At 37.7% G+C, this 72,089-nt stretch overlaps 2 protein-coding genes across 2 annotated transcripts; both read right to left on the bottom strand.

Annotated features, from left to right (window-relative positions):
• Positions 16,295–42,854, bottom strand: LOC102159443 (rho GTPase-activating protein 20). Its single transcript, XM_021100547.1, has 13 exons — positions 42,739–42,854; positions 41,619–41,786; positions 37,575–37,724; positions 35,054–35,095; positions 34,388–34,472; positions 31,265–31,342; positions 29,019–29,085; positions 26,344–26,520; positions 23,534–23,709; positions 21,989–22,150; positions 19,151–19,260; positions 18,435–18,618; positions 16,295–16,931 (listed from the first exon to the last, which is right to left on the bottom strand). The coding sequence occupies exons 1-13, from the start codon at positions 42,852–42,854 to the stop codon at positions 16,785–16,787; spliced, it is 1,662 nt and encodes a 553-aa protein (XP_020956206.1). The 3' UTR covers positions 16,295–16,784.
• MAD2L1 (mitotic arrest deficient 2 like 1) lies at positions 60,129–69,440 on the bottom strand. The gene is made up of 5 exons (XM_003129223.4): positions 69,156–69,440; positions 68,256–68,402; positions 63,455–63,575; positions 61,647–61,750; positions 60,129–60,960 (listed from the first exon to the last, which is right to left on the bottom strand). Exons 1-5 carry the CDS (start codon positions 69,226–69,228, stop codon positions 60,788–60,790), a joined length of 618 nt encoding a protein of 205 aa, XP_003129271.1. The 5' UTR covers positions 69,229–69,440; the 3' UTR covers positions 60,129–60,787.

Genomic DNA, 72,089 nt, shown 5'->3' with positions numbered 1-72,089 from the left:
GCTGTGGAGGACCACCTGAAAACCTTTGAGAGTCAAGATTTCCTTCTTCCTTAATTTATAGAACCTATGGATTATATAAATGTGTTATTCGTTTAAACATTTGGATGGGGTCAGAAAATCACTCAGGGAAGAAAAAAAGGTATACACAGACAAAACTCAATTTCAGAATTTTTTTGTTTTTTTGTCTTTTGCTATTTCTTTGGGCTGCTTCCGCGGCATATGGAGGTTCCCAGGCTAGGGGTCTAATCGGAGCTGTAGCCGCCAGCCTACGCCAGAGCCACAGCAACGCGAGATCCGAGCCGCGTCTGCAACCTACACCACAGCTCACAGCAACTCCGGATCGTTAACCCACTGAGCAAGGGCAGGGACCAAACCCGCAACCTCATGGTTCCTAGTCGGATTCGTTAACCACTGTGCCACGACGGGAACTCCCAGAACATTTTTAATTAAAAAAGAAAGTGTATGCCTTAAAGACTACATTTCACCAAAATTAAATGGAAATGATTACAAAGCTTTAGAAATTCAAAAGAGGAAATGACATTGTGACTGAACAAATCAAGATAGCCTTCCCTGGGAAGCTGACGCTTCATCTGGACAAGGGAAAAGGACAGGAAGAGAACCATCTTGGAGTGGTAATAGTGTGAGCACAAGTGCAAGAGCAGGAATGACTGAAATTGCTATTGGGAGACTGATCAGTGTGGAACGAAGAGCCTGGGTTATGAGTAGTTGAAATACTGATACTTTGGACAGATTGAGAAGCATTATTATGGGCAGTGCACCTGAAGTACTGAATTATTTTCATACGTCCAACATTTAGAACTTTCCCCAACACATATTGGGTATTTCAAATTAAGTGTAAAATGAGGAAGCTTTATTTGATACAAGAGGTAATGGGAGAACAATTTTTTCTTTTTTTATTATAGTTGATTTACATTGTTCTTTCAGCTTCTGCTGTACAGCACAGTGACCCAGTCATACATACTTTCTTTCTCATATTATCTTTCATCATGTTCCATCACAAGTGACTGGCAGTAGTTCCTGTCCTATACAGCAGGACCTCATTGTCTATCCATTGTAAATGTAGCAGTTTGTATCTGTTAACCTCAAACTCCCAGTTCATCACACTCTCTCCCCCCTTAATCCCCCACTCTGCAACCACAAGTCTGCTCTTCATGTCTGTGAGTCTATTTCTGTTCTGTAGATAGTTTTATCCGTGCCATGTTTTAGATTCCACATGTAAGTGATATCATATGGTATCTGTCATTCTCTTTCTGACTTCACTTAATATGAGAATCTCTAGTGCCATCCATGTTGCTGCAAATGGCATTATCTTGTTCTTTTTATGGATGAGTAGTATTCCATTCTATATTTCTATTGCTTTTGGCGACTGACCTAAGAAAACATGTGTATGGTTGGTGTCAGAGAGTGTTTTACCTGTGTTCTCTTCAAGGAGTTTGATGGTATCTTGTCTTATGTTTAAGTCGTAAAGCCATTTTGGGTTTATTTTTGTGCATGGTGTGAGGGTGTGTTCTAGTTTCATTGATTTACATGTGACTGACCAGTTTTCCCAGCACCGCTTGCTGAAGAGACTGTCTTTTTTACATTTTATATTCTTGCCTCCTTTTTTGAAGATTAATTGACCGTAAGTGTCAGGGTTTATTTCTGGGCTCTCTCTTCAGTTCCACTGGTTTTGTTCCGTCTGTTCTTGTACCAGCACCACACTATCTTGATGACTGTAGCTTTGTAATATTGTCTGAAGTATGGGAGAGTTATACCTCCTGCTTAGTTATTTTCCCTCAGGGTTGCTTTGGCAATTCTGGGTCTTTTGTGGTTCCATATGAATTTTTGGATTGTTTGTTCTAGTTATGTGAAAAATATCATGGGTAGTTTGATACAGGTCACATTAAATCTGTAGATTGCTTTGGGCAGTATGGCCATTTTAATGGTATTAATTCTTCTAATCCAGGAGCATAGGATATCTTTCCATTTCTTTGAATCCTCTTTAATTTCCTTGATTAGTCTTTTATATATTTTTCATCTTCTTGGTCAGGTTTATTCCTAGGTATTTAATTTTTGAGGTGCAACTTTAAAAGGTATGTTATTTTAAAACTACTTTTCAAATATTTCATCATTAGTGTACAGAAATGCAACCAATTTCTGAATGTTAATCTTGTATCCTGCTACTTTGCTGAATTTGTTGATCAGTTTGAATAGTTTTTGTCTGGAGTCCTTAGGGTTTTCTCTATATAGTATCATGTCATCTGCATAGAGTGACAACTTTCCTTTTCTCTTCCAATTTGGATACACTTTATCTCTTTTGTTTATCTGATTGCTGTGGCTAGGACTTCCAATACTGTGTTGAATAAAAGTGGTGAGAGGGGGCATCCTTGTCTTCTTCCAGATTTTAGTGGGAAGGCTTTCAGCTTTTCTCCACTGAGTATTATATTTGATGTGGGTTTGTTGTAAATGGCTTTTATTATGTTGATATGTTCCTTCTATACCCACTTTGTTAAGAGTTTTTATAATAAATGGATGTTGTATTTTGTCAAAGGCTTTTTTAGCATCTATTGAGATAGTCATGTGGTTTTTGACTTCTCTTTTGTTAATGTGGTGTATGACACTGATTTGTATATGTTGAACCATCCTTGTGAATTTGGGATGAAATACACTTTGTCATGTTGTATGATCTTTTTTATATGTTGTCGGATTCAGTTGGCTAAAATTTTGTTGATTTTATTTGCATCTATATTCAAAGATAGGGGCCTATAAGTTTCTTTTTTGCAGTATCTTTGGTTTTGGCATTAGAATGATGGTGGTTTCATAGAATGTCTTTGGGAGTGCTCCTTCTTCAGTCCTTAGGAAAAGTTTAAGAAGGATGGGTATAAGTTCTTCTTTGTATGTTAGAAAGAATTAGCTTGTGAAGCCATTTGGTCCAGGACTTTTGTTCACAGGGAGTGTTTTTATTGCATATTCAATTTCATTTCTAGTGATGGGTCTGTTTAAATGATCAATTTCTTCTTGAGTCAGTTTGGTGGACTCCATTTCTTTTATGTTGTCAAACTTGTTGACATACAATTGTTCATAGTGTTCTCTTATGGTTTTTTGTATTTCTGCAGTGTCATTGAGATTTCTCCTTTTTCATTTCTTTTTTTGCTTATTTGGGTTCTTTCTTTCTTTTTCTTGGTTGAGTCTGGCCAGAGGTTTGTCAATTTTGTTTACTCTTTATTTCATTTTATTTTATTTATGTATTTACTTATGTATTTATTTATTTATTTGGTCTTTTGTCTTTTTAAGGCCACAATGATGGCATATGAAAGTTCCCAGGCTAGGGGTCTAATCAGAGCTGTTGCTGTGGGCCTACGCCAGAGCCACAGCAACGCCACATCCAAGCCGCGTCTGCCACATACATCACAGCTCACAGCAACACCAGATCTTTAACCCACGGAGAGAAGCCAGGGATTGAACCAGCAGTGTCAGGGTTCTTAGTTGGATTCGTTTCTGCTGCTCCAGGATGGAAACTCCTCTATTTTATTGTATTTATTTTTTATTTATTTATTTTTTGCTTTTTAGGGCTGCACCCATGGCATATGTAAGTTCCCAGGCTAGGGGTCAAATCAGAGCTGCCAGTTACCAGCCACAGCCACAGCAATGTGGGATCTGAGCTGTGTCTATGACTTATGCCACATCTCATGGCAACGCCAGATCCCCGACCTACTCCTACTTTCCTGTCATTCTCATAAAATATAATTTTCCATCCCTTCTCTTTCAGTTTATATGTGTCCTTTGCCCTAAGGTGAGTCTCTTGTAGGCAGCATATTGTAGGCTCTTGTTTTTTTAATCCAGTCTGCCACTCTATGTCTTTTGATTGGAGCCTGCCACTCTATGTCTTTAGATTGGAGGATTCAGTCCATTGACATTTAAGGTAATTATTGATAAATAGGTATTTATTGCCATTTTAAACCTTGTTTTCTAGTTGATTCTTTGTTTCTCCTTTGTTACTTTCTTTAGGGGGGGGCATTGAATGATGTCCTTTTATGCTTGTTTCCTTTTCTTTTTAGTTCTTGTGAATGTATTTTTGGTTTTGATTTGTTGTTGCCCTACTTTTCAAGTATATTAACCTCTTCCTATATCTGCTTGCTTTAGCCTGATAGTCATATAGGCTCAAACACATTCTAAAAAAAAAAAGAATCTAGATTTTCTTACTTTCCTTCCCCACATTTTATGATTTTGATGTCCTTTTTTACATCTTCATGTTTATCCTTTTGCTGTTCCTTGTGTTTATCATCGCTTTTACAAATACTTTTTTTTACTTTTAGATCTGTATACTGGCTTATTTAAGTGATTGCTCCATCCTATATCTTCTTACTTCTTTCCTATTTAGGAAACCTTTCAGTATTTCTTTTAGAATGGGTTTAGTATGGCTGTAATCTTTTAGTTTTTTTTTTTTTTTTTTGGAGAACTTCTTTATTTCTCCTTCTATCTTAAATGATAATCTTGTTGGATAGAGTATTCTAGGTTGTAAATTTTTCCCTTTTAGAACTTTGAATATATCTTGCCACTCTCTTGTGGCTTGTAGCATTTCTGTAGAGACATCAGCTTATAGCCTTATAGAGGTTCCCTTACAATTAACTCTTTTTTTTTTTTCCCTCTTGCTGCTTTTAGAATCCTCTACTTATCTTTAACTTTTGCCATTTTTATTATAATATGTCTTGGTGTGGGCTTGTTTGGGTTCAACTTGTTTGGGGCCTTCTGTACTTCCTGTATCTTGATATCTCTTTCCTTCAGATTTGGACAGTTTTCAGCCATAATTTCTTCATATATATTTTCAACCACCTTTATCTTCTCCTTCTGGAATTTCTATTATGTGTAGATTGACCCACTTTATATCATCCCATAGATCTCTTCTATTGCTTTCATATTCTTTCGTTTGGTTTTCTGTCATTGTCCTGATAGGGCGATTTCCCTTATTCTATCTTCCAAGTCACTTATTTGTTCTTCTGCATTGTTTATTCTGCCCTTCAATGCCTTTAACTCAGCTTGTGACTCTGCAAATCAGTTTTCTAATTTTTTCTTGGCTCCTCCTTATATTTTCTAATTCCTTTCTAAAGTAATCTGCATTACTGTTCATATCTGCTCTTAATTCCTTCATATCTTCTCTTATTTCCTTCATAATTTTCACTGTCTCCTTTTTGAACTCAGTATCTGTAAGGCTGCAGAGGTCTCTTCCATTGTTTGCTCCATCAGAGGAATTCTCCTGTTCTTTTAACTGGGAATGGTTCCTGAGCATCTTCATTTTGCTTACATATTTTTTTATTCTGTAAGCTTAAGGTAAACAACTACTATAGTCTTGAAGGGCTATGTTTATGTGAGAGTGCTCCTGCATAGTTTGTGAGGGCTCACTATTTTTTTTTATGTGTGGGGCTGCTTTTGGTTTGGATGTTTGCTGTTTCTTTCCTCAGTGTGTGCAGGCTGTTATCCCCTTGATAGGGGATGTTGCAGTGTAAGGCCTGCTCTTGCTCCAGGAAGATGGAGGCAGTGGGCAGGGGTAGTAGTCAGTGCCTGGTTGCTAGGCTCTTGACAGTGATAAGGACCTATGGGGAAGTGGCACAGGCTACTCCTAGTTGCAGGGTTCTGGAAAGTGTCAGTGACCCTCAAAGAGGTGTGGGTAGCACCCAGAACCTTTGGCAGTGGCAATGGCAGGGTGTGTGCATTCCCAGGGGAATGAGGGCAACAGGTGGCTCTTGGTTGCAGTGGCCTTCTCTGTGGTGACCCCAGAGGTGACTGTGGCTGTAGATGGTGCCTCTTCAATGACCCTAGTGGTGGCAGGGACACACACCTCTAGAGTCTTTGATCCCTGCAGTGGTTTGTCCCCATCACCCATAGCCCATGCAAGAGGTACTCCACTACCTAAGAGCCTGTGCATGTCCAGAGAAAGGTATTCTTACGCTGGCCCCTCCTCCTCTTGCCCTCCCAAATAATGGCACCTTGCTCCTTGTGTGCTCCCAAGCCCTCTCCCGTTCACCCTAGACTGTGGTATTATGCTCCCAAGCCTTTGGTGCACCACTCCCTAGCCCCTTGGACTCTTTCCACACAGCCAACTTAGTCCTTTTCCCAGAACTGACCCCGGAAGCCTGTGCCTCATTGCCCAGCCCTTGCCTGAGTGTCTCAGACTGTGTTGTCTGAAGGCAGTGGTACTGATGGTCTGGGCAGATCTCTTTCTGCTTTGCCCTCCTCAATCCAGCTGCTGCATTTTTCTCTGAGGCTTTGAGGTTCTGCCTCCAGGACCATAGCTTCCCAGGGTGTGGGTTCCTTTTCCTTTTTCACAGCACCCTCTCAGGAGTGCTGGTCCCATACTGTACAGCTCCCTTTTAAGAATGCTAGTTCCATCCTGAGTCCACTTTTTTTTCCCTCTTCTCTTTTTCCTCTTCTTCCCCCCCCCTTTTCTGCTCCCCAGTTATGTGGAGGGTTTCTTCCCCTTTTTTTAGGTTTAAGATCTTCTGCCAGCATTCAGTAGATGTTCTGTGCCAATCATTCTACAGGTGCATGATTTTTTTTTAATGTGTTTTTGGGAAAAGGTGAGCACCACGTCTTATTCCCCTGCTGTCTTGATCCCACACCTCCAGAACAATATTATTTTTCAATTAGAAAAGTACCCCGTGCTATTTTCACCCATAGGCTGCATATATAAACTGTGTATTATTAATTCAATTACATTTTAAAAGTAATAAGCCAATATTGATTCCAGTTATTGGGGTCACAGTCTTATAAAAGCACACATTACCAAAACCCCAAAACTTTGCAGTTATGGTGTTAAATCGACTAAAGTTAACCAAGTATAGAACCATGTTTTCCACTATCACAAGTTACTTTATTTTTCTATCATTTACATAGTACATTATAGTTTTAACGGTATTTGGAATTTATTTTAATCAGGTATGGAAGATACGCAGACTTGGAATTGAGTGTGAAGCAAGAACTCTCATGGGTACTAGAAATGCAAGGCTGCATGGAGAAGCATCAGAGTTGGTTGGGAGGCAGAGGGGTTGAGGGAAATCATGGGCAAGGGCCTTTGGTGTGGTTTCCATGGTCAGACACAGGTGAAGCAGTGTGATCAGGTTTAGGATTGGCCAATTTAAACATTCAATTTCAAAAGTCTCTGGGCTTGATTTTCTAGTACCCAGCCTTTGGAGTGATTGGGACAAGGAGACAAGGGCTTTTAGTGTAAAAGCCCAATAAAGAAGGTGATTAGGGATATGGGCTCTGGATTTGTGGTTTACATTTGAAAGGCACATGCAAGGGAGAGTTTTTATTATCTGTAAGAATTGTCTATCCCTGGGAGGGGCAGTTCTTTCGAAGTAGCAAAGTCTCAGATGTCAAAGTATCAATACAAAAAATAAAACAGGGTTAATACAATCATATAGTTATGCTAGTGTGCAATCTAGGAGCTAAGACTACCTAGGAAGTAGCTCAGATCTACTGACTAGAGACTAGAAAACCCCTGACATAAAAATCTTTCTTTAGGCTATTAGCTTCAGGGGGCTAACTAGAGGTAGCTGAAAAACATTAAATGAGAACAGCAAGGTCAGAAAAAGAGCTTTAAAAAAATCTATACAAGGTGAGCCATCAAACTAAAATAAAACATATGAGAGAGATGAATAGTTTAAAAAAATCGGCCAGGAGATGAATTCATTCCAGGTAAAAATTTTGAAAAATTGAGCTATCTTAAAATGACTTTAAGTCTGTTTAAAATCCTGTCTTAGTCTGCTCAGGCTGCCATAGTATAATACTGTAGACTAGATGGCTTAAACAATAGAAATTTATTTTCTCACAGTTCTAAAGGTTGGGAAGTCCCTCTTCCTAGCTTGCAGAGGGCTACCTTCTCACTTTGTTCTCACATGGGGGAGGGGGAAAGATCTAGAGAGATCTAATTATCTCTTCCTCTTTTATAGGAATACCAGTTCTAATATATCAGATTACCATCCTTCTGACTTCATTTAATCTTAATCATGTTCTTAAAGTCTCTGTCTCCAATACAATCACATGGAGGATTAGGGCTTCAACATATAAAATTGGGGAGGAGACAAAATTCATTTTTCAAAGCAATATGCCTCTAAATTCCCCAAACTCATATCTTTATCGTGTACAAAATATATTCATTCCATCCCAACAGATCCTAAAGTCAATTCATGAGCATCACCTCTAAGGCTAAAGTCCAAATGCTAATCTAAATATTATCTAAATCAGAAATGGATGAGACTTAAGGTACAATTCATCCTGAAACAGAATTCCTCTCCAGCTGTAAACCTGTGAAACCAGACAATTTATGTGCTTGTGAAATAGAATGGTGGGAGAGACATAGATGTTCTCATTCCAAAAGGAAGAAATAGGAATAAAAGGATGGAGCAACAAGTCTCAAGCAAGACCAAAACATATCAAGGCAAATTTCATTAGATCTTAAGGCTCGTGAAGAATCCGCTTTGGCTCCATGTCCTACCTTCTGGACCCACTAGGGTGGCAGTTCTTTGGCTCTGCCAGGTGGAGGGTCTCATCCCCAAAGCTTCAGTTAGAGGCTGTATGGCCTGTTGAAACCAAGGTGATAGTCCTACCCTTTAAAGCTAAAGAGGCAGCCCTGATGATCTCTCATTCTTCCCTTTTATTAAAGAATAGTGTGCATTTGCAGCCAAACAGCTCTATGGTCCTAGCCTGTAGAATCTAAGAAGTTTGACGGTCTTCTCCCATTTCATCCTATCTCAGTCTCCTTAACTGGCATTGTTTCTTATAATATAATCGCATCTCTGTTGCTAATTTTGTTGAGGTGGCTCAATAAATTTGCAGTTTGAATTCCTGCAAATCTTCTTTTTAAATGGTTGTTCAGCCATACCTTCTGTGTTTTCTTCAGAACAAGCTTTCTCATTTTTTGTAAAATGAGTAGACAGAATTTTCTAAGTCATCAATTTCTTTTTTCCTTTTTGCTTTACAATTCCTGCCTTGATTCATCTCTCTGTTCTTGCAGTTTACTAGAAGCAGTCAGGAAGTATTATGCTGATCCTTTAATACTTTGCTGAGCAATCTTCTCAGCTAAATACCCACTTTTTTTTAAAAAATTATTTTTTAATTGAAGTGGAGTTGATATACAATGTTATGTAAGCCACAGGTGTACAATATAGTGAATCACAATTTTTAAAGGTTGTATTTCATTTATAGTTATTATAAAATGTTGACTACATTCCCTGTGCTAGACAATATATCATTGTAGCATATTTTGTACCTAATAGTTTGTACCTCTTAATCCCCTACCCCTATTGTGCCACTCTCTGTTTCTTCTCCCCTCTTTTAACCATTAGTTTATTCTCTGTGAGTCTGCTTCTTTTTTGTTTGATTCCCTAGTTTGTTGTATTTTTTATATGTATCCACATATAAGTGATATACAGTATTTGTCTTTCTCTGTCTGACTTATTTCATTTACCAGAATGCCTTCCAAGTTCATCCATGTTGCTACAAATGGCCAAACTTCTTTCTTTTTATATGGTTGAATAGTATTCCATTGTGTGCATATATGTATACATGCATTTTCTTTATTCATTCATCTGTTGATGGACACTTAGATTGCTTCCATGTCTTGGCAATTGTAAATAACGCCGTTATGAATATTGGAGTGCATCTATCTTTACAAATTAGTGTTTTTTGGGTTTTTTTGGATATATACCCAGGAGTGGGATTGCTAGCTCATACATTCTATTTTTAATTTTTTGAGATACTTTCATACTCTTTTCCACAGTGGATGATTGGATGCATAGAGTGAGAAGTTAGAAGTTTTTAATAAAGAGAAAATATAAAGAACAACCAAACAGAAATGAAGAGTAACTGAAATGAAAAATACACTAGAAGGAATCGGCAGTAAACTGAATGATTCACAGGAATGGATCCGTGAGCTAGAAGATAGAGTAGCTGAAAATAACTGCCACTGAACTAAATACTCATTTTTATTGCTCGTAAGCTCTATCTTCCATAAAATACTAGAACATCAGCTCAGCCAAGTTCTTTGTTCTTCATAACATGGTTATTTTTTCTTCTAGTTTCCAATAACACGTTCTTCATTTCCATCTGAGACTTCACTGGGATGATCCTTAACATCCATATTTCACTAACATTCTGTTCATGATTATTCATGTATTCTGAAATAAGATACAGATGTCTCTCAAGCTCTCCTCTTTTCTTTCTGAACCCTTACTAGAATCACCTCTGATATCTATAATTTTACCAATATTGCCTTCATGGCAATCTAGGCTTTTCATAGGATGCATCTCAAAAACTCCTCCAGCCTGTACTCCCTACAAGTGCAAAGCCTCTTGCACATTTTTATGTATTTGTTAAACAGCATCCTACTTGGTCCCAAAATCAAAGAGGAAAAGGAAGGAATGATCTCTGTTGAAAAAAATATAAGATTGTATGAATAGGAAAAGTACCAAATTAGTAATCCTAGAAAATACAGCAGCATTTGGAGTTCCCATTGTGGCTCAGCAGAAATGAATCCGACTAGCATCCATGAGGACATAGCTTTGATCCCTTGCCTCACTCAGCGGGTGAAGGATCCGGCATTGCCATGAGCTGTGGTATAGGTCGCAGATGTGGCTCAGATTTCAAGTTGCTGTGGCTGTGGCATAGGTCAGCAGTTACAGTTCCAATTAGACCCCAAGCCTGGGAACCTCCATATGCCACAAGTGCAGTTCCAAAAAGGCAGAAAGACCAAAAAAAAAAAAAAGAAAAAGAAAAGAAAAGAAATTTGTGTTTGCTAATATAGACTTAAAATGTAAAACACCAAAAAAAAAGAGAAAACCCCTACAAAAACTCAGAACTAGAAAATAAAATTGACAAACTCATAACCGTAATGGCATCTCTTAGAAACTATTTATTTGGATAATATATGGAGAGGATTTCAGTAACACATAGAACATGATTGTAAATGGATAAATATCTCTGTACCCAAAAGAGAATCTGAGAATACACATCCTTCTAAAGCATGTGAGCAGCATTTTAAATGTTTATAAAATTTACTGTATACTTTCATTCATAAAGAGTTAAAGTCATTCAAAATATAGTATCCAATCATGATGCAGTTAAATTAGAAATTGACTATTACAAATAGTGATGAAAGTCCTACAGATTGGAAAACCTGAAAAAGAAAAAAGCCTAAACAATGTGGTTGCCAAGGGGAAGGGGGAGGGAGTGGGATGGACTGGGAATCTGGTAGATGCAAACTATTGTCTTTTTCCATTTTAGGAAACTATAACTCTCCGTTGACAATTTTGTTTTCTAGTAGTTTCTTTTACATGACAAAGGAATGATTTCATTCTTTGTCAAGATTAAGCCAACCAAATGAATACTGACTTTAGGCCCAATGCCAAAAAGAAATCAATTTCTTTGTAGCACCAACTGTGCTGTGGACATGTAAAGCGTAAAAATGTAAAATAAGAGTCATCAGTCACTATAGATCTTTAGAGCTCTTACTGGCTATTTGGTTAGTATGGTAGGAATTACAGAGAAATATGAAAGGCATTGCCCAATGCTTATATACACCTCCCAAATTCTTACAAGTTGCTTTTGTGGGATAAAAAATTGTGTGTGTGTGTGTGTGTGCGCGTATTCCATTCTATATATCATAGTAATTAATCACCATTAAGAGAATTAGTTTTCTCATAAAGTAGCCTTATGAATAGCTTTCTTTCTGGAATAAAATAAGATTTTCATCCTCAGTATCTTTGATTTACTTTTCTTAGTTACATTACTAAGTGCAAATTATTAGTTACACAAACCAACAGTGGTAAAGACCAATATCAGAAAGCCTAGTTGCCTTTTGTTTATTCTAGGTTAGACATATGGGTCCTTTCTTTTTTAAAACTTTTATTTATTTATTTATATATTTGCTTTAAGGACCATACCCACGGCATATGGAGGTTCCCAGGCTAGGGGTATAATCAGAGCTGCAACTGCTGGCCTACACCACAGCCATAGCAACGCAAGATCCAAGCCACATCTGTGACCTACACCCAGCTCATGGCAACACTGGATCCTTAACCCACTGAGCAAGGCCAGGGATCGAACCTGCAACCTCATGGTTTCTGGTCGTATTTGTTTCTGCTGCACCATAATGGGAACTCCATATGGGTCTTTTTATAGTTTATCAGTTCCTAGGATCTTTTCTAAAGATTAATAAATTGACTTTCTCAATGATATATTATACTTGAGTATCCTGAGGGAAAAACTAACATTTATTAAACATTTCCCCATGAAAAGAATTTCCTCTATGATTTACAGTTGACAAATTAGTTGTATTTCAAATTTTCTTTACCTCCTGTTATTTGTATTTCTCTTAGAAATTTGAGGAACTTTTGTGTATCTTTCTTGGCTCAAAAACTCACATGTGCGTTACCCAGTCATATTTTTCCCCTTTTATAATGGATTTTTTGCTATTTAAAAGAAATTTCATACAAGCATTTAACTATTCCCTAATATGTTATACCAATATCTCATTTTTTGCATGCTGAATAAAGGTACTTAATATATCCCAGAACTTGTGAAAAGTCTGTGAAGTCATATATCTAAAAACTTTAGTCAGGAGTTCCCGTCGTGGCGCAGTGGTTAACGAATCCGACTAGGAACCATGAGGTTGCGGGTTCGGTCCCTGCCCTTGCTCAGTGGGTTAACGATCCGGCGTTGCCGTGAGCTGTGGTGTAGGTTGCAGACGCGGCTCGGATCCCGTGTTGCTGTGGCTCTGGCGTAGGCCGGTGGCTACAGCTCCAATTCGACCCCTAGCCTGGGAACCTCCATATGCCGCGGGAGCGGCCCAAGAAATAGCAACAACAACATCAACAACAACAACAACAGACAAAAAAAGACAAAAAAAGACAAAAAAACAAAAAAAAAACAAAAAAAAACAAAAAAAAAACTTTAGTCAAATTGATGCCTTATTGTTACACGCTGAAATTCCATTTGTGCTGTGTTTGCCTCTTTACTTTAAAAATTTGTGGTCATAACCAATCTGTGGAAAATCTCTACACTCCTAGAAAAGTGCACATATTCATTCATTTTTTTAGCAAACATTTAGCTAGCCATTAAAAGTAATAGGAATCTAACACAAGATATAATCACTTACCATAAGAATTTGGATTTGTTGAATGATGTATAAACATACCAGCATAATTCCGGATGGTGTAGAGCAGCATGTGAACCAGTTCTCAGGGTCAAGTGCTCATGCATTATAAAAGAACAATTAGGTGGAGCCAGAATGGAGTGGTCAGGGATGATTTTGTGAAATTTCTGGGAGAGTAGAACCCAAACAGCTACCTAGTTTCTGGATATATAGAGAACAAAGGGAGTTGAAAATTATACCTAGGAACACCAGTGTATCTTGTTTAGAAAACAGTGAAGTGTCTGACCTAGCTAAAGAAAAGGATCAACACTGGGAAATAGTGAAGAGGAAACTGATTACTTGAGCAAGTTGCATTGTAAATGATCTTCAATAAAAGGACATTTCTCTGGGAAGAAAGAAAAACCCTGAAGATCCAATTGAAAATCATTTGAAGGTTTTTGAGCAAGTGAGTGAAATAGTAAAATCTATGACTTCAGAAGATTAATTTAGAGCAAGGTTTGTTAATACACGCTCCTAGGATCATTCATTAATAGGGTTCCTCCAAAATGATCTCCCAGGTCAAATAAATTTGGAAAGTACTGGGTTTCTTTAATGTGGGTCTTTGTCTAAGATATTGATATGCTAATGAGAATTTTGATTTCCAGAAGGAAACTATAGCATTTCCCAAATGTGTTTGACCATGGAACTCTTTCTAGGAAAAGAATGCCTTGGATCAAGTATTCCCTATGTGTTGATACCAATCTCAGTCTCCAGACTGATATTTGAAAGATATGTCTGTTCTATATATATATATTTTTTTGGTCTTTTTGCCTTTTCCAGGGCTGCTCCTGCAGCACATGGAGGTTCCCAGGCTAGGGGTCCAGTTGGAGCTGTAGCTGCCGGCCTACGGCAGAGCCACAGCAATGCGGGGTCCTAGCCGCGTCTGCTACCTACACCACAGCTCGCGGCAATACCAGATCCTTAACCCACTGAGAAAGTCCAGGGATCGAACCCGCAATCTCATGGTTCCTAGTTGGATTTGTTAACTACTGTGCCATGACGGGAACTCATGTTCTGTATTTTTTAATAACTCATTTGATTTCTGGTTTAATTCTCTGTTCCCAGGTTGGAAAAATATTCAAGATTTCTCCATTTTTTCCATGTGTGTGTCTTATGTCTTGGAGTCTTTTAGTGCCAAGGAGTTAGGAGATTGTGGAATAGTAGGATGACACTTAACTGATCCTCTGTGTCATCTGTGTATGCTGAGATGTCCTGATTGCTATCTGGTCTGTACAGCTGTTGCTAACTCCAGTGGCTCTCTTTATGCCTTCCACACCATTCTCATATTTATGGGAATTTACCTTATCTGTTCCATGTTGAGGTATAAGAAATTCTATATGAATGCACAATGCCCCATCTTTCTTAGACATGTTGTTTAGCGGCTCTGTAAGGGCTTCCTGATTCTTCTTGGTTTCTATTCAAGAAATGGGACACATGTCCCACATACCTAAGGGTTTAGGGCTTTTCCATGAGATTTCCACCTAAATCTTTACTCGGTGTCATGACATGTTTTTGTTTCTTAGGAAACTAAATTTTTAAAACTCATGAGCAACTAAGAGCTATCTTTTCCACATATTCTTCTATGACTTCTCTTCTCTGAGGAAATGCTCTGGCTCTCTCTTAAGACATCTTAACATGGGGAGAAGGATAGAGGCAAGAAATACCTGATGAAAAAAAAAAATCATTTCCAAGATGTTTCCTGCCACACTTCCTAACATCCTCTGTGCAATACCAGTCTAAAGAATAGAGGGTTAAAAGTGATGAATAAGAGGATGTGTGTAGTAGTATTGCTGTCTTGAGTTTTATCATGTGTGGTAGATTACAGTAATAGCTCTCAGTAAATAATTGATTATCTCATTGTCTTTGTAGTCCTTTGTGGAGTTGTCTCCTGCGTTGACTCTTGAAAGGCTTCTCTCATTGGGAACTCTTCCTTGACCATATGAAGAAGGCTGGGCTAGCTTGTTGAAGACATGGGGATCAACTCAGACTCAGCACCAATGGACAGACACGTAAGTTAGCTCCAGTTGAGCAGCTGACTGCAAGTGCATAAGTGCATCTTAGTTGAGACCCGTACTGCCCAGATGAGCCTCCACCAAAGTGTTAGTATGGACCATGAGAAAAATAAAATGGTTGTCTAACCCATTTTTATTGATTAATATTAAAAATACAATACAGAAAAATATGGTAGGAATGGAAGATTGAAGAGATTTCGTAGGAAGATTTTCTCAAATTTGGATACATGGGATCAAGGAAAGGAAAAACTCAAGTGGGTTGAGCTGGAAGGTCTTATTTTTCATCCAGTGATTGAAAGTGGAAGGTCTTATTTTTCATCCAGTGATTGAAAGTGGTTTTTTTAGTTTAAGGTGCCTCATATTCTTCTGCCAGGAAATTCACCTATTTCTGGATAGGATCTGAGGATTTAATCCAAACTCAACAAAATCATGTAAATGTTTTAGAAAAAGAGTTCTTGGTGAGATATTATGGGGAATAAAGAAAAAGGAAAGGTCAAGTGTGATTATGGAGATTCTAATCTTAAGACTTAGAAAATTATAGACATAGCTAAATCAATAAAAAGGAAGGATCAAAATGTGATTGTAGAAATCCTCATCCTCAGTGACTTAGCCAGTTATAGATATGTAGCTGGGTGGCCCCATGCTAGGTGGAGGCTTGGCATCATTCTGCAGTTGTGTCACTGGCTTGGGTTCAGGAGGTGGTTTTGCTGTCACTGATGAAGTGAAAAAATAAAGTTGTCTTAGTATAAGCATATTTTCAGATAGTAGGCACATCTGAAATGGGTTTTCCTAAAGATTTCCTTAAAGCAGTGAGGTAAATGCCATAAAATCTAGAAATATCAAAGATATGAAGGGACTCATTATATATGTCCTCAGGTTCTGAATCTAAACTCCGCATTATAAAATGGACTGCCACTAGTTAGCTGTGATTAGCTAGGCTCAAATAATACCAGCTGTGGTTTCAGGGGAACTTCTACTAGCCCTATTAATTGCTTTTTTTAACAAATTTATTTTGCATCTATTATCTTATTTAATCTTTACAACATTCCTAAGATTTAGAAATTATTTTTATTCACATTTTAGAATGAAGAAACTGAATCTGTGCTGGAATAATCGGCCAAAGTTAACGCAGCTGGTAAACAGCACAGGAGTTTTTGGTCTGGAAAGGTTGTTTGACATTAAATTGTGTCCTTTTTCTCTCAGCGATGCCTATTTCAAAGGCATTGGTAACCCATGGTGCCTCAGGGACTACTGAGCAGAAAAAGGAGGGAGAGAGGAATATCCAGGCAGTACTCTGAGTCCCTCACTCAAGTTTCAACCAGAGCACATCCAATATATATGAGTCCCATTTAAAGTTTTTAAAAAAAATTCCAAAATGCTGTATACCACGATGTCTCCTAATGCTGTACTAACAGCACTTGAAGTCATACCCAAGACTGTGTGTTTGATCTCACAGCAGTATGAAAGCTCCCCTGACCTGGAGCACATGGAACTTATTGCCCTTGGGATGTGCTTTAGACTCCAAAACAGCACTAAAGATGTCCCATGAACCTTGGCAGCCTTGCCCTCCTCAACAAAGCCAATTAAATTATCATAGTACCTGCAGGGTTCTCACTGCTGTCAGTGATATCACTGTTATCACAGCTCATTGAGCTCTCTCCCAAGAGGGAAGTGATATCTTCGCCAAATATCTTGAGGCAGTTTTCAATGAGAAATTGTACAAAAGAAATCTGTAAAACAAAAGGGCAAAAAACCAGGGTATTCTTTTACATATAGCATAGTTATAATCATATTTCATATATGAATCTTGGATCTTACAAAATATGCAAAGGAATTCTGAGAAAAATTGAGATGATTTCAAAAAATTATATATACACATATATAATATGCATATATATAACATACATGTATATATAAACAACAGTTTTCTCTAAGAAATAACTGATATTTCCAAGAGTACTTTGGGCATAGATTTTAAAATTCTTTTAATCAGTGGGCTAAAGTTATAATTTGTGGCCTAGTTTAATAGCTGACATTTTTGTAATGATGGTTACATCTTTAAGACAATTTTCAAGTAACCTCTATAGGATGTTTGGGGCGATGGTGTATATTCTCTTATTAAATTTTATTTTTATTATAATTTTCCAGTTTTATTGAGATATAATTCACATATATCATCTTATTAAAATTGATAAAGCATCTAATAGACAAAAACTTGTGAAATTTTCTTAAGAATTACCTGAAATTTGGGAAACAAAGAGTTTCTGTGGTTTTTTTGTGAAGAAAGCAAACAGCTAGAGAGAAAACATGTCTCTTGGTGTAACTGCATTGCCTTGTCTCATGCTTGCCATCTGAGTAAGCTTGGGGAAGGGCTATGATCTTATTAGGCATGTTGTGGCTCAATTATGATGTTCTGAAATCTTTGCCTAGTTTCCTCATCCTGTACTGGAGGTGAAATAGTAGCCAAGTATTTTTCTGAATGAGCCACAACTGGCAGCAGAAGGCCAGTGTGTATGGAGCCATGGGTGCTCAATATTGCCCAAGCCACCTAAGATGTTCCAGCAGTGAGGAGCTGGGTGTTGTCATCATCGTGTAATGATGAAATCATGGCTTGAAAACTTTGCCCAAGTTTACACATCCCTCCTTTAGTGATTAGGCTAAGAGTTGAACCTTGGCTATCAGACTCTAAAGCCCAGGTTCTTTTCAGTCATCTCATCTGACTCTATTGTTTAGACTCCTGGATGGGAAAGGAGAAGTGATTCAACTGCTCCCAATTAGCAGCTTGACAACCTACCTTCCCAGACCCCACCAGAGTAGGATGAATGACTGTCACTCCAGAGGAGTATAATTAAAATGTGTACTTTAAAAAGTTGGTCCAGAGTTCCTGTCGTGGCTCTGCGGTTAGTGAACTCAACTAGCATCCATGAGGATGTGGGTTCAATCCCTGGCCTTGCTCAGTGGGTTACGGATCTGGCATCGCTGTGAGCTGTGGTGTAGGTTGTAGACATGGCTTGGATCCCATGTTGCTGTGTCCCTGGCATAGGCTGGCAGCTACAACTCTGATTGGACCTCTAGCCTAGGAACTTCCATATGCCATTGGGTGCGGCCCTAAGAAGACCAAAAAATTAAAATTTAAAAAAATAAAAAGCTAGCCCATCAGAGTTAACACTGCAGACTTTATGTTCAAGTGGGGATTCTGCCCTGAAGGGCATAAAAGTGAAAGATCTCATTACCTTGTTTGTGAAATTGTTTTCTGAGATGCCGGAATTAGGTGGACAAAAAATACTTGGGGCTATACACACTGATAAATTATAAGCCGTCATCTGATTGGATGAGGAATGTTGCTCAATGTTGCTTAACACTCCAAAAAGGTATCGTAAGAGAACAACATTGGCTCTTGGCAGCTGGTCTAAAAGCCTAAAGACAGAAAAACACACTTCTAAATAAAGCAAGTCATTTTGCTTAGGAAGTGGAAATACAGAGAGAGAGAACAGAGTACTCATTTATATACTATGTACACAAACCATTCTTGAAGAGTTTCAGGCATGAATGCATATAAAACTGTTTCATTGAATTCAGTTCCTGAACCAGATAAGAACTTCTCTGGTTAGTTAGGTGTTTGACAAAGATCATACCACTGGCAGATTGGTCCTCTAGCATCTCTTAGACCATTGGATTTCAGCTTCAGTAGTTTCATGTATTTAGAAGGTGTAAAATGGTTGAGGATTCCACATTAATACGATCAGGAGAAAAACAAGAATTCAGTATCAGCAGTAAGGCATGCATCTGTTTTTAAAGTGGCCTCCATGGAGTATGATCAAAAGAAACCTTTGACATTGGTCATTATTTTAGTGGACAAAGCTATAAACTATAAACTCATATTTTCCTAAGAGTATATTGGTTGTATTTTTGAGATGTGACCAGAGTCAAGTAATTATTGCATCATTACCTCTTGGTCGCAGTTATTTTCTCCTCCTCATTTCCTTGATCAATAACACCAAGCCATTTATCGTAGAGACTGGCTGAGAATATACTTCCTTGGATATTTCGAAGAAAATCCTTATATAGATAAAAAAATATGAATGTATATTATTCTTATAATAAATATATTGGAGAAGTTTCAGAGAAAAAATTTGGTTGAAGAATTCAGTTCAGTCCCCACTTGCATCACAATTACCCAAACAGTGACCCATGTAGAACTTGGCTCTGACTCTGCACAGCCTTGCACATCTAGAAGTAGGTGCTTGGATTGTCTCCAACTATAATTTGAAGCATAAAAGTAGAATCTAGACTGTAGTAAGAATGAAGCTAAGGCCTCTTTATCATCTGGGACTTACTCTTTGTGTGCATTATAGCACACTAGTACAAACTGACATGGTCTCGTGATAACTCATCCTAAATCCTCTTAGCTTTTTGAAAAGAAATGTCCATACCCATTTTGCTAATTTATTTTAGATACAGTGTTTGCTCTTAATTCAAGCAAGAAAAGTTCTGAAACAAAACAAACATTCCCCAGCCCCCTCTTGCATACATATTAAGAGAGAACTGGGCTTTCTGACTTGGGGTTCATATGCTCCTTGGGAAAAAAACTACTCTCATGAGAGCTTCAGTCTTCCTTTGTTTAACTGAATAAAAGTTCAGTTCTACAGACTTTTGAGCAGCAGGCAGAAATATATCAAAATCTCCAATGAGTAACTACATGTTACCTGTTACAACTGCTTCAATGGAACATATCCTTCCAGGAAAGGAAATTTAAAATTTAGATGTATCACAGCTTCAGGCCTCTGAGTATCAGGGCTAAGTATAAGCATCCTAAGTGGAGGCCTGTAAGGTTCATCACTTTAGAGGGCTGATGAACAAGTCTTAATGTCATAGAATTAGGCCTATTAAAATTTATGAAGTGGTAATGTTTTGTGCAAGACTGAGGGAAAATTATTACATCACCTTGCTAGTTTCACAGGTACACCTTGCTTCCACTGGTCTTATTATATAGCCTGACATGTCTTAATAGTAGTTTGTTTAGGAAATGCCTCTAGGCAACTTTCATGATTTTAATCCAGTAAGTGTTCACTTGTTTCAGTACTCATTTGAGCTGCTATTTGTGCCAGGTGTTCTTTTGAGTATTGGAGATGGAACAGTGAAGACATGGACAAAGTCTCAGTCCTCTCATACCCTTACTATGTTGCTGCTATACATTACCCACTTATGGTCATTAGGATTTTTCACGGTGTTTCCTAGGGAGTGGCCCCAATATATTTGGAGGGAGGAAGCACTCTAGCTTTGGCTAGTCCTGAGAGTCTGGGAGGGTGCAGCAAGGCCTTTGATATGTGCACCAAACTGCATGCACTTGCACCAGCTGTCTCCTCTCTTTCCTGGACTCTGTGCAGTTGCATTGATGAGGTTGAATGTGGTTAAACCAGAACATGACCCCCACAGAATATACTAAGGGTATTTGCTGTTAGGCCTCTTTTTATAGATATCTTAATGGCAGACTCAGTGTGATACTGATGATATATTCATTTCTGGTGTGGACCAACTCTCTGGTTAGTTTGACACATGATATTATCAAGGCCTAGGTTGCAAAGTCTGATACCCCACCAAAACCAGTCAACTTTAGGAAGAGAAAACTTTAGGAACGTCTAAGAACTGTACCTATGAGTAGCCACTCTCTTTCTAGTCTGTGCTTATAACATAGATTTAGGCAAAAACTTACTAACTCTTGGTAGAAAATCAAATGTGTGCACCTTACAAAGGGCAGCACTCATCTCGCTATTTGCATACAGGGGTCAACTCTAAGTCATTTCTGAACTGTTGCTATTTATCATACAATCAAGTATGATTGAACGTTAATATGGGACAAGGAAAGATCAAATGTAACTGAGTTTTTAAGATAATTTTAATAACCCATTTGCAGTTATTACTACACTAACATATTTTTGTTCAGAGCTGCTAATAAGTACCAGGATGGATTAATTTATTTTCTGTTCTATTATTCCCCTTGTAGAAATGTAACTAGATACTTGTGATTTAGCTGTATCATTTCAAAATCAAACTATTTTTTGTATAAGTCTACTGAATTTCCAGAATTCAAACTAATTTAAACTGCTGCACCCACTTTAAAAGTCAAATTTATAAAAGAGGCAGGAGGTGGGAGCTGGTTATTACCATGTAACTATAACCATGGCAATGGGTCAAACATAACAAATATTAACAAAGGATGCCAAAGGTGATAAAAAGAGGTGAAAGGAGGCACAAATGGTGGAGTCACTCCTACACTAATTTTAAAGTAAAAGGAAGGAAGGATGATGAAGTGATCAGAGATTTTGGTGGTCTCACTGAGCATTTTTTGATTCATCATAAAGCAAATGTTTACTTACTATTGTGAAATACTATAACTATTTCCAAAAGCATAATATGAATTTTCTTTTGGAAACTTTGCCTTCATTAGGAAGGTGGTGAGGAAATCATTAAAAGCAGGAAGCTTGTTTTGGTGAAAACAAAACAAAAAACTCTGTATGTATGTGTTTTGAAATGTATAATTATTCTTTTGCAGTGAATGTTCAGAAGTGAAGATGGGGAGAGTGTTGTATGATGAAAAAGTAAAGTATATCTAACATATAGGGCTTTTAACACCCAAAGTGGCTCCTTTAAATTTTGACTTTTTTCAGTTTTTCAGATCCTTTAACTTTATGACTATTATGGTTCTTGAGTAATCATGATGAAGGACCAGAGGATCATATAGTTTCAGAGTTACTCCATGTGTGGATAATGCTAGAACTTTCTCTACCTTTAAGACAGATGCTACCACAAGAACAGATTCATCATCCAAGTTCACTTTATCTCCAGAGTTTAGTTTCTCCTTTAGGGCTCTGCATTCTTTTATACTGGCTGATTTTCTGAAGATGCCTTCTGTGAGTGGCCCTTTTTGATTGATAAAGGAAAGCATATCCTATAGGGAAGAAAAGAAAAGGACATGGCATTTCATATCTACAAGCCCAGAGCACATCTTGCCCCCTTTTTGATAGAGCTAGGGTGGGTGAGGATACAGGACTAGAATTAGAAAGGCTGAAGTCAATTTGTATTTTTTTTTCAGTGTCTCTAAATATATTTTCAACCCAACAATCCACTTTATATTCATACACTGAAACATTTTAAAAACTTACTTAATCACATTTTTCCTTTTAAGTGAATTTTCACTGTTATCTGTTTTGAGGACTTTGTAGAATCATCCTCTCCTCCTTCACTGTTCCTTTCTCATTATTCCCTAATATAGATGCTCTTGTCCAAATATGGAATTCTTTTTGCTATACTCATTTCCCATTTGTTTATTCCTCTTTCAGTGAGAGTATACCCCATTCCAACTTCTTGTATTTCCTCCTCTCTTAAACTCAGGCTCCAAACCCCTCTCCTTCTCTGATCACATTCCCTTCTCATCAGTTTTTCATTTCCTTTTGCTGTGTCTTCATGTCCTCTGTGTACAGGGTAGAGAGATAACAGGTATTGGAGTCAGGTAATCCAAGGTATCTGGTATCTCTTAGGCTACTTATCTGCTGTGTGACCTTGGGCACAGCCATACTTTACTGAGGCTTTTTTGTTTTTCAAGATTGAAGTGGGGATGATGATAATTATAGCTACTTGCTAAATTTGTTGTGAAAGATGCAAGGCTTGGGGTAGTAGCTAGTATGTAACTAGTATGATAATTCCTTCATATCTAACATAAAATTCCCTGTATCTATTATAGTGTTTGGAGAGACAGTGGACAGTGAATAAATGTTAATGCTGATAATTCAGTACCCTGATTTGAGATAACACAGGCCAAACTGTGAATTTCATTTGACACATTCCATCAGGATTAAACCTTTCATATTTGCCACAGGATGAGTCTTTACGCTTAAGCACTTGAATTACAAATTGAATCCATGTGGAGGTATTTAGAGTAGACTCAGCTGAAGGAGACCTGAGATTAGTATGGAGGTTTAAGGAAAGAGAGATAGGAGAGAATATGAAGAGGAAGTGGAGTCTCAGAGATTCATATGCACAGAGCCCATTTAATTGATCTGAGCAGGTTCATGTAGGTCTTTGCTAAAACCACTGCAATGGATAAGAGTATCTTTTTCTGTTGTATTTGCCTTATGACTCTACAGTATCTAAATCAGATTTTATTGTTTGAAGTAATATTAACAAGAATTTTCAGTGAAAGCCAGGGGCTATCTAATGACTTCTACATTTGGGATAGATTTTTAGATGAACACTTGCCCTCTCAGAGCTCCCCTCCTTAAAAAGACTACAGAAGACCAAAAAAAAAAAAAAAAAAAAAAAAAAAAAGAGCTACCAGAATTGGGGTGGGCAGGTTGTCATCATCGCAGATATCAGAGAGGGAAACTCCAAAGAGCTCTCTTGGCTTTGCAGGTGGTGGAGCTGGGCATTGCTTATCCTGGCGAGTGCTGGACCTCCGCCAAAAGGCCCAGTTTTTGACAAGATTCCTCTTAATTGTTTTCTGGTCTGAATCTAAGGAAGAAAGACACTATTACTAGTAGTAGTTTCATTTACCCGTATTTCCACCATTTCCACTTTACAGCATGTTCATTGCAATGGCTGGAAGAGAGAGAAACTGAGTCATTTGTTGGGTAGAATTTTCTTCACTCTGAAAGTGGTTAATTGCATCCTGGGATGTTAATGTATTCTTCTTCCCCACATCCTGCAAACTGGTAGTTAAACCTAGAGGCTTAATCAGACTTGAGGTTGGTTATTCCAGTGACATTACTTCCCAGACATTGCTGTCTGCTGCCTATGTACTGTGTTATGAGGCATTTAACCTATAGTTATACAAATTTCCTGATTATCAATTATTATCAGGGGATTCAGGTATCGGATCTCATTTTAAAAGCTAAAGCAATTTGTTATTTAAATCAAGCAGAGTTTGGTAATCATTCTCCCTTTATAATAAGTTTCCTCCCATTCTTAGATTTCCTGTTTGGCTTTCTGAGTACCCAACCATGGTCAACATTCTTCCATTAAAAACATCTGGCTTTCATGACACAACCTATCTGACCTCATTTCTCAGCCATCCTCTTGGCCCTCTCCTCTGGGAGGCCACAACCCTCAGGTGGCTCCATGGATGCTTTCTGCAGTCAGGGTCCTTGGGAAGTAGTCATTAAATGCTGGCTGTATGGTAAGAAGCCAGGTGGCCGTGTTCCTGTAACACCCTACCTAGCCACCCAAAGTTGACTTTTAATACCCCAGCAGCCCCCGTCAAAGGAATGCTAATGAAAGGCTTTTCAAGGAAAAGTGCTCAGCAGTGAAGAACTGAGTTAGAAGTTTCTACTGCTCATCTATAAGTATTTTCCTGATATCTGCTTAAATAACCTGCTTAACATTTCCTTAAATAACCTGCTAAAAAAGTCAGCAGAGCAGTTTGTAGAAACAAACAAACAAAAAACAGATGAGCAGCATTTTACCAAATATCCTTAAATACCCATCCACTTGACTTTTCTTAGATGTGGTGAGTGTATCATCATGTCCACTCACATAGATGAAACACTCATTGTGCTGGATGAGAGAATCAGAAGGCTCTTGCTTCTGCCACTTAGTTGGGTAAGTTACTCAAAACTCTTTGAGGTTTGGTTTGCTCAAATTTAACATAAATGATGCTGCCTACACCTCACTGGACTTAATAATACAGTGTACCACTCAGCACAAGACATGGCTCATAGCAGCCTTGATAGAAGTAACTTTCCTCATTCTGAGGGCTTATGGCAGCCGAGACACCAGTCTCCTCCCTTTAAAGCAGACCCCACCCTCATTCTCCATTTGATTTTACAGTCTCCAGAAGGTATGCAGTCAGAAAGGAATGCTACCACTCTACCTAGCTAAGGCTCTTCCTGCCCTGACATTCACACCTCCATCATTTTAAAAGGAGAGAAGGAAGAGAGCAAGTACCTTTTTAAGTCCAGGAGGAGATTCCTCTGTATTAACATGTACAAATATTTGTTTAAGATATATGTTTATCTTCCTGATTTTCCCACTCTTAACCTGGTTTTATTATTTCTAAAACTATCCAAATATATTCTATTATTCAGCTTTAATATGAAAAATGCTCTTAAGAAGAGTGCTCCACCCCTTGTTACAAAGCTGGATACACTATGAGCAGAGACAGAAAGCAAAGAAGACATTGAGTCCTGTACTTTCCAAAGATATTTTCAGGCTTAGCTGGACCTTCAAGTAATGTGCATTTTTTGGTACTAGAGCTCATGTTACCTCTGTGACCAATAAAAATATATGTTATAGCCATGAGAAATAGAGAGACTAGTAAACAAGCTAACTTTACAACCTCACCTTTTTAAAATAGTCCTGGCAAGATTTTAGGTTAGTGTTTCCTCATGTTCAAAATTTTTGAAATTTTGTACTTAGAGAATAAAAATCATAATAATAAAAAGATTAAGTAGAAGTTCTGTTCTGGCCCATATACTTCCCAAATTAATAACACATTTTTCCTCAGGGAAAGAAATAGCAATGGGACAATATTAGAATGGTAGAGGAAAAAATTGCAAGACGGAAGATTAAAACAAACAAACAAAACCCAACCCAACCCATAAACATTCAGTCTAGTTTCAGTCATGCCCTGAGTCTGAAGCAGGCATGGAAAGTGAGCTTGCTGTGGAGGTAGAATTGTGAAGTTAGTTCAGCCTAAGCCCAGAACAGATTCTAATTCAGTTCTAAAACTCTACTCCAGTGGAGTTTTCTTGCGTTTCAAGTGTTATCTAAGCCATACAATCATCTAACCACCTCCTGTGAGGGCCTGAGATGCTGGACAAAACCTTGGGATGGGGAAGATGTGTTCCCAGACTGTAAAAAGCCCGTGTTCTAATGAGACACACAGATGTGGACACACATAATTATATGTGGGAAGTGCTCGGGACTACACAGAAGGGAGCTGTCTGCTTAGAGGAATTAAAGAGAAAAAACTAAACCTTCCTAGAATTGAGTCGGGTCTTTCTTTGAGCTTGATTCTGAGTGGGTATTGGATACCTGCCTATACTGCCTCCCCACCAGACATGGAGAATTGGCTCTATGTATGAGTTTGCTTTCAGGAATAGAGACATGAGCCAAAAGAGGACACTTGGAGAAAGGGATAGGGCTCACCTCTCTCCTGCTGGTTCCTGGGCTTCAGAATAAACTGGCCTTGATTCTCTGGGGACCCCTGCTCCAGGAGAAAGCCCTCTTGGAAGGCTGAAGGAGAGGTGGAGTCCTCTGGTCCCTGTGGCATGAGCACGCTAGCTGGAAGATGGTTCATTTTAATTCCGTAGGGATGTTCATGTCCTGTATGGAGAAAAATTAAATATAGATTCAGGCTAATGGTGATGAGTGCAATCAAACCTACCTTACTGTGAGAAAGTACACCACAGTAGTGTGGCTGCCATTTTTCTGGGGCTTCTGGATAAGGAAGGCTGTGACTCCTGAGTGAGCATGATGTACATTCTCATGGGGGAAGCCCTGCAAAAAGCAGGTGCCCAAGCAAGAGTTTAAAAAGTAAAGGGAGGAATTCCCATTGTAGCTCAGTAGGTTAAGAACCTGACATAGTGTCTGTGAGGATGCGGGTTTGATCCCTGGCCTCACTCAGTGGGTTAAGGATCGATCTGGCTTTGCCACAAGCTGTGGCGTAGGTTGGTAGCTGCAGCTCCAATTTGACCCCTAGCCTGGAAACTTCCATATGCCACAGGTGCTGTCATAAAAAGAAAAAAAAAGTGAAGAGAAAATGTTTTTAGACATGTTATTAATTCAGGACATATAGATCTGTCGGTATATTTATTGCACAACATTCACTTCATTGTGATTCCATCTGAGAACATTGAAGGCCCTTCTAATGTTTGCCTTGCTACTCACTCGATCTCTATATTAGGCAAATTATGTGCCTTACATTCCTCCTTTTAAACACTTACCCCACACACAGACTCAGAAGGATCAAAGTAAATAATAAATATTTTTTAAATAATTGACTATATTTGTTAAGAACTGCTATGATCACTATTCTCTCACCCTTCAGTTTAATAAACAGATTGTTCTTTTCCTTTTGTCAGTTCAATAGCCAGGGCTATTCAAGAGTAGTGGGGATGATTTGCTTTTACGTTTCCCTTCCATTGCTGCCCTCCCTCCAAGGGGGTCCTGCCAGGCAGTGATCAGAGGCAAGGCTGCACAGTGGTGGAAACTCAGAAGCAAAGTGCAAACAGTGTTTACAGGGTGGAAAACTATACCAGAAATCATTGGGAGTTGCCTGCCAAGTGATTTGTTTTGCACTTTCATGCTTCAAATTGCTTCCTCTCCATAGAATTCTCAAAGACCCTGTGCAGTGACATGGATTTAACTTTTTAAAAATACAGAGTTCCTTTTCTGATATATTATTGAGTGTAACTTCAGGAGCTCTTGATTTTGCTTTTCATTTGGCATAAATGCAATGTCACTGTTCTGTTTAGAACAAGAATCACAGAGACTTCCAGAGTCTCTTCAGAGACTTTTGAGGCAAAAGAAGCTTCCATGACAACAATAAAATACAACCAAATCACCAGGATAACCAGGAGCTAATCCACAGTTGAGAATTGAGAGCACATTAAAAAATGCATTGAGAATTATTGCTAAGGTATCATCATAAATGATAGGCTCTTAGGAATCCTTAGAGCCATCCAGCCATGGAGGATGAAGCTGTTCTAAACATAAATGTTGTTATCTACATTGTTTTATCTAAATTAATGCATTTTATTAAAATTAATATACTTAAGTAACTGATTTTTTTTTCACTTTACTGCTGACTGATTTTTACCAATATGTGAGCATTAAAAAAAAACAAACATGAAATTTTGTCCTCAGCTGTGTACTTGGTGACTCCATGTACTCTAAGACTGGGAATATATATTTCATAGAAGAACTCGATTGTCTAGATTTTCCAGATTACTTGAGAATGTTCTTCAGATTGCTCACAGGATTTTTAAACAGATTTAAAAAAATATAATACATGTAAGAGGGGATACTCTTAAGATTTCTAGTAGAAATCATTGTCACCTTTACTATATTGCAAGTTCTGCTATAGGTCCTGTCCTTTCCCTTATTTTAATCCCTGTTTTTCACTGACCACACTGAACAGATTTCCTGATCCAAAAATACCTACTATTATTTTTAGCTAACTTGCTCTGGTAACTATTTTAGGTGAGGTGTATAATCTCTTTATCAAAAACTTCAAAAGCATTGCTGAAAAACTCAGCAAACGACAGGTGGTTTAGTCAGTGAAGACTTGAAGAGTCTCAATGTGATTATCTCATTTTCTTTATGATGCTAAGAAAAGTTTTGGGCACAGAACAAGTGCTAAATAAATATTTGTACTTGGATTCAGAGGCATGACTGGATTTTAGAAGATTCTCATAAAATAGAGGATACGTGGTAGTTAGGAAATGGAAAAGAGGACTTCAAGACTGGAATATGAAAAATAATGTATGAGGAAGAGAGATTCCAACTTAGTTTCTTTCATACTCAAGTAAATGAGTAAGGAAATAAAGTTTTTCAAGACAGCTGCTTATCAAGTAAAAAAGTAGGGAAAAAAATTTACATTTATCTCCCCAATTAGACCATTGCCTGCTGAATGAAGAGATATTATCAGTGACTGGGATAGAAGTGCTTGGAATTATTTAATAAATGTATGAATTAATATTAGATGAGATTTTCACTTTTAGAGGTATTTAAGCTTAAGGCTAAGTGACCATTACTTTGAGACTTTAGAATTAGAGTTTTGAACCCAATCAGTCCCATCTTCGGTTTTCCCTTACACTTACCAATGAGTGGGTATGAGGCCTCTTTCTTGCCAGAACTGACCCATAGCTGGTAATTTTTCTCGGAGCCCTTGGGAACAGAAAGAAGCATGTGTTACAGGAAATCTTTCATAGTAGATACTTCAAGAACACATTTCCTCAGTATATCTATATTTCCAAGAAGAACGAATTTGGACCAGTATAAATGTTCTTTGGTCCATAGGGGTGGTGACAAGTTTTGAGTTAACAATGCTGATTTCAGTAGCCTCTTTTCCCTCTTGCAGCCTCCAATGGAACATCTGAGATTCTTGTTCCTTTTGATAAAAGCTGGGGATCTGTGGAACCACAGTGTAGTCAGCCCCTCACTTTGTGGATGACTCATGGCATTAAAAAAAAAAAAAAAAATCACGGTAATGGCCCATCACTGTGGAGAAAGAGTTCAATCTCAAGTCTTGCTTTCTGCTATCTACAGATTCCTTGGAAAATGTTGGCTTTTGCCTTCAAATGTCCCTGCTCAGACAAGCATGTTGTCCAGAGAGCCATATACTCTGCCATGACTATTTCTGAGTAAATTAAACTTGAAAGGCATCATTAGCTCAGCAACCATGAGCAAAAGGAAACAAATGCCCAAGAGGCCTTATGGAATGGCAGAGTAAAGTCAGCCCACTGGCTTTGATGCAGACAAGTCCCACTCAAGGAGAAAATGGACAAGGACTCCAACCTAAAGATGCAGAAAACAGTTTCTCCCAGCAGAATCACTGCCTAGGAATATTAGAAATCCCATCTGAAACAAGTCAAAGACTTCTGAATTAGAGTCCTAAAGGAGAGAATAAAGCAAAACATGTTTCAAATAGAGTTAGGTACTGTGCTTTCCCTTGACTCCGGATTACAAATCATGGCCTTGCCGTGGAGAAGGCAGGGTCCCAGGTATGGAAGCAATCACATATACACAGGAAAATCCACTCAAAATTATATTGCAAATAAGAAGTAGGAGTAATAAAAATTTTTCTTGTAAGATAAAGATTGGAGATACTGTTTTGGAATCCTTTAAATCAAGCATACATGTATAGGCAAATAACCTTAATTCTTCATCAAAATATGTTTTTTCTTGTCCAGTGATATTGATAACTTTAAGTAAAGGAAAATTACAAAAATGAAATAAAATGAGCTCTATCAATAATAAACCTCCCCAACCATATCCCTAAAACTACTCAGATCTCTTCCAATATTTAATTCTTATTCAGGGAAAGTATATGTAAGTAAGAAATCAATGCAGAGGGGTGCTTTAACTCAGTACATATAAATTCAATTTTATTTAAAATGTATTATTAAATTTCATTTGTTCAGAAATCATTGATTTCTTATACCAAATTCTGGCTGTCCTGAGTTTTTAAGGGGTATTTTTATGCCATTGAGTCAGACAAAACCTAAATATAAATATTGTAATTATGTCATATCACAATAGCATGACATTTTCACATTTACAGAGAATTTGTATAAGGAGCATTGCTTTACAAGTGCTCCCTTCAATTCTGTTCGTCTGAATGTTACTCTCTTCCTACCTATGCACTCCCATCCTCAAATATGACCATCTCTTTCACCAAAAAATTTGCAACAAGCCACAACTGTCCTATCAAAACATATTAGAACCGACACTTGAAAGCAAAACAAGATGAAAGTGATGTATACACAAATGCCCCCAGATCCAGGGCCTTATTCAGAACTTGCCATCTTTACTAATTTACAGAAGGCATTAGCCATCTCATTCTCAGAACCTGCATCAAGGGGATGTAGCTTCTAGCCAGATGGTGTTTATGTCAAAATTTACAACAAAGCATATCATTTAGGATTAATCACACTGAGATCGAGTCTTCAGGTGGCAATCAAGGGAAATGGGATGGAAGAGATCAGGAAAGAAGATACAGAAAGAACAGTCCAATAAAAGAGAAAATATTTAGAATCTTATATTTTATCTATGTATATAATATATATAATAAAAATGCATGTTGTTATTAGTGCCCTAAAATTATAGCCTAATTTCATCATGCTATGGCTTTCAATTCACATAAAATTTAAAATGGGAATACAAAAATAACATTCATGTATAGATTAGTAGTATAGCTTTGCTGCCTTAACTTCTAAATTTAGGCGGACAAATATGATTTATATATCTGTAAAAATCAGCTGTATTGTCATGGGAAGTATGTTACAGACACACGAATCTCAAAAATCAGTTTATTTTTAACAAAAATAACTTGCAGATAACTTACAGTTATTCCTAGCTTTAGGAGTGACATGTTGATAACATCATTCACTGTGTCTGAATTTGTTACTGTTATAGTTACAGACTGTAAAAAAAAAAATGAAAAAAATGGCTGTAAGTTATAAAAAAATTTAAAGCACATAATTATTGTCAAATTATTATCCATATTCTAAAGTCAAAGCTTGTATTTGGATAATGACAAAGTAAAGCAGAGGTAGAGCACAAACCTCTGATTATAATTTATTTTCATTCCTTTATGTAACATGAAGTTAGTAGAAGGCATTTTAGTAAAACATATTTTTCTTAGAGGATTTGTGGCACACAAAATATAACAACTTAAGCAAGAAAGAGAATGACTGAGAATTCTGAGAGGACACGTGCTAGTCCTCAGCACCTTTAGGCTGTTTCCATATGGAGGAGGGATAGTTTAAAAAGGAGGGCTGGACCGTCTTCTCTCTTCCCGAGTTGCATTTTTATAGTATGGCTTTATTTCACTGCATTGTGTATTCAGTTTCAGAAACATTAGATTAAGAACTGACTATAAAAGACATTTAAAAAAAGGAAAGAAGAGCAAAAAAGAAAAATATTTGAAGTAGTAAGGAGTAAACTTTCCCAAACTTGGCGATAAACATAAATTTACATATTCAAGAAGTTCAGAAAATGCCGAACAGGTAGATTAAAAGAAAACCACAATTCAGTACTTCATAGCCACATTGCTAAAACCCAAAAATTAAGAGAAAATCTTGAAAGCAGCTGAAGAGAAATACCAAATCACCTAGAGGATTAGTGTTTAAATGAGCACAGAATACTCATCAGAAAATATTGAGACTAAAAGTGCAACATCTTTAAAGTACTGAAAAGAAAATTTTTATAAACAAAATTCTATCTCCAGCAAAAATATCCTTAAAGAATGAAGGCAAAATAAAGACATTTTAAGATAAAAGGAACTAAGAGAATCTGTTGGTACTAGATCTTTCCCTAATTTATCTGGTGTATATGATAATTTTTTTTGACATAAGGAGCATATTATGTTCAAAATAGTAATTTCAGTTATATATATATATATATTTCTTCCTGCATGTTGTCAGTTCTGTACAACAGATTAGTTCCAATAGATAGAGCTCTTTATCAACACCTTTTACTTTTCCATCTGAGAAAGTGTTACTTGATATATGAAGAACACAGAAAAAGGTGATCATTTCTCAAAAGTTTAGGTCAACCTCAAGATCTAGATGTTCAAATTATTAATCAAAAAGTTATCACAATTATGCTCATTGATGTAAATGAAAATATGTTCATGATAATTAGAATTCTCAGCATAGAAATTGAAAATGTTTAATAGAATTTTTTAAAATCTGAGAAACATCTGAAAGAAAAAATTTACTGGATGGGCTAAATTGCATAATGGAGATGACAAATGGTGGAGTCGGTGATTTTGAAAATAGATAATGGAAATTATCCAGTGTGAAGAAGAAAGAGGGAAAAATATTGAAAAAAAGTAACAAAGCCTGAGGGAACTGTGGATAGTATCAAAGGGTCTAGTATACATATTCCTGGAATCTGAGAAGGAAAGAAGTGCAAAAAAGAGGATGAAATGAAGTAGTACTAGAGGGAAACTTGGATCTTCAGGAATGAAGAGCATCAGAAATATTTATTTTGTGTGTATTATATATAAATGAAGTTGATTTTTTGTAATATCAAGGTGATTTTCCATGAAAAGTTCTGAATGTAACCCACTGCCATAAATCAAAGCAGCAGAGACAAGAGTGTGTTTGCTACAGGAGAACCTCTGGTCTCATCTCCCTCAAGAGGTCAAGTGGTACTCAGAAGCAGGTCAGAATATCTGCATGGCTTTTTCCATTGGCCAGAAAATAACCTGTCTTAAAACTATCTCTTTTTCTACCTTTAAATACTATTTTGTATGATCTAGACCTACTCTAGACTGTAGTGGAACAATGCATTATAAAAAATACTTCATGAGTTCCCGCTGTGGTGTGAAGTGATTGGCAGCATCTCTGCAGCGCCAGGATGCAGGTTTGCTCCCTAGCCTGGCACAGTGGGTTAAGGATGCAGCATTGCTGCAGCTGTGGCATAGGTCTCAACTGTGGCTCAGATCTGATCCCTGTCCTGAAAACTCCATATGCTGTAGGGTGGCCAAAAAAGAAAAAAAAAATTACCTCAAATATCTTGTTCATCACTGTAAATGTTTGGGCAGCTGCACTACACTCTCAGAAATCAAATTATATACAAACAACTGGGACTAATGGTGTGATTTTTCTCCCCACAGCATAAACAAAATGAAGTAGAAGTGTCATCCTTCTCAACTCAGTTCAATCCTGACATTCCTCAGAATGAAAGTCCTTTCAAAAGTCTTCTGCCTTTGACATAACTAAACGTAGTACCTTCCCTTGGGTGGATCTTGTACTTGATAGGGGACAACTGACAAGAATGGAACATGAATGGTCGATTAAAGTAAAACATCACTGTTGAATTTACTAAAGGTCATAGGCGTGTGGTGGTTATATGAGAGAGTGTCCTTATTCTTAGAACATACCTAAGAATTTAAGGCTAAATGGCCATGGTGTATGTATGAGCCTCAAAAATAGTTAGACACATATACCATAAGGAGAGAGACAAAGATAAAGAAAAGGCATATGGAGCAAAATGTTATTAAGTAGGTGAATCTAGGTAAAGAGTACATGAAAGTGTTCTTTGTACTATTTTTATTTTTGCCACTTTTCTGTCAGTTTGCAAATAAAAACATCAGAGTAAAGAAAAAACCAGTGGAAACAATCCAAACCACAATGTAAGTAAAAACAATTAGAGAAAAAAAATGTTTAATTCCAATAGGAAATACTTGCTTGTGAAAATCACTTTATTATAATGACCACTCTAATTGCTGTTAGAAGGATCCACAGAAATTTTATGGACGTTTAACAGGCAATATCCTTTACATTTTTGTAGGAAACTACATGCTCCCACATAGTACTTTCTAAATATCCCCCCTCCTCTCTTTCCCCTCTCCTTCTTTCTCCCTCCCACCCTCCCTATCTCTGTCTCTTTCTGTTTATCAGTTTCATTCTGCTAAGTCGAGAACTTGGAATTCAATTTCTGGTCTTAAAACACTTACACAAGCACAGTTCTTGATGTCCTCAGTGAAGATTTTGAGCGGAATGTTTTTGGGATGGTCCTTCTCTTTGGCTGGATTAATGTACCTAATCAAATTCAGTAATAACACAAAATAGAGTAGATAACTTAGCTTATTTTCAAATCAGTTTATGTTGCTAATATATTAAATATTCTTTGTTACGTTTAAAAAGCTTATAGATTCAGCAAAAATCAAATTAGGAGCTGGAATAAAATATGCAAAAAGATTTCAGGACATAACCCATAAAATAACAGGTTGCCTTTATCATGCGAGATTTGGGCAGAAGAGCCAGTCCTCAAAGCTTTCCTGCCTAGATTGGAGGTCCCAGCACCTTCCTGGGTTCAAGGAAGTAGCAGTTGCTTTGAGAGTAACTCAGTAGAGTAAGTAAACTGCACTTTGGAGATTTAAAATATGCTTTGAGAATAACGTTAGCTCCAATCGTTAGAATGGAGAGAAAGGGAAAACGAGAATGATAACCAAAACTTCCTCAGAAATAAGCATAACATGCATGTAAATGAGAGAACTTTATTTGCAGTAGCAGCCAGTGTATATCTAAACAAGAAGTTATTTGAAGACAGTCTTATAATTCCTACCAAGGATTTTTTTATCATGGATTAAAAAATTAAGATATGTATACTAACAAAATACCTTTGAAGGAAAGAGTTCCACTTTCCCTTTAGTTCTGAAGAACTGCAATATTTAAAAATAGAAAAAATTAAACTACATAAAATGCTTGCAATATCATATTGAGACTCGTACTAACATATTAAGTGTCATTCCAGATAAAAATATCAGCAGCCGGTTGTTACTAATGTGGATGCATGTGTAAGTTGGACCCTCCTTGTAATTGGGCTTTTGATGGGCTCTACTCTCTTACAAGGAGTATTGTAGTGATGGGAAGTAGATCTTAAAGTGAGAGAAGTTGGTTTGGAATCTAAACAATTAATGGTAACTGTATAATGCAAGCTGTGTAATCATGGGCAAGTCACTTAACCACTCTGAGCCTCAATTTTCAGAACTGAAAAAGGGATAACCATACCTCAGGGTGTTCTTGCCGCTGGAAGTACTGTTCAAATACAAAGAACATTATTATTCAAATTAAATAATACTTAGCAATGGCATTTGGATGGAACTATCTTTTCTCAGAAACAAGAGTATCTTCTTAGGAAAAAAAAAACAACTCTACAGTACTTTATTCATTTATGTGTATAGCATATGGCAGATTGTAATACATTAAATTACTTTCTAGAAAACTTACTCTGCATCACTGTCATTTTCTGATCAAGATCAATCTACCTATTGCTAAATTATTATAAATTAGTACTTTCTTGGCTAAAATTTCTGCAGCATTTAGTATCCAAAGCTGCAAATGTTTTAAGGCTTATTCATACATGAACTTATCACTTACTGACTTTTATTTATTGTGGTAAATTACACATAACATAAAATTGACTATTAGTGATCTTCAGTACATTAACAATATTGTGCAACCACACCATTATCTAGTTCTGGAATATTTTCATCATCTAAAAGCAAATCCTATGTCCATTAAGCAGTCACTCCCCATTTGCCCTATCCTCAGCCCTTACACCACATTTTGTTTATCCATTTATCAATTGATAAACATTTAGGTCGTGTCTACTTTTTTTTGACTATTATGGATAATGCCACTGTGAGCATTTGTATATTAATTTTTGTGTGGATATACACTTTCATTTGGGTATATACCACAAACTGGCATTACTGGTCATATGGTAATTCTGTTTTTAAACTTATTGAGAAACCACCAAATGTTCTACAGGGGCTGCCACATTTTATATTCCTACTATCAACACTGCTCCTGCCCCCTCCATCACCATTTCAGGACCTATTTCATCAGGAAATAGAATGCCCACCCAGCTCCCCAGCCTGCATGTGTGCATGGACATAGTTTCTAACTATTCATGGCAATCTGCAGAAGGGTAAAATAGCAAATAGCAAAAGCATTATGTGACAGGCATTGTTGTAAATGCCATATATATACTTACACAGCTTTTTAACCACTATAACATCTGTAAACTTGGCTTCCACATTTCCCCTCTCACTGGAAAAAAAGTTTTTTGGACACTCCCTCATCAGAAACTTTGTATATTCCCAATTGAAACTGCTTCCCTGCTTGCAACATGGAAAAGATGTTAAGCAATAGGAACTGATAATCTTTAGAGAAATAAGGTGTGGAAAGAAGACATGTAGCGAATGATACACGTTCTTCTTTCTTTCCCAAAAGCTTTAAAATTTTTTCTTAAGTGGACAGCTGCATTCTAGAATTAAGCAAATTAACAACTTGGCAACATTTTAGTTGTCTTTGTGATGGTTCACGAGATTTTGGTAGAAGTGAGCAAGGAGGAGAAGAAAGAAGAGTGTTGAGTGCCTGTGGTGAACATTTGACGTGCGTAACAAGAATGAGACTTGGGTTGTGCTTGTCCCAAATGGCAGAGATAAACGTTCCGTGACCCCTGATGAACTCAGGAGTGTCGACTCAGGATGCCCACATTCCCCATCCCCACTCCAGCCTAAGAGTGGGTTTTGGAAAACTGACCTGTACTCCATGGAATACCTTTTAGATTGTCACTCCTCTATAGACACCAAATAAGATAGATAATCACTACTAGCAATTCAGGCATCTAGTATTTGATGATACCTTAATTTTATTTGTGTAATTAAATCCTGTTTTTAAAACAATTTGGAAGTGTAAAGGCAATTTTTCAAACATAATTGGACTGTTTAATAGTACTTGCTCAAGGTAGACATTCCAGTGAATTAAAAATGCAGTTACTCCCTGGGGATTAGGGTCCAGGATGTTGCAGAGGTGCCCTAAAGACTTGCTCTCAGGATCCCTCTTCCACACACATGAATCTCACGAACACATGAAGATCCAGTGTCCCAAGTAGCTCATATACCCAATTTGAAAAACCACTGATCAAAACCAAAGGAAATTACTCCAATAGTTCCTACGGTTTGTTATCAATATGCATGCATTTGCACATAAAAACCTTTCGTGGGCAAAGTAGAAGGCATATAAGTGTCATTATGGGAGGTCAAAAAAATAAGTCACTGGCTTAATACACAGTCAGTAAAATATTTTCCTTTGTTAACTCATGTAAACACGGGACCAAGCTGTAGGCCTTACCTGAAGGTGGCCACAAAGTTCACCTTAGGCCAGCCCAGGACAAAGGACTTCTTGGCACCAGTGTTGTCTTCCCCAACTTTGTTTGTATTGTTGGCAGTCCACATGGTGCTCAGTGGTATTCTGTTTTTTATTGTAAAGTCCTTTTTATACCTGGAAAGAACCAGACAACATCTCTCTTAGTTTGTTTCTTAAATGTAATGGGAGCAGTTGCATTCAAGATAAGATGCTAGTTCTCACTGCTCCAGGGAAAAGTATTCCTCTAGCATGTCTGTCACTCTCTGTGTACAGTACAATGAGTGATTGGTAGACCTTTTCAAAGTGTGTGTTGAGCAGAGGCTGGTCCAGGAAGATCATGACAACGCTTGATGGCAGGAAATAGCCATTTTCTGGATGTTGAGTGTTGAGTACAGACCATACTTTATATTTTAGAACTTTTTTAAAGAGCCATTAACTCATTTATTATTCTTGTATTTGCTATTATTTATTATTACATATTATACATGTATTTTTATAATTATTGTAATTAATTATTCATGCATGTCTTGCTTACTTCAAAAATGTATCAAGGGAACGAATAAAGACACACCGTACATACTTTGTAAAAACAGTCACACAGTTTTTTTCTTAACAGAGAAGACAAAAAGAAAAAAATCTAGGGTTAGAGAGATTTAAAGTATATTTTTAACCTTAATTTTTTTTTTTTCTTTTTTGGCCACACCCATGGTATGTGGAAGTTCCCAGGCTAGGGACTGAATCTGAGCCACACCTGTGACTTAGGCCATAGATGAGCCAATGCCAGCCCTGAACCCACTGCACCAGGCCACGGAGATAGTGCTGGATCTTTAACCCACTGCACTATAGCAAGAACTCCTTAACCTTAATTTTTAAAAAGAATTTCTAGTATAGGTTATTTTAAATTTCCTTAAGATTCTGTTCATATCTTTTACTCTTAGATTCTAGCTAAAACTGAAAAACTGTTAGTGTACAGACTGAACCCAACTTGAAAATCAATCAATCAATCAATTAATCAGTTAATCTCAGACCAGTGGCCAGGATGTCACTGGTGGTGGACATACTTCCCATTTATCCCTGGGGAGTCAGAAAGTTAATACCCCAGTGAAATTTCTTTCTGACAGTTTCTGTCTATTCTCTTTTGACTTCTGACATGTAAACCACCATATCTCTTGGTTAATTCACAAATTTAATTCTCAGGTAGGCCTAGGATTTAAATGGTTTCAAGCCCTGTGAAGGCTGTCTGCAGAACTTGGGTACACCACTATGGCACGCCCTACTGTTCAGAACCACATGTAGAAACACTAAAGATAAAATGAGATCAAAGACACCTCGTGCAGAAATCCCTGTGACTCCATTGATTGATGGAAAAATTAAAGCTTCAGCTCTTCAATGTGATCTATAAAATGAAAATAATTCTGCAGGAAGCCCACCTGAAGGATAATCTAGATTCAAAGCTTAGGGTACTATGAATATAAATATGATGGAAACATCCCTTGTGATTCAAGGTGGATTTTTTCAACATTTAATTCCAACATTTTTACCCTCTATGTATTTGAATATTTTTATGAAATACAGTCAATTGTCAGATAAAATTATTTTTTCCAGATAGTAGCTCTAAAGGCATTTACCCTCAAGATAAAAAATATATGGCCAATGGGAAATGTAGCTACATATCTGTTGGATTTTACAGATTTTTTTTTTTTCTGATGTAGATATCTATGTGGACAGACACCCAAGGTACTGTGTGGAAACTTCCAAATACACTTACCTGGAAAAAATTCATTTCAGTAATTCTCTCCTTAGTGAAATAAAGTGTGGAGATTATTCACTCCCTTGAAACCAAACAAGGCGTTATCCAAAACCCAGAGCATGGTTTCCACTCTCCTATAACACTGGGCACTTCACCAAGCACTGTTCTAAATGTTTTATTAACATTATTTCATTCGTCAAACAACTTCACCAAGTAGTCTTCATTAGCCCCATTTTATAGATATACAGAGAGGTTACGTAAATTGCCAAAAGCAATAGAAACAAGGTTTGAACTCAGACAGCCTAACTCATGAGCCTATGCTTGTAACCACTTGGCATCCATGGGTGTCGACCTATAGTTCCTTGATGTGCCTTCCTCGTTTTTCTTAGCTTCAGCCTCATCTCTTCCCCTGGAGCCACCAGCCTCTCTGATGGGATTGTTCTTTTATTTGGGGAGTGAGAGGCTAAATCTCATGACATTATACCAACAGAGCTAGGTGCTAGTGTGGCAATGTTTAAAATGTATCACAGCAAAGCTTTATACTCCAGTGGATTCTCCTAGGGTCTCACCATGTTTCTTCACAATCAGTCATAACTCAATGAGATTTACTCAGTGAAATTAGAAAGAAGGAATCTAATGTAAACTGGCTCAAGGAGCAGAGGGGGGAGAAGGACTGCGGTTTCTGTTTCTACTCTGTATCCCTTACTGTGCATCTGTGATCATGAGGATACCCCTCTCTTTCCCTCTACCTCAGCCTTTATACTGGGGGGTTAGCCCCAGTGATCTGTGGCATTTTTAGGGTTCTAGGGAGATTTCCCCTATTCCAACACAGGGGTGTTCTCTTTTATGCTTGGGAGTTGGGATTGTGGTGTGTTCTATAAGTATCTGCCCTCTAACTGATGAGTTAATAGTAATCTTCATCTTTTGACCTAAATGCAATTTGTTTTTCATTGTCTCTGTGCTCTTTAATAACTAAATATGAGGATAGTGATGTCTAAAGATGGTATGAACTATGTACCCTCCCTTCCTATTTGTAAATTCTTCATAGGCCTCTGCTAGTATTAATATCTTAATATTTATAAAGCACATTCTACTCTAAAAGATAAAAGTAATAATTATATTTGAAAAATAACAAGAATTCTGATGAATATCAAAAGTGATATTGAAGGTTTACCTGAGTTTAATTCTTGAGAAGTTTCTAATGTATGCAGTATGAAAAAAAAATGGGAAAAAAAAATCTCAGAACCATTTCCACTGAATATTATCATCCCCTATAACTGGGATGGGATATTTCTTTGTGGAGAAGGAAACATTTAAACTCCCTTTATTATTACATAAAAGCTAAAATTTACTTATTCTGACCAAATACATAGGTAGCCATTCCATTTGTGTTGATTTCTGTAGCATCAGCTTAAAGATGAGTCAGTTTTCAACTGAAGTCTGAAGGTGAACTGAGGTAAATGGAACCTCAGTTCCCTCACCCTATCTTATTAATAGAAAAACTAGGCCAGAGTATTAATTTGAACAGATTGATTCAGGGCATAACACAATCCTCCATCTAAAGAGTGAGGCATGACAGGGAAGAAATACATTTGTTATCACAGGAGGCTATTTCATTTTAGTTGTTCTTTCTTTCTGGAAAAAAAAATTTTTTTCATATTAACAATGATCATGAATATACCTAAATGTTATGGGAATGATCTCGTAAGTAATTTTCTAAAAATTGTTGTGAAAACTTGTACCAGATGGCAGCACTCAGTGCTGCTGGTTATTGCTGTGGATGGAATTGTGTCTCCCCCTCCCAACCCATATCATACACTGAAGGCCTCACTGCTAACATGACTATATTTGGAGATAGAGCTTTTATGATGTCATTAAGGTTAAATGAGGTCATAAGGGGAAGATTCTCATGAGTAGGATTGGGGGACTCATAAGAGGAGGGGGAGTGATTTCCCTCTCTCTCCTCACCTGCACGCACTGAGGAAATGCCATGGAAGCACAATGAGAGGACAGCTGTAAGCCAGGAGGAGAGCTCTCATGAGAACCTCACCATGCTAGTACCTCACTGTGGATTTCCAGCCTTCAGAACTCTAAGGAAATAAATTTCTGTTCTTTAAGCTACCAAATCAGTGGTATTCTCTGTAATCTCCTCCTCTTATTTTTATCATGTGTCTGTAAGCCCCAGGCAAGAGAGACCCTGCCTGCCATATTTTCTTACAGTACAAGTTAGTGTACATGCAATTTTGTGATAACTGGGAGAGCATGTAGTGTATACATACTTGGTATTAGACATAAGCAATGAATCATTGAATAAGAAGAGGTGCCGCTTCTCCCTCCTGCAGCCTCTTTTGAGTTCTAAGAAGCTGTCGATCAGCAGGGTATGATTGGCTCCCTCAGATGACGTAGTACTTTCACTGTGGATGTTCACCTCAATGGAAGCGCTTCTCCTGAAAAACATCAAACACCACTGAACCAGCTAGTCACTGGTCAAATACACAATGGAATTTATGTTAAATGTCAAGGTTTCACTTCAGTGTCCAAAACGGTGCTTCACAGCCCAAATTCACGAGTGAGCAAGTTATAGAAAGAAATGAAGTCACTGAGGGAGTTGACGTGGACAAAGAACAGTTTCGGGGACAAAGCGCTGAGGCATAGTGACTCTTAGAGGCGAGGAAGAGGAGAAGGCAGCAAAGCTCATCACCAATTACTAGGAAGAGGAGAGCCAAGAGGCCAAAGGCAGAGACTTTTACAAGATGGTAAAAAAAAAAAAATTATGACCTAATATAGATAAAATTATATAGAGATTTGCCAACAGTGATTATAATTTGATTTCATGTTAACATCAAAATTTAGGTAACTAAGGATTGTAAAAAACTGACTTCAATCTTAAATCAGTATTCATATTTTGAGGAAAATTCTTAAAGATCAGCAAATAATACTGGAAATACCGAAAAGTACCTAAATACCGGGCAGTAATTAGCTTTGATTTAATTGAGCTATGACTAAGCTCTAACAGAACTCCCTGGCCGTAATAGATAAAACAAGTAAATTGAACAGAGCATAAAAACTGATAGAGAAGACATTTTCAGAGATCTACAGAAAATTCTCTCTGTGGAGCCAAGAAAGTGTCCTCCCCTCCTTCCCTACCCCCCAGAATGAAAAGCCTGCTCACTTGTGCTCAGCAGCACTGCATTTTATGAACATGAGTGGCTTTTCATGAAACCAGTACTGAAGTTAAAAATTAGTTCAGACATTTTAGAAGCAGGAAAACAAAACACCCCCTGTGACCACCAATCTGTTTTGATGATCAAAAACAGTATATTAAAAGACTACCTTATGCGGTGAAACCTTCAATGATCACCTAAAGGCTCAAAGCGCTTTTTGATTGATGGGAACAACCTTTTTTTCGCCAGTTCTTGGCACTGAAAACCGAGTATGTCTACAGCACTTGGCAGAGTACTGTGAACAAATCCTTGAAGCTTGAGGATCCTGCAGTAGTCAAGGCCACTGGCCATTATGATGTCAGCATTCTGAGGTTCATGTCAGAACTGACAAACTGACATACTTGTTTCCCTGACTTTGTCTCCCTCTTTTGATTTTTTTCAAATTAATATTCGAAATAACTATATTTGTGTAAAGGTTTTTGTGTCAACCTAGGTATCCATTTCTCTGGGCTAAATGCCCAGGAGTGCAAATTTCAGGTTGTATGATAGTTATCTTCTGTTTTTAAAGAAAGTGTCAAATTATTTTCCAGAGTGGCTATACTCTTTCAACATTCTCACCAGTACTATAAGAGTGATTTAGTTTCTTCATGTCCATACAAACATTTGGTGGTGTCATTTTTTATTTTAGGAATTCTGAATAGCTGTGCAATGTAGTCTTGTTGTGAATTTAATTTCTGTTTCCCTAATAGTGATGCTGAACATCCTTTCATGTGCTTATTTGCTCTCTGTATATCTTCTTCAGTGGTACCTATATTACATCTGCTTTATATTTATACATATAAAACATTTTTTGTAAAGATGGCATTCTTTTTCCACTAGAAAGTTGACCATTGTACAGGTGAGGAGGCTGCTGCACAGACAACCTAGGTTTTGTGAAGCCAAGCAGCCCAAGTAACAGGAGGCTTCAAATCCAGCTGACCCAGGAGTCACACAGCCCCAGGCAGTGAGGCCCTCTAACTTCTTCTCACAGGGACAGTCTCTTTCCTTTGACAACTTTGGAGGACTGAAATTTGATCATACTAACAAAGTTTGTGATTTCTCTTGTAGGCTCCTGTAATAGTTATCTGAATACACATCTTTTACTCCCTCAGTAGACCCTAAAGACCTCAAGGAATGAGTCTTTATTTGATTTATCACTTAATTCTTGCAGGCATTGGCACATTGGAGAGTTTTAATCCCTAAGTGAAAAAAAAAAAAAATTAGTTTATTTTTTGCTTTTTCATGGCCACACCTGCGGTATAGAGAGGTTCCCGTGCTAGGGGTTGAATCAGAGCTGCAGCTGCCGGTCTACACCACAGTCACAGCAATGCAGGATTTGAGCCGCATCTGCAACCTACACCACAGCTCACGGCAAAGCCATATCCTTAACCCACTGAGCGGGGCCAGGGATCGAACCCCCATCCTCATGGATACCAGTCAGTTTTTTAACCTGCTGAGCCACAATGGGAACTCCATATTGGAAGATTTAAAACATTTTGTGAATAAATTAATGAAATAGCTTTCTGCCGTGGATGAAGAAAAAAAGGATAATGTAAAATAGCCTCTCTTTTACTTCATTCATTCAGCAGAGAGTATTTGAACCTGTACTAAAAGAAAGGTACTTGGTTAGGTCTGGGTAGCAGGGAACAAAGGGACTCAGGCCCAACTCTCTCACAAAACCTAGAATTGAATGGAGAAGATAGAAATGAAACAGTTTCACCAGTAAATTTTAGTACCAGACTCTGGTAATTCTTACAAAGGAAAGGAGTGAGATGAGCAACTGTAAGAGGGACCAGACAGCTGACTTCGATGGTGGAGATGGCAGGCAAGGAAGTCTTCTTAGAAAAGCTCATTTAAAATGAGCTTTATAATTTGGAAGTAACTGGGGAGAATGGGAGGGAGGGAAGGAGGGGAGAAGGGAAGGAGGTAGAGAAAGAGATAGAGGGAGAGAGAAAGGGAAAGGAAGAGAGAGAAAAAATAAGAAAAGGAGAAAAGAATGTGTGTTGGGAGAGGGTATTTCATATTTCATGCCAAAGGGATGCAATTTGAGTGTATGAAATTTCAGAGACATGAGAGTTTGCTATATTGGAGACACTAACAGAAGGTACAAAAAAGTGAAATAAGTCTGGAAAGGTAGGTGGGGGCCAGAAGCACAGGTCTTTTTAGTCCTTTTTGATCTTGTTAAGGCCTCTCATCTTAAAACCAAACAAGCACAGAAGCAGCATATAGACAGTGGCCCCCACAGACAGCTCACCACTTTTAAATGGACGATGCTAGTCTGGACACGCTCGACTGTATTTAGAACCATGAAGGCTCATTGGGCGACACTTCCTGGCCTCTCATCAAGCATCTGTCAGAATCTATTTAAGGCAAGAAATGTAGGCAGACGTATCTCTGCGACTTCCCCAATTCCTGGATTATCTCCCTTCTCTGCCTCTCCCTTTTGTAGAGGTTAGAGGTAGGAAACTCCTGCCCTTCTAGAGTCTAGTTGCTGGTAAATAATTCTACTACGTATCAGAATTGTTTGGGGGATTTTTTTTTTTTTTTTTTAGTCTGTGCCTTCCCCACCAGATGTTCTGAATCATCAGATCCAGAAAATCTGTATTTAAAAAAAGCCTTTTGTGTGATTCTTATATGTAACCAGGATTGTGACTGTTTTTTAGGTATCCACTGAGAACGAAGTGGTGTTCTTTCACCATCTTCCCCTTGTAGTGAAGTCAAAGAGAGAAGACTTTTTCTCAGACAGATCAAGAGAGCTCTTCTTAGTCATGTAATAGTTACCTTTAAATGTAATAATAGCTAAAGCTTAATTTCTTCCAAAATACCATTGTTAGTTATTTTGATTTTATGAAGGAGCTCTAAATGGAATAACACTGACTGAGTCTATTTTCATCTACTTCCTTGAACTTTTGTCCTAAAGATCAAATAGAAAGGTGATCCTTTGCCCATAATACTAACACTTAAACACATTGTAAAGACAAGACTGTTTTCTTAATTCTTTTTTTTTCCTTAAATTTTAAAATCTTTGATTAAATGTCTATATTGGAAAACATTGTAGTAGATTCAGGAGCATGGGTCATGGAATCCAGTTACCTAGTTTTGAATCCCTCCTCATTATTTACTGCCTATGTGAGAAGACTAGGAAAACCAGCTGTGCTTTTAAAGCCTCAGTGTCCTCATGTGTAAAGTAGAGATGATGGTAAAAGTAGTCACAGGGTTGTTCTGAGAATAAATGAGATAATACTTCAGAAAACTTACTATGGTACCCAACACAGTTACCCCTAAACTAATGTTAATTATGCTTCTAGGAGCCAGTGAGATTTTTATATTCAAAAATAGCAAGCAGTGTCATGGATATTCTTCCATGACCAGAGAGAGGGAGATAGGACAGTAGTGTTGAACTACAAGTTGTCAAGCTCTTTGCCAGGCAGTTTATGTACATTATCTCATTTCTTTTTTTTTCCTCTTTAAATGATTTTTATTTTTCCCATTATAGTTGGTTTACAGTGTTCTATCAATTTTCTACTGAAAGCAAAGTGACCCAGTCACACATACATTCTTTTTTTCATATTATCCTCCATCATGCTCCATCATAAGTGACTAGATATAGTTCCCAGTGCTATACAGCAGGATCTCATTGCTTATCCATTCCAAAGAAATAGTTTGCATCTCTTAATCTGATTCCTAGTCCATCCCACTCCTTCCCTTTTCCCCTTGGCAATCATAGGTCTGTTCTCCAAATTCCCAAGTTTCTTTTCTGTGGAAAAGTCCATTTGTGACGTTTATTAGATTCCAGGTATAAGTGATATCATATGGTATTTGTTTTTCTCTCTCTGACTTACTTCACTAGTATGAGAGTCCATCTATGTTGCTGCAAATGGCATTATTTTGTTCATTTTTATGGCTGAGTAGTATTCCGTTGTGTATATACACCACATCTTCTTAATCTATTAATCTGTCGATGGACATTTAGGTTGTTTCCATGTCTTGGCTATTGTAAAGAGTGCTACAATGAATATATGGGTGCATGTGTCTTTTTCAAGAAAAGTTTTCTCCAGATAGATTCCTAAGAGTGGGATTTCTGGGTCATATAGTAGTTCTATATTTAGTTTTCTGAGGTACCTCCATACTGTTCTCCATAGTGGTTGTACCAATGTGCATTCCCACCAAGAGTGTGGGAGGGTTCCCTTTCCTCCACACCCTCTCCAGCATTTGTTATTTGTGGACTTATTAATGATGGCCATTCTGACTGATATGAGGTGGTACCTCACTGTAGTTTTGATTTGCATTTCTAATAATCAAAGATGTTTGAGCATTTTTTTCATGTGTTTGTTAGCCATCTGTATATCTTCTTTGGAGAAATGTCTATTCAGGTCTTTTGCCTATTTTTCCATTGGGTTGTTGGCTTTTTTGCTGTTGAGTTGTATAAGTTGTATGTTTTAAGAGAGCAAGCTCTTGTCAGTTGCGTCTTTTGAAACTATTTTCTCCCATTCCATATGTTGTCTTTTTGTTTTGTTTTTTTTTTTATGGTTTCCTTTGCTGTGCAAAAGCTTGTTAAGTTTGATGAGGTTCCATTAGTTTATTTTTGTTTTTATTTCTGTTGCCTTGGGAGAATGACCTAAGAAAAGATTGTAAGGTTGATGTCAGAGAATGTTTTGCTTATGATCTCATCTAGGAGTTGGATGGTATCTTGTCTTACATATAGCCTTTATGTCTTACATAATAGCCTTTAAGCTATTTTGAGTTTATTTTTGTGCATGGTGTGAGGGTGTGTTCCAGTTTCGTTGATTTACATGAAGCTTTCCAGGTTTCCCAGGACCCCTTTCTGGGAAGACTGTCATTTTCCCATTTTATATTCTTGCCTCCTTTGTCGAAGATTAATTGACTGTAGGTGTTGGTTTATTTCTGGGTTCTCTATTCTGTTCCATTGGTCTGTATGTCAGTTTTGGTGCCAGTACCATACTGTCTCAATGACTGTGGCTTTGTAATAATGCCTGAAGTCTGGGAGAGTTATTCTTCCTGGTTGGTTTTTGTTCTTCAGGATTCCTTTGGCACTTTTGGGTCTTTTGTGGTTCCATATAAATTTTTGGATTGTTTGTTTTGTAGTTCTGTGAAAAATGTCATGAATAATTTGAAAGAGATTGCATTGAATCTCTAGATTTCTTTGAGTAGTATAGCCATTTTTATGGTATTAATTCTTCCAATCCAGGAGCATGGGATATCTTTCCATTCCTTTACGTCCTCTTTAACTTCCTTGATTAATGCTTTATAGTTCTCGGTATATAAGTCTTTCAACTCCTTGGTCAGGTTTATTCCCAGGTATTTAATTTTTGGGGGTGTTATTTTAAAATCTATCATATTTTTGTATTCCTTTTCTAATATTTCATTGTTAGTATACAGAAATGTGACTGATTTCTGTTAACCTTGTATCCTGCTACTTTGCTGAATTCGTTGATCAGTTTGAGTAGTTTTCGTTGTGGAGTCCTTAGGGTTTTCTATATATAGTATCATGTCATCTGTATACAGTGGCAGTTTTTCCTCTTCTCCTCCAATTTGGATACCTTTTATTTCTTCTGTTTGTCTGATTGCTGTGGCTAGGACTTCTAATACTATGTTGAATGAAAGTAGTGAGAGTGGGCATCCTTGTCTTGTTCCACATTTTATTGGGAGGGCTTTTAGCTTTTCTCCATTGAGTATTATATTTGCTGTGGGTTTGTCATAAATGGCTTTTAAAAATATGGAATGCTTCATGGAGTTCACTTTGTGGCTCAGCGGTTAATGAACCCACCTAGGATGCATGAGGATGCGGGTTCGATCCCTGGCCTCACTTAGTGGGTTAAGGATCCAACATTGCCATGAACTGTGGTGTAGGTCACAGACACAGCTCAGATCTGTGCTTTGACTGTGGCCTAAGCCAGCGTCTATAGCTCCGATTCATCCCCTAGCCTAGGAACCTCCATATGCCTTGGATTCAGCTCTAAAATAGCTACAAAAAAAAAAAAAATATATGGACCACTTCATGAATTTGCATGGCATCCTTGCTCAGGGGCCATGTTAATCCTCTCTGGATTGTTCCAATTTTGGTATATGTGCTGCTGAAGCGAGCACACATTTTCTCATTTCTTTGTCACAGATTTGTAAGGTAAAAGTCATTATTTCTAGTTTACAGATGGAGAAACTGTCTCAGAAAAAATTGAGAGGCATAGACCTAACAATTCATAGTTTAAGTTTGTCTCATTTCAAAGTCATATGGTGTTTCCACAGCTAAACAATTTTTGCCCTCTGGAGGAGGATAAAAAGTCTGTTTAAGCCACATCATGTTTAGGTTAGCCCTAACTGTTTAATTGGAGTGTTTCTGAGTGTTTTCATGAACTGTCAGCATATATACGTGGTGCCCATACCCCACTCTCTCCTCCTCAGAATGGCTGGTTGTAGAATGCTTTATTAGCTAATGCTGATAAGTAGGGACCAACTCTCAGGCAGGAGGTTTGTATCAGTTCCCAAGGTAGATAAATAGAATCCTCTTACCTGAAGGAGCCACACCTCGGGCTTTAGACAGGCTGGAAGTAGCAGTCAGGACTGTGAAAGTGCTCTAATTGATGATTCACCTCCTGATGTCTAGTTGTTCACATCTCTATGACCAATACTTGGCTGTGACTTGTGGCCAAACCTTTCCATTGCCTCAGCCTAGTGCCCATTCTGTATCCCTGTCCCTGTGAGTGATTTATCTCCTGATCCTGGCATCCTGAACCTTCTATAACCTGCTAGTCGATTTTTACCTCCACTAAGGGAAAAGAGAGGGATGCCCAGGCCTTGGCAGAGAACACCTGCTCGACTACCCTTTGCTGCCCTCTGCTGACCATATCTGGGAATTATGTTTAACCTTCAGGCCCAGTTCCAAAGCAGATTCATAATTTGAGTGAGTGTATCCTGGCATACAAAATTTGAGGGTGTGCCAAAAAGTAAGTAAAACAAATGATATTTTAATTCAATATTTTTAAAAGTAAAGTTTCAAAAATACAATGAAAAATATGTTTCAAATACAAATAAAAAATTTCAAATACATTTCAAACATCAACACCTCCCCCCAAAAAAAACCACATGGTGCATGAAATATCTAAATATACCCTTAAAGAATACAGTCATCCCTCAGTCAGTATCCGTGGGGGATTAGTTCCAGGATGTCTTGTGGATACCACAATCTGCAGAACTGAAGTTCCTTATATAAAATGCCATAGTATTTGCATATAACCTATGCACAACCTCCTGTATGCTTTACATTACCTATAGATTACTTATAATGCCTAATACAGTGTAATGCTATGTACATAGGTGCCAGTGCACAGTACATTTCAGTTTTGCTTTTTGGATTTTTTTTTTTAATAGTTTTGATCTTTAGTTGGTTGAGTCCCTTGATGTGGAACTTGTGGATATGTAGGGCCGAATGTACTAGCTTACATGTACATGAACCCTGCCATCCATCTTTTCATTCAAGGGATGGTGTAATACCACAGTTGAAAATCATATGCCCATATTGATCAATCTTTTTCATCATGCATATGTATGGAAAAAACCCAGAAAATTTAGAGTAATGCAACAGCAAAAATGAGAAAGTCCAGGTGGAAAACATATACAGTTGGATCCTGTAGAAAATAGTTAATTAAGAGAACAGGAAAAAAAATTGATAAATCTCCCCCCACACACACACACACACCCAGTCCTAACATCTTCAGAATCAAGAAGTCAAGGAGTAGGTGATTAGAAAACAAGAGCAATCAAAGAAAAAAATTTACTTGGAAATTAAAGGTGTTACTGGCTAAACGAGTAATTTAATAGAAAATCTTGAAGACTGAATCTAAGGAATCCTGTCTGACCTTGATACTTAAAACATTTATCTTTTCATTTTAATGACAGATTGCCCTTTTTTCTTCAATAGGTAGAGCTATTCAGTCCTTCAATAAGGAGTAATTTAATAATTGGAATAATGTAAATGCTCTTTCACTTTGTAGAACCAACATATAAACAAAACTTGGAAGACAGTAATAACTTTTAAAGAGAATCTAATATGAACATTGATAACGTTAGAAAAATGGAAGTCTGAATGTTGAGGCAGCAAAGAGATGTGGAAGATAATGTCACTCACTGATTTTTTTCTCAATTTATCTAGTAAGGAATCAAGATACACTCTCTCGGAGTTTTAGCTTAGCAGGTTAAGGACCCAACATTGTCTCCTTAAGGATGCAGGTTTGATCCCTGGACTCACTAAGGGGATTAAGGATCTGGCATTGCTGTAAGCTGTGGCATAGGTTGCCATCACCAGCTCAGATCCAGTGATGCTGTGGCATAGGCCGCAGCTGTGGCTGCAATTTGACCCCTGGCCCAGGAACTCCTATATGCCACAGATACAGCTGTAAAAAGAAAAAAAAAAAAAGATATACTATCTAAAATTGAGGTAATGAAATACAGAGTTTAAGAATATTCTTTAAAATTATAGATAACCACCAGAAGTACCAAAATACTATAACAGGAAAAACTTAGTAGTGGATGGATAAAGAAATATGTACTAAATTTACTGTCTTTTGATAGATACTATCTAAAGCTGATGAACAAGAAATGGAAGAATTAACATATTTTTCAGAGTTGTGTGGTAACATCTAGCAGCAGAATAAAAAATGTTTGAAAGTAGGGAGCTGGATTAGAAATGGAGAGTGGGAAGTCCCATCATGGCTCAGCGGAAACAAGTCCAACTAGGAACCATGAGGTTGCGGGTTTGATTCCTGGCCTCGCTCAGTGGGTTAAAGATCCAGCGTTGCCATGAGCTGGGGTCTGGCATTGCTGTGGCTCTGGTGTAGGCCAGCAGCTGTAGCTCCAATCTGACCCCCTAGCCTGGAAACCTCCATATGCCATGGGTGTGGCCCTAAAAAGACAAAATACCAAAGAAAAAAAAGAAATGGGGAGTGAAGAAATGAGGTCAGGTAGAGAACTTCCTTTTCATTTAGTACCACTCTGTACTGTTCGATTTTTTTTTTTTACGCTTTTGTGTGTATTAATTTTACACTTTAAAAGTGAAAAAAAATTGAAAAACGAAAACCATTCTGCAGCTGCAGGTTCTTGGCATCATTTACCTCTCCAGCTGCAGTCTCTCTCCCTCCACGGATGGTCAGATACAACTGAGACAGGAAGGAGTAAGAACAGAAAAGCTTCTGCCCTGAAGTTTAGGTTTAGGTTTCTTTTTTTCTTTTCTTTTCTTTTTTTTTTTTTTTTTTTTTTTTTGTGCTTGTGTTTTATCCTTTCAACGGTGCAATTGTTTGGAATACTAAGTTTTGACTGTGATATCTAGAATCTCTTCAAAGTTTTGCTAAACTTTGGTGTCCTTCTGTTACTTTTTCTTCTTTTTTTAACTGAGGTAAAATTGGTATTTAACATTTGTATAAATTTAAGGTATACAACGTTATAAATCAATATTTATGTATGCTACAAAATGACCACCATTGTAAGTTTAATTACTATCAATCACCATATAGTTGATCTCCTGCATTTATCTCAGCTTTCTTCGAACCCCCTTCTCTTCTTGTAACCACCAGTCTATTCTCAGAATCTGTGAGGTTTTTTGTTTCTTAGATTCTACATAAAAGAGAAATTATGTGGTATTTGCCTTTCTTTATCTGCCTTATTTCACTTAGCGTAATACTCTCAAGGTCCACTCAAGTTGTAGCAACTGTCAGGCTTTCCTTCTTTTATAGCTGCATAGTATTCCACTGTATGTATATATACTGTATTTTTCTTTAACTGTTCATCCATCAATGGACATTTAAGTTGTTTCCCTATCTTGGCTGTTGTAATAATGCTGAAATGAACATAGGGGTGCATATATGTTTCAAATCAGTGTTTTTGTTTTCTTCAGATTAAAAACCCAGAGGTGGAATGACTGGATCATTTAGCAGTCCTAGTCTTAATTTTTTAAGGACTCTCTACACTGTTTTCCTTAGTGGCTGAACCAGTTTACATTCCTACCAACAGTCCAACAGTGTATACAAGTAATCTTGAATCACACTTCCTTATTATGATCCTGGTGTTTTTTTTTTTTTTTTAATTTTGACTCTGCTCACTTACTGTCTGATTAGATCCAACTCAGTCTGCCTAGGTATCAAAGAAAAGTTTATGGAAGTATGATGACTATTAGTATTATCATAATAAATAAAAGCATACATTATTAAGTTAAAACATAGTGCTCAGGGAGTAGGGTGATGGTCATTAGCCCATTTCTCATGTTTTCATAAAGAAGAGTATACTTCACCTAGAGAGAACACATTTGGAGGAACTGGGGAGTAGAGGTTTTCTCTAGACCACAGTCTTGCATGAGATGATAGATATGAGGAAATAAAGAAAGTAGAATACCTAAATTTTCTAAGAAGGCAATAATGTCTCAAATGTCACTGAGAAAAAGTAGGCAATATATATGGAGAGATCCCTGCAAGCATCACCCAAACAAAACAAAACAAAAAACACTAAGAAATACCACTCACATATTTAATATGTAGGAGCACAACTGTTGGGCAATTTCTGCTTAGTGAATACAGAGTCCCAGGCTGTGGACTAGACATTGGTGCCACTGGATGGTCTGCCCTGGGACTGAGACCAGCTGTTCTCAGGTCTTCATTGTCTCCAACACAGGTACCACTAAGTTATTGGTCATACTCTTGGGCTAAACAATAGAAGTGCTGAGTGACATTACACCATTCACTTAATTTGGGGACCATAAATTTTGCTTGTGATAAATGCTGTAGTAGAGCTGCAGTTTATTTGGTGGATCCTGACCCTTTGGCGAGTAGAACTAACCAGATATTTGAATTAACTTTGAAGAGGCTGAAGAAGCTACATCCATTCCTATGAAAGATAGCCTAGAACACAGCTGCAAATAAAGGGACATAGACAGCTAAGTAAGGCCCTCTGGCCAAGACTGAGCCAGTTGTATAAAATTGGGAGTGAATGCATTGGGACTTGAATTTCTAGGGGCTTTTATTTGCAAGGGGATTTAGTTTTGAGGACATTGAATAATAAGAGTTTCCTGTTCATATTTGGGACATTCTTATGTTTTTGATCCAATCTTTGTATTCATTTCATTAAGTCTGGTGATCTATTTTAGATAACATGACTGGACGTAGTTAGGGATAAGAATAGAATAGGGAGTGAATTTTGAGCTTAGGTGCTGCATGGAATCCTATCTGACTCATGTTGCTAATAAGTCTTTTGTGAGCAAAAAGTGAAGTGCCCATCAGCAGTTCCAGAGGGAAACTTTGTGTAGAAAGAAGCAGAGTGTAGGATGATGAGAGCACAGTAGGACTGTGAGCAGGCAGCCTGCCCTGCGGAGAGGGACACCTGCCCTGACTTCCGACTTGCTTCCGTACAATGGGTTATGACATTGTTTTCCAGCCTTCCTTCATGTGGGTACGGCCTTTGTGATTTTTCTTTATTTGCATATCACCCATACTAATACTGATACATTTTTCTTTAAATGTTGTGTGTACTTTAAAAAATCTTTAGCTTATGCTGTGTTAAAATGTGTTCTATATTTTTCTAAATACAGATTAAAAAACATTAATTAATAAAATTTTTAAAAATGCCTGTCACCACAGGCTACATAAAATCAACTGGCATAATGCCAGTGAAACACACACTCAACCTGGCAGATATTGGGAGGGGTGCATGCTTTTCCACTCTTCAGGTTTCTGTTTTAATCCTATTGATGGAAAGTGATATTGGAGAAATATTTTGGTCCCCTGTCTCCACCTTCTCTCTCACACCATCCCAAGCAACAGAAAACTCTTTCTGAGACTTGTAGGAGCTCAGGTAGAGTGCTTTCTAATCTGCCCTTGGCATTCAGGGTTAAGGGCTTCTTACACACCATGCTGAAATTGGGCTTAGCTGGAATTGCGGAAGACTGGAGTTGTCTGACTGTTCCATAGTTTATATATGGAGGAACAGCAACAGCTTATTTCTGTGCTAGGTCTAAGCATTATTCTCCTACTCAGCTTTACTAGAGAACCCCATAATTTGGATGATAATACATACACTTCAATGTCTGTTTTCTGTGTCTCTTCCTCAAACTGGTTAAAGCCCAAATTCTAACACAGCACTTAGTTACAAAAACAAGTGAAAGAATGAGACAAGAAAATGTTGATGGAAGAAAATGAATGTATATAGCAAAATAGTCTGTTTATAAACATTTAGTTATAACTGATTATGAAAAAGTATTTTTTTTTTTTGATGGCTGCACCAATGGCATATGGAAGTTTTTTGGCCAGGGATTGAATGGAAGCCACAGGTGTGACCACAGCTGCAGCAATGCCAGATCCTTAATCCACTGTGCTGGGTGGGGGATTGAATCCATGCCTCTGCAGTGACCTGAGCTACTAGAGTCAGATTCTTAACCCCACTGTTCCACACTGGGAACTTCAGAAAGGTTTTTTGTTTTTGTCTTTTTAGGGCCACACCCGAAGCATATAGAAGTTCCCAGGCGAGGGGTCAAATCAGAGCTGCAGCTGCCAGCCTACACCACAGCCAAAGCAATGCAGGATCTGAGGCATGTCTGCAACCTATACCACAGCTGATGGCAACGCAGAATCCTTAACTCACTGAGCTGGGCCAGGGATCAAACCTGCATCCTCATGGATACTAGTCAGGTTTGTTTCCAGTGAGCACAAAAGTAACTCCCAGAAAGTATTTTTTAAAGTTAATACACCTCTATGCTCAAATATTGTGGCTAAGAGTTCTCACTTGGATTCATGTGGTATTGTAGTCTCCTTGGCGGAGGCTACACACTGGAGCAGAAGAGACTCATCCTTGTTCCCCAGCCTCTGAGATATAGTAGCAAGAATATTGGCTTTGGATTTGGGCCTGAAGTGAATTCTGAATGTTTGATGTTGGGCAAATTACTTAACCTTCCTAAATCTGTTTTTAACATGTGTAAAAGAGATAGTAACCCTCATAGGGTTGTTGTGAGATAATACAGATAATTATTGAGATAATGCATGTAGTATACTAATTTGATGCCAAATTCCCTCCCTGCTTACAAATTGAGCTAAAGATATACTGTAAAGGATTCTTTTTTCATTCAGTGTTTTTTTCATGGTTATCCTCTGGGACTCCCTGGGCATCAGCAGTTATAAAACCTTCATTTTGTATCCACTCCTTCCCTTTCCAAACTCTTCTTCCTTCATAGCCCTGAATTGAGATTTTTGGGCTTATTCCTTTTTCCACAGGACTCATCATTTGGGACTCACACTTCATCATTTTCTTTATTTCACGGCTCTCTCCCCATGTCTCATCACCAGTCTCCACAGCGTGTAGCTCAGGTCTACCACTTCCCCACCACACAACCTCTGTTCACCTAGAAGGGACCAGGCTGAACACGTGCACAACACCCAACTGGTGCTTGACACACAGTAGATAATCATTGCCTGTGAATTTCCTTCCTTAGATCTGCAAGCTGTGAATTGGTTTTTACAGAGCTGTATTGACTATTGTGATTAAGTACAGTGATCCAAGAACTGTATTTTAGACAAGAAATTTTTTGGACATCACTGAATCAAATCTTTAAAACCACTGACTTTTGCATTTAGTGAGACTGTCATTCAGATAGAAATCATATCCATGTCTGGGCATCCACTTGATTTGTCCATATCTAGTTTTTAAATGTTTGAAATCTTTCCCTTGCATGGAAATGGAGTATGGGTGGCCTGCTTATACTTGGAGGTCTTTTTCAGGACAGAAGAAATTCCAAGACAATAAACATTTTAATCTGATATTAAGTTCCTTTGTGCAAACAAGCTTGCATAGCAAAATGGTGCAGATAAATGTAGAAGAAAATGGCTCTCACACAAATAAATGAAACTATATTATGTTTCTCTAGTATAAAAATAGATCAAATGGTAGGAGGACAAAAATAGGTGAAGTGGTAACATAAACTGACTTGTGTAATCAGAGGGTCAACTCTGACATTTTTCTCTCTGGGCCTTTTCTAATAGTTTTGTTGCTAGGACTACAGTGTTTTTGCCAGATTGGAACAGGATTGTCAACTCTAATGGAGATTAAGTAGCTTTCCCAGCTAGATTTTTTTTTTTTTTTAAATAAGCATTGGTTAATACTGCTGGCTTTCAAAGCTGTATTCATGAAGAATGGAAAGATCGCTAAAGATCTGTTTTTAGAAAATATAACTAATAAAATTTGAATTTTAGTAGACAGGTTCTATTCCATAGATACTCCAACACAAATTTTTTTCGTATTTACATTGAACAAAATAAGTTGAAATGTAATGTTATACGTTGAATAAAAAAAAGAATGGGAAATTTAGATTAAGCCGGAAAATAATACCCGAAGGAGTAACTGAACAATTCTTCTGATTAGTTGGAAAGTGTTTCACAACTGCTTGAAAATTCACTTTATTAACATTATAGATAAGGTATAGGATAAAGTACTGTCTTTTGTTTCCTTCCATTCATTGGTCCAAGTCATCTGAGGAAAGGGTAAATACAAACTCACCCAGTGAAACTCAGAGCCCAGTAAAGGAAAACTAATTTGTTTGGACACTCAGTTGCTAAAGGGGATGTAGATCAGAACCATAAGAAAAGGATGAAGAAACATTCCTTTTGATGTGCTTGTTATGGAGTCAAATGAGCTTCCTTGGCTGCAGGCAAAAAGGGACCATCTAAACTTTAAAAAACATGGTACTGTTTGCATGCTCATTGACCCCCACAATTCTGCATGTGCACTAAAGCATGAGAATTGGATGAAATAATCCATGTAAAGTGCCTAGCAAATGAAAAATATGGTGTTTTTCCCCCTGAAGTCTTTATATTTTTGTAGCCAGAAATCCAGTGTTAACTTTCAGTGAGAAAAGCTGAAGATCAGCCTTTAGTCAACTATCATGGCATTAGTGACACCTGGTGGAAAATATAGGCATTGCAATTTAGCATTATTATAACTATTCTGAGCTTTCATGTAAATGAGTAAAACTAGATAAATTTTATAGACTAAGCAATTAAATAGAAACAGAGGTAAAGAAAAAAAATTAAATGTCTGTGTGGATACCTACCTAAACCAGTATTATTTCTATTTCTGCATAACTATTCTTATTCAGGAAAAGACTTGTGAGTGGACCTGTTAGCCAGCTTCAACTACTCTTTAGGGAACAGGCTCTTGCAATGGCATTCAGGATACCCATCGTCAAATACTGGCCTGTTTGTCCAGCAGCACTAAGACATGAAAGAATGCAAGAAATTGCCCTTTACTCTTAAGGAGCACACAACTGGATCAAAGAGATGAGATTATCCAGATGAAATAACAGACAGATATATAATGAAATAAACCTGTTTGGTCACTTCATGGTCCTTTGCCATATATTGTCCTCTCCTTTATAAGATCCCAGGCTTCAGAAAGGCCAGGGCTTGGTTTCATTCATTCTGGCACTTGGCACACAATATTCTGTACATTAATAGACCTTCACAATATAATTTTTGATTGAATGGATACAGACTGTATTTACTTAAAAGTGAAGGATAAATGAGTAAAGATCTTTGAACAGTGTTGGCTACTAAGTACTTAAAAAACTATTACAAAATGGGTTAAGATTTAGTATAGAGATTAGAAAAGACTTTTTAGAAGTTTGCCTTAAACTGACCTTTGAAAAATAAGTGGGAACTGAAAGAACATATGTGATGAGAGTATAAGTTATACTGGTATTTTCAACTGCTTAGAGGGCAAGTCCCCCATGTTGTTCAACTATATATGGAAAATTAAGACTGACAATGAGGTGAGAGTATAGAAAGATTCTACAATCTAACATTTGCTAAACTGAATTCCAAATGACCCTAATCATTTTACACAAAGAATGTTTATTTCAAATGTACTGTTATGAGGTGAAGGGGATACCATAAATGCTTGTCCATTAAACTGAAGGTACCTCAAGACGTACTCAACTTTGTATCCTTAGGACCTACAATATAGTGGGCACAAGAAATAATATGCTGTACTGTAACTCTCCCAGACTTCGGACAATATTACAGAGCTACAGTAATCAAGATAGTGTGGCACTGGTATAAAAATGGACATACAGACCAGTGGAACAGAATGGAGAACCCAGAAATAAACCCAGAAAACTGTGGTCAATCCTTGACAAAGGAGGCAAGAATGTAAGAGGGGAAAAAGAGAGTTTCTTTAGCAAGTGGTGCTGGGAAAACTGAACAGCTGCATGTACATCAATGAAACTGGAACACACCCTCACACCATGCACAAAAATAAACTTAAGATGGCTTAAAGACTTATAAATATGACAAGACACTATCAGACTCCTAGAAGAGAACATAGTCAAAACATTCTCTGATATCAACCATACAGATGTTTTCTTAGGTCAGTCTCTCAAGGCAATAGAAATAAAACCAAAAATAAACCAATGGGACCTAATCAAACTCACAAGTTTTTGCACAGCAAAGAACCATTTAAAAAAAAAAAAAGAAAAAAACCTACAGAATGGGAGAAAATCGTTACAAAAGATGCAATACACAAGGGCTTAATCTCTAAAATATACAAACAACTCAACAGCAAAAAAACCAAAACTCAATTGAAAAATGGGCAGAAGACCTAAACAGACATTTCTCCAAAGACATGGATGGCCAACAGGCACATGAAAAAATGCTTAACATCACTTAATTATCAGAGAAATGCAAATCAAAACTATAATGAAGTACTACTTCACATCTGTCAGAATGGCTGTCATTACTAAGACTACAAATAAGAAATGCTGGAGAGGGTATGAAGAAAAGGGAACCCTCCTACACTCTTGGTGGGAAAGTAAATTGGTGCAAACACTATGGAAAACAGGTACCTCAGAAAACTAAATATAGAACTACCATATGATCCAGAAATCCCACTCCTGGGCATATATCTGGACAAAATTTTCATTCACTGCAGCACTATTTATAACATCCAACACATGGAAACAACCTAAATGTCCACTAGACAGATAAATGGATTAAGATGTGGTACATATACACAGTGGAATACTACTCACCCATAAAAAGGAACAAAATAATGCCATTTGCAGCAACATGGATGGAACTAAAGATTCTCATACTAAGTGAACTAAGAAAGAGAGAGAGAGACAGATACCATATGATATCATTATATGTAGAATCTAATATATGGCACAAATGAACCTACAGAAAAGAAACAAACTCATGGATATGGAGAACAAACTTGTGGTAGCCAAAGGGTAGAGGAGGGAGTGGGATGAACTAAGAGTTTGGGTTTAGTAGACACAAACTATTGCCTTTGGGGTGGATAAGTCCTACTGTACAGCACATGGAACTATATCTAATCACTTGTGATGGAACATGATGGATGATAATATGAGAAAAAATATATATATATGTATAACTGGGTCACTTTGCTGTACAGCAGAAATTGACAACATTGTAAGTCAACTATAATAAAAATTTTAAAAATAAAAAAATAATATGCAGCACTGAATCCATTGCAACTATTTAACTGTATCTATACCACACTTATATACAAATATTTTAAGGCAAATTTAAAACATACATTTAACTTTATTTTATCACTGTCATTTAAAGCTTGATTTTTATGAAACATAAAAAGGCATTTTTAAGAGTTCTGTATCATAGCAATTTAAACAGTAGAAACATCAACAGCTTCACAGGTTCATGTTACATAAATTAAAATCAATTGCAAAAATTTTCAATATGGAAACTATACAAATGAAATAAATGGCAAAAGAACCTAATAGGAGCAGTATTTCAGTACTTACAGACTATCATTAGTCACTTCAGGATCTAAACAAAGATTTCTTTTGCTCTATTTTATATTTAAATATTTCTCCATATTCTGAGCCAAGCTACTTGACAAAAAGGACTGACTTAGAAAGATATTAAGCTTCATAGCAAAAATTTTTCCACCTACAGTTACCACCTTCAAAGGAACTGACATTACAATGTTGATGTAATCTGCTAGTTCTCTTTGGAACAATGTGCAATAATTTACACCAGCCCTATGGAAAGGCAAACAGGCACCAAAAAATGGGACAACTATGCACAGATTCATTAAAGTATAATGTTAAGTTTTCCCCATCTAAATATTAACCAATGAAATAAAACATCAACTGTAGTTGATTTGGTTTCAGGAAAACCACATTTGAGAATCACAGGTACATTACTGTCCTCTTCTCATCCTCAGTCATTGACAGGAATTTTGTAGGCTACCATGCTATTTACTTTGTGAATTGTAGTAGTAAATGAACGAAGACGAACTTCCTCAGAATTGGTTATGAACTGTGGTCCCGATTCTTCCCATTTTTCAGGTACAACCAAATCTTTGTCTGTATAAATCAGGAGATCAAACGAACCTAAATTGGAAATAAAATTAATCGAGTAAATTATTTTCCAAAGGAAAACTACCCTCTCCCTCTCGCTCACATTTTGAACCACCCACAGTATTATAAAAGAGAGTTTAGCCTGCTCTCTAATAACTAGTTAATTGCTTTTCCTCAATGGAAATTTACTATAGTACTGAAAATACTGTACTTCTTTCACTTTATCTTATGAAAAATTCAATTTTTTTTCTTTAAAAAAAAAACCATCAAAAATACACACAAGATGGCATGAATATAATCTACAGGGAAGCTGACATCTTGGTTCTGTGACTGATGTATCCAAGTGCCTAAAACAGTGTCTGGTATATAGTGTGTATAAGGAAATATCTGATGATTGAAGGAGTGACAAAGATAGAAAAGCAAGACATAATGATAGCTATAGTCTTAAATACATATGTAAAAAAATTAAGATAATGAAAGGAATTTCATCAAAACATTCAAGAATGAGTACTGTGGAATACTTTCATTCTTTTCCTTTTTAGCATTTCCAAATTTTTTAGAATGCATATAACATTACTTTTGCTTTATAATGCTTTTCTCATTTTTATTATAAGATATTGATCATTAAGAAAAAACTTAACAAAGGGATACTTCTTAAAATAGTAGCTCAGTATTTTCCCCAACAAATTTAAGTCAATGTGAAGTTGTATAGTACTTACAAGAGACTTCCAGCAGTGGCAGAAATGTCACTGTAGCTGTGATCTGTCTAATCACTGACCGGATTTCATCTTGGATGGCTTTCTGAGATTTTTCTCTGGGTGCACTATCAAAGAAACCAAATCAATTAATTTATGTGAAGTTGTAATGAGTTACTTATGTTATTAAATGCTTCCAAAATCAAAAAAGTAATATATTAAAAAGGAGTTTCTTAAAAACAAGACCTATACCATAACAGGCATAATAGATATTTTTATTATTTCATTTATTTTTCTGGTTATTTTTTATGGTTGGTTTTAGTATCAGGTCATTTTTTTTTTTTTTCCTTTTTAGGGCCATACCTGCCCAGGCAAGGGGCAGAATCAGAGCTGCAATTGCCGGCCTATGCCACAGCCATGGCAATGTGAGATCCAAGCTGGTCCAAGCCGTGTCTGTGACCTACACCACAGCTCATGGTAATACCAGGTCCTTAACCCACTGAGAAAGGCCAGGGGTTGAACCCACACCCTCTTGGATATTAGCTGGATTCTTAACCCACTGAACCACAATGGGAATTCCTGTATCAGGTCATTTTCTATCAAATAAGCAGAAAATCTGCCAGGTGCTTCAAGTTAGAGAAACTTTAGCCCTCTTAAAAAGTAAAAATAACAGTGCTGTCTAAAATGTTTAATTGGTATAATCACCTTGGTATTTTTAGTTATGCCTAAATGTCTAACTATTACCTCAAATAAGATATCAAATTATACACCAAATTATTTTTATTTATTTATTGCTTTTTAGGGCCCATCCGTGGCATATAGAGGTTCCCAGGCTATGAGTCTAATCAGAGCTACAGCTGCTGGCCTACACCACAGCCACAGCAATGCCAGATCTGAGCCGAATCTGCTACCTACACCGCAGCTCATGGCAACACTGGATCCTTAACCCACTGAGTGAGGCCAGGGATTGAACCCACAACCTCATGGTTTCTAGTTGGATTTGTTTCCACTGTGCCACGATGGGGACTCCCAAATTATTTTTATAAGCTAAAAATTTCCTAAAATAGACCAAAGCCTTCAGAAGCAAACTATATTTCATTATGAGAAATGGTTCTCAAGTTCCTGTCGTAGCTCAGCAGAAATGAATCTGACTAGCATCTGTGAGAAAGCAGGTTGAATCCCTGGCCTCGATCAGTGGGTTAAGGATCTGGTGTTGCCTTGAGCTGTGGTGTAGGTTGTAGACATGGCTTGGATCTGACATGACTGTGGCTGTGGCCAGCAGCTACAGCTCCAATTTGACGCCTAGCATGGGAACCTCCATATGCCATGGGCGTGGCCCTAAAAAGACCAAAAAACAAATGGTTCTGAAATTGCAGGTAAGCTTGATTACATTAGCATATAATGATGGGCTTTTCCCATTTAGGTGGTCTAGAAACTTCCAAGTTAATGAAGGATCTTATGAAACTTGTGGCATTAAATGAAATATAGTAGAACTGCAACTTAAACTAGGTGAGTCTAGGATAATCCCTTATGGTTAAAAGTTATCTTTAAACAATTCAATAAACAGGCCACCTAGTATATCAAATGTAGTTTTTGCATATACCACTATAAATACTAAAGTTTGATCACCAATTTAGACTAAAAGTACATTAATTATCTGTGTAAGTCAACGATATGCTAAATGAGTACAATTCTTTTATACAGGAGAAAGTCAAACATCCTAGAAAAACCTATACCTTATATGAAACTTCTTCAATATAATTAGAACTCATTTAGTAAAGAAAACAAATTTTAAAACATATGAAAGTGGAAATAATTTAATTTCTACTTACCTGTCATCTTTTGCAGTCTTGTCACACTCAATATCAAATTGCCATCTTTCAAGGACCTCACCACTTTCAATATTTGAGATGACTACCACCAGTTTCTGAACTGAACACTTGTATAACCATTCTGCAATACATAACAAGGCATATTTTTTAGTTTACAGCATTACAAAGCAACCCTCTTCTGAGGTTCCACTTCCTATCCTCAGCAAATTTCTACCACTGCTACTTTGAATCTCCTCCAAATTGTACAGAAAACTTGCTCCATCAGTAACTAGCTCGTTTTCAAATTCTCACTATTTGTGCCAGGTACAGAACTGATGTATAGCACTGGTGGATAGCGCAATGAATGTCCAGTGCTTTCATCCTAATCCAAGGGAAGAGGGTAGGCAGTGGCATTAGTCTAATCATTTCACATTTATAGGCATAATGATTAGATTAACTGCTATGAAGATGCAATATATGGTACAATGAAAGCATAAAATAGGAAAATGTGGGAGTTCCTATTGTGGCACAGCGGAAATGAATCTGACTAGGAACCATGAAGTTGCGGGTTTGATCCCTGGTTTCGCTCAGTGGGTTAAGGAGCCAGCATTGCCATGAGCTGTCAGGTAGGTTGTAGACATGGCTTGGATCTGGCATTGCTGTGGCTCGGGAGTAGGCTGGCAGCAACAGCTCCGATTTAACCCCAGCCTGGGAACCTACATATGCTGCAGGTGCGGCCCTAAAAAGACCACAAAAAAAAAAAAAAAAAGAGGAAAATGAGACTCAGGAGGGTTTGAATTCAGTTCTGAGAATCAACATTACATATGCAAAAGGCTAGGGAAGAGGTATAGGTCTTAAAGACTAAAAGGGAAGAGCATCAGATCAGAGGGTGAAAGAAGGCCAGTATAATTGCAGTTAAGAAAGGGAGAATAAGGAGTTCCTGCTGTAGCACCTTGAGATTGGCAGCAGGACTGGTGGTGTAGGACACAGATATAATCCTATCTCCCCTGCCTGGCACAGTGGGTTAATAAGCAACTGATGTTGCAGCAGCTGTGGCTTAGGTCACAACTTCGGCTCTAATCTGATCCCTGGCCCAGGAACTCCATATGCTGTGGGATGGCCAAAAGGGAAAAAAGGGGGGGGGGGATGAACAAATCTAGTTTGGCAAGATAAATAAGGACCAGACCATGCAAAACCATGTGGGCCAAATTAAAGAAATTATACTTTAACAACTAGGGGGGTTGTTACCATGTTTGAAATAGGCTGTGAGGTAATGACACTTCTATCTCAAAACTGTCATTCTGGATGTGATGTGGGATGTGAAATGGAGGTAAATAGGGGATCTAGGGACACTAATTATCAATTCAAGCAAGAGGTAATAAAGGCTTGTAGGAGGATAAACTGGTAGAGGTGAAGCAGCAGCCAGATTGAAGAGACTTCATTGTTAAAATTTATAGGATTGCCTCAGAGTAAAGAAGAGGAATGAAATTAGGAATACCACCCAAGTTTTTGATTTATATCACTAATTGGATGGTTGATCCATTCACTGAGAGGAAAGAAAAGAGAAATGGAGATGATCCTGAATTTAGTTTTTAATATGCAGTTTGAAATATCTCTGGGATAACCACATAAAGATTATCAGTGGAGCAAATAAACCTATGAGCCCAGAGTTTAGAGAGGTTTCACTTAGATCTAAGTTTATTAGTCAACTATACAAAGGCTGTTACTGAAACTATATACATATGAGATTAACTAGAGAGAGATTATAGCAAGAGGCCTCATATTGAGTCCTGAATGAATCTTAAAAATTAGGAAAGTATATTCAGGAAATGAGCAGTTTTCCTGATTAAAAGTTTTCCTCGTCTTTTTTTTAAAAGATAGAAAATGATTTAGACTAGTGCATAGTCTTTAAAAAAAATAACTTTTTAAAAATGTAAAGTATTCTTAGTTTGAAGGCAGTAAAAAATTAAGCTACTTGCTGGATTTGGCCTGTCAGCCTTGCTTACCCCTGGCATATATGAACAATTTTTTTTTTTTTTTGTCTTTTTGCTATTTCTTGGGCCGCTCCTGCAGCATATGGAAGTTCCCAGGCTAGGGGTCTAATTGGAGCTGTAGCCGCCGGCCTACGCCACAGCCACAGCAACGCGGGATCCAAGCCAAGTCTGCGACCCACACCACAGCTCACGGCAATGCCGGAGGGTTAAACCACTGAGCAAGGGCAGGATCGAACCCGCAACCTCATGGTTCCTAGTCGGATTCGTTAACCACTGCGCCACGACGGGAACTCCCTATGAACAATTTTTTTCAGCTTAGCTCTGAAAGGAGACTAGGGGGTAATTTGAAGATATGAGGTAATTTTTTTTTCTCATAAACATGGAGATGGAGTTCCCATTGTGGCTCAGTGAGTTATGAACCCAACTAGTATCCATGAGAATGTGGGTTTGATCCCTGGCCTTGCTCAGCAGGTTAAGGATCTGACATTGTTGTGAGCTGTGGTGCAGCTCACAGACATGGCTGAGATCCCTCGTTGCTATGGCTGTGACGTAGGCCAGCAGATGCAGCTCTGATTCAGCCTCTAGCTTGGGAACTTCCACATGCTGCAGGTGTGGTCCAAAAGAGCAGGAAAAAAAAAAAAAAAAAAAAAACAACACAGAGGGAAAAAAAATGAAGCGAGATAAAACCAAGTGGAATAATCAAAATCAAAACAACGAAGTCAACACTGTAAGACAGAGGAAATAGGGTAAAGTTCCTAAAAAGGCTAGAGGAATGGATTTAAAATAAGACTGAACAATTTGCTTGTAAAGTGCAATTCCTCCATTTTAACTGAAATAAAAGGGAGAAGTTAAATAGGAAGTTAGATAGTATCACCTTAGATACATCTGAGGTGAAATGTCATTGGTCTCAAAGGAGACAACCCAAAAAACCAGTAACTTAGACATGGCTTGCTAAACAAGGTTTGCTTTTCCACCAAATTAAGGTGAAGATATAGATTCATAGTTGCCTAGAGGTTCCATGCCAAATAATTTGCAGCCCTATGAATGATTATGGGAGATTTAGCCCTGAAACTACTTGAAACAAAAAAAGATTTATTAATTTTAAAATTAAAAACAACATGGAAGCACCTAAATGTCTACCGGCAGAGGAATGGATAAAGAAGACATGGTACATACATATACTGGAATATTCCTCAGCCATAAAAAAAAATAATGGCATTTGCAGCAACATGGATGGACCTAGAAACTATCATACTAGGTGAAGTTTGTAAGACAGTGAGACACCAATGTCATATGCTATCACTTATATGGGGAATCTAAAAAAAGGATACAGTGAACTTCTTTGCGGAAGAGATACTGACTCAGACTTTCAAAAACTTACGGTTTCCAAGAAGACACGTTGGGGGTTGGGGGATGGGCTGGGGGTTTGGGATGGAAATGCTGTAAAATTGGGTTGTGATGATTGTTGTACAACTATAAATGTAATAAAATTCATTGAGTTAAAAAAATCAAGCTGCTTGAAACAAAAAAGATTCATTTAAAATTAAAAACATGGAAGCAACATAAATGTCCACTGACAGAGGAATGGATAAAGAAGATGTGGTACATATATACAATGGAATATTACTCAGCCATAAAAAAGAATGAAATAATGCCATTTGCAGCAACATGGATGGACCTAGAGATTATCATACTAAGTGAAGTTAGTGAAAGACAAACATGATAGCACTTAATGTGGAATCTTAAAAAAAAAAAAAAAATACAAATGAAGTTATTTGCAGAACAGAGACTTTGAAAAACTTATGGTAACCAAAGGGGAGAAGTGGGGGAAGAGGGATGGGGTGGGGGATTGATTTGGGATTGGCATATGCACACTGAGGTATATGGAATGCTTGCCCAATAGGGACCTGCTGTATAGTACAGGGAACTCCACCAAACAGTCTGTGATGGGCTACATGGGAAAGAAATCTGAAGAAGAATGCATGTGTATACATGTATAACTGAATCACTGTGTTGTACAGCAGAAATTATTACAACATTGTAAATCAACTATACCTCAGTAAAAACTTAAAAAAAAAATAAATAAAGATGAGGGCTGTAGTGTTTTTTAGAACTTTGGAAGATCAATGTGTGGATATGGAAAAATATCCTACAACACAGAAAAATTAGAAATGAGAACCCTAGGTGGAGACAAACATGAAAGAGAAACTAGAAATTTTAGAAGAAAGAAGAGGAATAGATGGAGAACAAGTATTAATTAAACAATACTGACACTTCTTGAGCTAAAAGGAAAAAATAAGTATTCAGACTCACATGTAGGATTTAAGACAAGACAATGGAAACAGGTGAAAAGTAAGAAAATTCTAATGGTGCTCTGTTATTTGGTAGTTGTTCTTTTTAAAGTTTAGTCCCCAGGTTGAATTCAGTTTTGCTTCCTTCATCTTAATGATGGCTTTAGACTCCATGCAGCTACAAATATATATATAGTGGATTTTTCTCAGATAATGAACACCAATATAATTATGTAAAATTCCAACATGTTCCATTTGGTCACATAAACTGCAACACTCATTTCTAAAGGAGTTGATGGGAATTGTTTCATTAAGCCGTATCGCGTTCCTAACATGAAAATATTCAGCCCACTCAAAATGGGGTAAAGATGGGACTTCTTTTTGATTTATTTTCTTCCTCCCAGTTATTTCACTATATTTGAGATGGTAGTGTGTTTTACACCACCAGGTATACAGATGAAAAATGACCAGCAAGCTGCTAGAAAATGGATCCTAGAATGCTGGCAAAACTCAAAACTGTTTCCAACAATGAAATACCTTTTAGTTGTTCCACCACATTATTTAGGTATTTTATGAGCTCAGGATCAGTAGTTACAAGCAAGGTAAGTCCGTATTTCTGTACTCGAGTAAAGGTTTCAGATGGATATATGCCACGCTGATATAAAATGCTGTTGATGCCAAACGCTGAAAACAAAAGAAATGTTAAAAGTCATTTTCATTTTGTAATTCTGAGAAATAAAACATATTTAGTCATGTGGCTATGGTTTCATTAATGGTGTAAAGCTGTAAATGTTTAAACACGCGTTTGTGTTTTGCTCAAAGGTACAAAGTGAAATTAAAAAGCTTTAAAATTTTGCTTCTAAACAAAAAAGTGGTATCTGCATTTAAGTGGCAATAAAAGAAACATGGCAAACTGCATTTATCTACCAGTGCCAAATTTCATTTCATTGTAAAACAATTCTAAATTCAGACTTTATGGTTAGAGGATGTCAAAAGAAGCAACTGAGTCGTCCAACGCCCAGGCAATCCTCTCCTTTTTTTCCTCCTTTTCTTCTCACAAGTCCTGCCAGGTTCTATCAGAAGGTGCAACTGGCCTGGTCCAGAAGAACGCCTCCCCAAGTCTAGCCCATTACCGTCAATCCTGATTCACCTCGGGGTGGGTATGGGGTTTGCTCCCGGCTAAGCGGTTATATCGCCAGGCAGGCCTCAGCAGAACCTAGGCCGCCTCCTCCACCATTAGCAACGCATCCGGAAGAGGCGCCTGCATCCGCCTCTTCCAGATCCCTCCTGCCTGGCAGTACGCTGAGACTGAGAGGGCTCGGATTCGCGTCCGCTCTGACCCAATGGGTTCTCCCCGCCACCGTACCGAGCCGCGGGCCTACTTGGCGGCCTGGGCACAGTTCTCCCCGCTCTCCGGCCTGCGCGAGAAGGACTTACAGAAGAACTCCGCCACGATTTCGGCGCTCCCGCGCAGGGTAATGCCTTGCTCCCGGGAGAGCTGCAGCGCCATGGCCAGGCCCACGGATGAAGAGACGCGCTTTCACGCGGCAACCAGCCACACCAGTGACTTCCAGAGTAGTTCCCCGCCACCGGTTTCAAAAGTAACGACGCAGGACGCCGTCGACTCTTTCGCGCAGGCGCAACGAGCCTTTAGGCCCCGCCCTTACACCACGGGGTCTGGCTTGTTTTCTCCTTCCTCGCGTAGCCGCTCTTCGCGCCTGCGCAGTGGGTGGACGTGCTCACGCTGTTGAGTCGTTGCGTCGCGGTGGGTTCCTTGTGGAACTCCTGCGGTAGTTGGTTGGCTAGCTGGGGGCTTGCGGCAAAGACGGTATATCGCGGTTTTAGTGGCCGCGCCTTGAGTCTTCAGGCAGAAGGGGTAAGGAGCACAACTCCTGAGTTTGAAAGATATTTTGAAAATGCTCCGATCTGTCTGCTAGCTGTACCTTAAGTAGCCCCAGTGATTCTTAGTGGGCGGGCGGAACTCCTCAGATGCTTTGGGAGTTTCTAAAGCTACTGCGTGCGCACCACAGTTTTATTAGAGACCCTGATTACTTGTGGGCGCGCGGCTTTTCCTGAGAAATTGGTTTAGGGATTAAAGGGATGAACTGCGTCCATTCTTCTTTCCCTTGTCTGTTCTGGGCAAAGCTCACGTCTACTCCTCACCCCGACCCTCTGCTAGGCTCAGTCTGGGGGCAGCCTGAGGCTGTCTCTGATGGTCCAGCTTGCACTCTGCACCCCGCCATCCTTCGGCGACTGGTCAGGAGTAAGGTCACTTCACCAAAAAGGCCTTTCAACACTGAAGAACTTTTCCGTGAATTTTGAATTTTATTGTTAGGATGAGAAGTACTAAAGAGATAGCGCGCAACTAATGTGCATGTCAGTTGTTTTGAAACAAGTTTATTCTTAAAGTGGGTAGAAAAAATGTAAAATGAAATCTGAAAAACTTAACCACCTTACATAATGTTATTTAATTGTATGAAAAAATGCCTGAGTGTATTAGTTTTCTATTGCTGCATAATAAATTACCACAAATGAGTGGCTTAAAACAACACCCATTTATTATCAGTCCTTCAGTCAGGAGCATGGCGTGGCATAGGTGAGTTCTCTACTGTAGTCTTCACAAGTTTGAAATAAGGGTATTTGTCTGCAAGTGGGATCTTACCTAAAATCAGGGGTCCTCTTCTGAGGCCCTTGGTTCTTGGTAGACTTAATATCCTTGTTCTTGGACTGATGTCCTCACTGGCTTGCCAGCTGTTGGCAGAGGCCAGTCTTGTGCTTTTGCCAGGTAGCCCTTCCATAAATCTCAGGCTTCCAGTCTCTGACTTCTGGGAGGTCCCTTTTAAAGGCTCAAGTGATTAGGTCAGACCCAGTCAGATAATTTCCTCTTTGATGAACTTAATCCTCAAAGTGATAACTCCTAATAATCACTACTCTGGCCACACTAAAGTGGAGGGATTCTATAGGATAGGCTCCCTGGAGGCCACAAATTTTGAGGACGCCCTTAGAACTCTGCCTATTCAGTGTTATATATCAAAACTTGATCAGTTTAAAGACTGAAACAGGTATAATATGTAATAAGTTGATTTGATCCAATAACATTTTCCTTACATCCTTTAGTTTCTGTGGTACAAGTGTGTGTGTGTTTAAATCACCGTCTTTTCATTCCTTCCACCAGGATTTTGGCTTCTGGCTGATAGAGCTTGATGCCCACCTTACTCCATGTAGAAATTGCCTCTCTTTCTAAGGAATTTACAACTTAACACTTCATGAAAGACTTCTTTTTGTTTCAAAATAATACAGTTTTTAAGTTATCTGAAGATGCAAATAATCTTTAGTATAATTTTGGAGGTTCTAGAAGCTGCCCAAGTATGAGATTTCCAATATAGAGAAAGTACTTAATACTTTCTTTGTGTTCTTTGAGACAGTATAAGAAATAATTAAGACTTAGAAAGCATGGTCTGTAGTTTTTGAGAAGTTTGTAATCTAGTTTTGTTTAAATATGCATACTTAAAAAAAAAGTCAAAGGCTCACAAATTTAATCTTATCTGGCTTCTGTCTATCTGGGCAGCCCCAGGTTACTATCCTAATCTTCTTACTCCTTTAGTAACTTCCCCAACTTGACTTTTCCTAGTGTGCTGTCTCTATGCAGAAGTTTTGTTATATCTGTTCAAATTTCTGATTATGTTTTTAAAAACTTAAATTTACTGTATTAAATACAGTTTCATTTACTCCTCAGATCATAAGGTTCTGCTCTAATACATTACCATCTCATAGTGCCATATCAGAGCATACCTTTTCATTATTACAGTGAGAACAATTATGTTGTCATTATTTGAAGATTTGTATCTTCTGTTTTGGCAGAGGATTCATGATGACATTTAGTGGGTGCTCCACAAATATTTGTTGAATGAATATTTGGATATTTGCTAAGAAAGCTTCATGGGAGGACCCAAAATATTTTCCAGTAGGAGAGCAGGTTGGGTGGATGAGGTGAGGGCACTTTTAAGGAGTTTTGACTACAACTCTGAGTTGATTGAACTACCAAGGATTTCTAAATTCTTAGAATTGATGTAATTTCAAGGGCGTTTTTTTCAAGTGTGATTCAGTAATGTTTGTAGAATGGATTGCGCACAGAGCCATCTAGAGTGGTGGTTCTTAAACTTGAGCATGTCAAAGAATGACTTTGTTATTTTGCCATCTATGTAGATTCCTGGCTGCTATTCCTCCTTCCTTAAGGCTGTCTCAGTTTAGTACCATGGCCACTAGCCATATGTTACTCTTAAGCACTTGAAATATACTGGTCTGAACTGAGATGTGCTTCAAATATAAAGTACGAGATTTTGAAGACTTAGTATAAAAAGAGATTGTGAA

This window comes from Sus scrofa, chromosome 8, assembly GCF_000003025.6.
Source record: "Sus scrofa isolate TJ Tabasco breed Duroc chromosome 8, Sscrofa11.1, whole genome shotgun sequence".
NCBI classification, from domain to species: Eukaryota; Metazoa; Chordata; class Mammalia; order Artiodactyla; family Suidae; genus Sus; species Sus scrofa.
The sequence above is the reverse complement of the archived record's forward strand: the minus strand, read 5'-3'. Positions and strand labels throughout refer to the sequence as shown.

Bases quoted from the DNA above. Each gene is read 5' to 3' on its own strand.
- MAD2L1 (XM_003129223.4), bottom strand. From the start codon at position 69,228: ATGGCGCTGCAGCTCTCCCGGGAGCAAGGCATTACCCTGCGCGGGAGC. The intron at 61,751-63,454 runs GTAAGTAGAAAT...TTTCTTTGATAG, and splicing joins AAGACTGCAAAAGATGACAG to TGCACCCAGAGAAAAATCTC. The intron at 60,961-61,646 runs GTAAGTACTATA...TTTCCAATTTAG, and splicing joins GCCACTGCTGGAAGTCTCTT to GTTCGTTTGATCTCCTGATT.
- LOC102159443 (XM_021100547.1), bottom strand. From the start codon at position 42,854: ATGGCCAGTGGCCTTGACTACTGCAGGATCCTCAAGCTTCAAGGATTT. The intron at 31,343-34,387 runs GTAAGTGTTTTA...TTTTTTTTACAG, and splicing joins ACATCAAGAACTGTGCTTGT to TCTGTAACTATAACAGTAAC. The intron at 18,619-19,150 runs GTAATGATGCAA...TTCTGTCTTTAG, and splicing joins AAAATAACTGCGACCAAGAG to GCTTTTAGACCAGCTGCCAA.